Source organism: Geotrypetes seraphini, chromosome 2 (genome assembly GCF_902459505.1).
Source record: "Geotrypetes seraphini chromosome 2, aGeoSer1.1, whole genome shotgun sequence".
Classification (NCBI taxonomy): domain Eukaryota; kingdom Metazoa; phylum Chordata; class Amphibia; order Gymnophiona; family Dermophiidae; genus Geotrypetes; species Geotrypetes seraphini.
This window is the reverse complement of record NC_047085.1, coordinates 503,285,797-503,357,885: the sequence shown is the minus strand read 5'-3', so window position 1 is coordinate 503,357,885 and position 72,089 is coordinate 503,285,797. Positions and strand designations below refer to the sequence as shown.

At 43.5% G+C, this 72,089-nt stretch overlaps 2 protein-coding genes across 2 annotated transcripts; one reads left to right on the top strand and one right to left on the bottom strand.

The window, feature by feature from the left end:
* Positions 1 to 17,503: 17,503 nt before the first annotated feature.
* LOC117354517 (gastrula zinc finger protein XlCGF57.1-like) lies at positions 17,504 to 33,821 on the bottom strand. The gene is made up of 4 exons (XM_033932188.1): positions 33,714 to 33,821; positions 33,004 to 33,124; positions 28,495 to 28,621; positions 17,504 to 20,789 (listed from the first exon to the last, which is right to left on the bottom strand). The coding sequence occupies exons 2-4, from the start codon at positions 33,028 to 33,030 to the stop codon at positions 18,949 to 18,951; spliced, it is 1,995 nt and encodes a 664-aa protein (XP_033788079.1). The 5' UTR covers positions 33,031 to 33,124; positions 33,714 to 33,821; the 3' UTR covers positions 17,504 to 18,948.
* Positions 33,822 to 37,525: 3,704 nt separating this feature from the next.
* Positions 37,526 to 53,312, top strand: LOC117354516 (oocyte zinc finger protein XlCOF6-like). Its single transcript, XM_033932187.1, has 4 exons — positions 37,526 to 37,614; positions 37,774 to 37,900; positions 45,099 to 45,215; positions 51,363 to 53,312. The coding sequence occupies exons 1-4, from the start codon at positions 37,588 to 37,590 to the stop codon at positions 53,150 to 53,152; spliced, it is 2,061 nt and encodes a 686-aa protein (XP_033788078.1). The 5' UTR covers positions 37,526 to 37,587; the 3' UTR covers positions 53,153 to 53,312.
* The last annotated feature ends 18,777 nt before the right edge of the window (positions 53,313 to 72,089 follow it).

Genomic DNA, 72,089 nt, shown 5'->3' with positions numbered 1-72,089 from the left:
GTCTTATGTTCTCGGATTGTCTTAAAATTTCCTTTTAGTATTCTCACTATAAAATCATTGGTGTGGTGGTCGGTTTTTCCAAAGTGTTGTCCGACAAAGGTTGGTATTGCAATTTTTAATATGAAATCTCTGTAAGTTGGTCCTAGAAAGAAAAAAAAAATAGGTTAGGAAAGCTTTCAGACACCTGACAGTAGCGGAAGTGAATAAACCACTGGATGATGTAAAAAAAATATTATTCTATTTTAAGAGGGCATGTTAGAAACATACTTTAGAAACATAGAAGCATGATGGCAGATAAAGGCCAAATGGCCAATCCAGTCTGCTCATCCGCAGCATCCACTATCTCCTCTCCCTATTGGCTAAGGCTCTTTATATTTGCATCTCCTCTTCCTATAGGCTAAGGCTCTTTACGCCTGCATTGTGAGATCATAGAGCTTTATGGTTATAGAAACATGATGGCAGATAAAAGGACAAATGATCCATCCAGTCGGCCCATCTGCAAGATCCACTATCTCCTCCTCTTCCTATTGGATAAGGTTCTTAACATTTGCATCTCCTCTTTCTATAGGCTAAGGCTCTTTACACCTGCATTGTGAGGTCATAGAGCTTTATGGTTATCGAAACATGATGGCAGATAAAGGCCAAATGGACCATCTAGTCTGCCCGTCCGCAGCAACCACTATCTCCTCCTCTCCCTATTGGCTAAGGCTCTTTATATTTGCATCTCCTCTTCCTATAGGCTAAGTCTCTTTACGCCTGCATTGTGAGATCATAGAGCTTTATGGTTATAGAAACATGATGGCAGATAAAAGGACAAATGACTCATCTGGTCGGCCTGTGCAAGATCCACTATCTCCTCTTCCTATTGGCTAAGGTTCTTAACATTTGCATCTCCTCTTCCTATAGGCTAAGGCTCTTTACGCCTGCATTGTGAGGTCATAGAGCTTTATGGTTATAGAAACATGATGGCAGATAAAGGCCAAATGGCACATCCAGTCTGCCCGTCTGCAGCATCCATTCCTCTCCCTAAGAGATCCCACATGCCTTGGTTGGTTTTATTGCTGTTTTAATGTATAGTTTGTTCATTGTTTATACTGTACTTTGATTTGTATTGATTGATTTATAAATAAACAAATTAAATAAAACATTTACTGTATGTTTTCAAAGCTTTGGTTCTAAAGAGAAAACTCAGCATTCACTGGAGAATCCACACAGAAGAGAAACCATTTAGATGTGTCGAGTGTTGTAAATGCTGTAGTCAGAAGCCACACCCCACAAAGCACCAAAGGACCCACACAAGAATTAAATTATGTACTGGTGCAGAGTGTGATAAAACCTATTACAAGTTCTCATAAACACCTTCCTCACATAAACAGTTAAAAATGCATAAATAATAGTGATCAGACCCACAACCTAAGTGCTCTAATAGTACAAGGGACTATCATAGCTTCTTATCAGTCCCTGACTGCTCCTACTGTACTTATAATGGCAGTGGAGTTGAAAACAATTTCACTTAGCTGTATACTGGAGCAGGGTAGGGTCCTTAAGTGTCTGAGCTAGTGCTGCTCAATTCAGGGGAAAAATTTTTTTTGATTCAATTCGGCCTATTGAATTGATTCTTAAATTCAATTTACTATTCCTGCCCAATCGGGTGTTTTTTTCAAATGGCCTGGGTTTATTTTGTAGCATCTTCACCCACACCTCCCCCCTTTGCCCTCTCCAACCCACGCCAGTGCTGTAGTATAAAGAAAACAAAAAACACTTTTCCTCTCTCTGTTAGGTCCTAGCTCACGCTCGCTGTCTAACACCAGCTCTGGCAGGATACACATTTCAAATCTGACATATAGTAATCACAAAATAACAAATAAAATTATTTTTTCTACCTTTTGTTGTCTGGTTATTTTATTGTTCAAATCATGTTGGTCCCAGGCTCTGGTTTTCTGTTAACTCGCTCACCAGGGTCTCCTGCCCATTTGACATTTTCTTCTTTCTCCATTCTCACCATCCATCTTCCATCTCTGTACCATCCCTTCCACTGCCGTATCTAATGTTTCTGTTTCTTTCCCACTGTCTACCATCTCTCTCTCTCCCTGCCTTGTGCCTTGGGTCAAACCTCTCTATTTCCCATGTTACTGGGGGGGGGGAGGATATTAGAGTACAGCCCCCCATGGTAGGTAGTTTTTATTGTAAAATCGCATTGTGCCTTTGAGTTGTTCTGGTTGTATCTGGGTGTTTTTTTTTTAAATATTTACATTAAAAAAAAACATATCACTGATCAGTGTTCTCCATGGACAAGGGAAACTACCGCCTCCTGATTACCAAATAAAGAGCATCAAAATCTTCTAGGAGAAAAGTTTCTCCCTGAGGCATTAAAGGCATGGAGTCTGACCTCCAATCCTCCCAGTTTTCCCATCTGCTCACTCTAGGTCAGGGGTCTCAAAGTCCCTCCTTGAGGGCCGCAATCCAGTCGGGTTTTCAGGATTTCCCCAATGAATATGCATGAGATCTATGTGCATGCACTGCTTTCAATGCATATTCAGTGGGGAAAACCCGACTGGATTGCGGCCCTTAAGGAGGGACTTTGAGATTCCTGCTCTAGGTATATGAAGGGTACCTTAGCAGCGAGGAGGCATCCTGGGGAGGAGAGCCTCCATGGTCCACCACTGCCAGCGCAGAATGTCCCAAGCCCAATAAATAAGCTCTCTAGAGGAGAGTAACAAAATCCAGGGTAAAACCCCCTGAACAAATGGCTCCATAGACCCTGCAGGGACTCAGACTGGGTTTTCTTGGGGTTCTCAGTGTCCACAGACTTGAATTTGGTACTTTGCTCTTTAGGGTTTCTGGAAGGGACTTCTTTCCTGCAAACAGACCACTTGTAGCTCACCAGCCCTAGAGGATTCTGGGAAGTGTAAGCCTAAGGCTCCCGTCCCCCCTCACATGTTCTATGGCACACGAAACAGACACGCCTCGGTCGACCATCCAGCGCAAAACTGGCATGATAGGGGGTTAGAATGGCCTGAGGAGTCCATCCCAGTTGAGTTTGAGCAAAATTGAGGGGTTTTGAGGCAGATAGAAGCTTTTCAAAATTAGATTGATAAAAATCCAAGATGGCTCGTGCCAGCAAAATCACGCCACAAACGGCCCGGGGGAGGGGGAGAGCTGGTGGGAAAGGGGTTTTAGGGAAGGGGGGAACCTAGTTCTGGCCCCAGGAACCTTTAAAAATAAAAATTTCAGAGCCCACGGTTTTGCCCATGGGTTAAACTGTCCAGACTGTAATATTCAACAGTGACGCATACTGTAAGGATTCATTTGGGGGCCTTACAGAGGGCCCGTAAAACAATATTAAGATTCCACATAAGAATGGTTGTCACATAGGAGGATGAGGCTATGCTTCCCTCCCTTCACTATGTGAGGCTGGGAGGCTAAGGACTCTTTCTCCACTCAAGCTCTAAAGCACGAGAGCCTCACCACCTGCACCTTGTGGGAACCAACGGTCAGGTCCTTTTCAAGACCGTCCAGAAGGAACAACTTGATTATAGATATGGGAGCTGTACACCAGTGCTGAAAAGTCTTCCAGTACTTAACATTAACCGTGACAGTCACTGGCTTTTTGGATCATAGAAGGGTAGTTATGGCTACCTCTAAACTAAACTAAACCTTAAGTTTATATACCGCATCATCTCCACGGGAGTGGAGCTCGACACGGTTTACAAAGCTAAAAATATAGGAAGAGAGAGGAGGAAGATTTACAAGGGGGGTATATAAAGAGGGGGTGGAACAGAGGAAGAGATGTTATATGTTAGAGAAAAGCCAGGTTTTCAGTTGTTTTCGGAACAGTTGGAGGGAGCCCAGGTTCCGCAGCGGGATAGTGAGGTCGTTCCAAAGGCCCGTGATTTTGGAGAGGAGGGATCTTCCCAGTTTGCCTGCGTGGAGGATGCCGCGTAGAGAGGGGAAGGATAGTTTATGTCTGTGGGCTGATCTGGTGGTAGCAGGCGTCGGGGCGAGGAAGGATAGGGGGATTAGGGGGCGGAAGGATGCCGTGAATGATCTTGAACGCCAGGCAGGAGCATTTGAAATGAATTCTGGAAAGTACTGGGAGCCAGTGAAGATTGGTAAGTAGTGGGGAGACGTGATCGAATTTGCGTTTAGCAAAAATCAGTTTGGCTGCAGTATTCTGGATAAACTGGAGTCTGCGAAGACTTTTTTTTTGTTAGGCATAAATAAATGGCATTACAGTAATTGAGTTTGGATAGGATAATGGATTGTACAAGGACGGTGAAATGTTTTTGGTGAAAATAGGATCTAACTCTCCTCAGCATGTGGAGGCTGAAAAAGCATGATTTTGCCAGGAAATTCAGGTGATCGCTGAAGGAGAGGGAGGAATCGATAGTGATGCCGAGGACCTTGCTTGAGAAATCAAGGTGCAGAGCAGGGCCTGTGGGTAGTGTGAAGAGGGTGGGCAGGTGAACTAATTTTGGGCCGAGCCAGAGTAATTTTGTTTTTGATTCATTTAATTTCATCTGTACAGAGAGGGACCAGGCGTGAAGTCTCATTATGCATGAAGTGATGTTCTCTTGGAGGTTTGTAAGGTTCTGATCTGTTTCGAGGAGGATAAGGATATCATCTGCATATGTGTATAGTGTTTCAAGGGGGGATAGTTTAAGGAGCTTCAGGGAGGTCATATACATGTTGAAGAGAATAGGGGATAGGGGAGAGCCCTGTGGAACACCACAGGAAGGTGTCCACGAAGCAGATTTGGAGCCGTTTGCGTTGACAGTGTAGGAGCGAGCGCGAAGGAAGTTAGAGAACCACTTTAGGACAAAGGAGTCTATTCCTATCTCAGAAAGTTGGTAGATTAGTATGTCATGGTGCACCACGTCGAAAGCCGCAGAGAGATCGAACTGTAGAAGAACAGCAACCTCAGAATATCTTTTCTGTGCTTAGGCTGCGTAGACAGTTCTTTGGCATTTTCTGGAATAAAGGACGCCCTGCATATGTCTTATGATGCGACCAAATAGATAAGGAAACTTAAAGAAATGTCCAATAAATATAAATCTATTAATAATTATCACAGCTCTTTATATACAAATTAAATTAAATTAGTATTAGTGAAGTGTTCAGACCAATACCCATATATTCTGTGATCTCACTGAACTGGGGTACATTTGGGACCATCATAACACTTCTATTGTCCCTTTGCCAGCCTCCATCATCTATATAACGAGTATAACTCTTTAGATTTCATTATATATATTAGTGAATAGATTTTTTTAAAAATCACACTTATCTTGATGGTTGTTCCAATGAACATTTTGAGGTGGGAACCTAGCAGAAGTAAGCCTTATAGGGACCCCTCCTGACGAAGGACCCGAAACTCGAGTCGGGGGGCCGGGCTTAAGATCAAATTTTAGCAAACACGGAAGTCAATAGTAAACACTATAAGCACAAGCACTTTATGATTTAAGCACTTTACCTCACTGCAGCTGGAAGTTACAGAAGAATAAAGCCAAGCCTATTGGAACAACCATCAAGATAAGTGTGATTTTTAAAAAAATCTATTCACTAATATATATAATGAAATCTAAAGAGTTATACTCGTTATATAGATGATGGAGGCTGGCAAAGGGACAATAGAAGTGTTATGATGGTCCCAAATGTACCCCAGTTCAGTGAGATCACAGAATATATGGGTATTGGTCTGAACACTTCACTAATACTAATTTAATTTAATTTGTATATAAAGAGCTGTGATAATTATTAATAGATAGTCAATAAACATCACAGAATAACATTGTATATCTCCCCATAAGGTGGTATAACAATAAATATAAATACCACATAATGAGGACAAATCTGTATTAAGTTAATTTTCTGCTAAACCTACCCAAGACACTACTTTTTAATTCTGTTCGTGCCCTTACTGGGGTGGTGTTTTCATCATTGGTCTTTGCAACTGATTCGTACATATGAATTCATTTTCAACAGGCTCTGCATAAATTATAAAGTGCATGAAGTGCGGTAAAGTGCTATAGAGTGCTGTAAAGGAAAGGCACTTATCTTTATGCCCGACGGCTCCCCGACCGTTTCACTCCTAGTTTCGACATGTGTCACAGAGTGCAGTGCTAAGAATAATGTGAGGGCTTCTTTAACAAAAAATGTTGGTGTCTGTGTTAAAGGAGGCACAGCCCCTGACGAAACTAGGAGTGAAACGGTTGGGCAGCCGTCGGGCATAAAGATAAGTGCCTTTCCTTTACAGCACTCTTTAGCACTTTACTGCACTTCATGCACTTTATAATTTATGCAGAGCCTGTTGAAAATTAATTCATATGTACGAATTAGTTGCAAAGACCAATGATGAAAACACCACCCCAGTAAGGGCACGAACAGAATTAAAAAGTAGTGGCTTGGGTGTTTGAGGTCTAGCAGAAAATTCACTTAATACAGATTTGTCCTCGTTATTTGGTTATGATGCGACCAGCCACAGAAAAAAACACAGGGCACAGTCGTCGCTGCGTCCCAACGACAGCGGACCTGAGCTGCAAAACCCCCTCCCTTCCCCCAAGCAACAGCCGGTCAGCAGGAGGCAGCGTTCAAAACAGGTTGTTCACAGCCATCCCTGACAGGGCCTTTCCTCTGACCCATCATACGTCAGAGCAGTGGTGTGTTGAGGATGAGAGGCACCCCTTCTTCCCCGGTAACTCTTTATCATTCGTTGCGTGAGCAGCAACTCCAACCTGCTGCTTGTGCCAGCATCGGTTTTTCCTATGACATCACTTCCTAGGCACAGATTCAGGAAGTGATGGCAGAGGAAGAACCAATGCTAGTGCCGTGAACGTTAACGAGGTACGAGGGAAAGGGAATTCATGCGGTAGTGGGGGGGGGGGGAAGCAGTGGGGGACAGAGAGGTGGATGGGTGCTTGCGCCACCAAGATGGTGCCTGGAGCAGATGACCGCCCCCGGGGTAACAGGAAAGGCCCTGCTGGGGATGGCCATGCACAGCCTGTTTTAAATGCTGCTTCCTGCTGACTGGCTGCTGCTGTGGGGAAGGGAGAGAGGGAAGGGGTTTCGTGGTTCAGGACCACTGCCGTGCTAGTGCTTTCCTAGCGAAAGTAACTGAAAAACTGGTTTTCGAACAATTAACTGACTTCATTGAGTCATCAAACGTACTGCACCCTAATCAAACCGGTTTCCGGAAACACCATAACACAGAGTATTCAATGTTAGGCTTGGTATCCAACATTCATTACTACTTAGACCACCACAGATCGGTCGCCCTTTTTTCTTTGGATCTTTCAGCAGCCTTTGACACTATAGATCATGCTTTCCTACTCAATCGTTTGGAATCCTTCGGTATTGGAGGACAAGTACTACAATGGTTTCAATCCTTTCTTTCCAACCGATCCTCAACTGTCATATTCAAAGAAGATCACTCTACCCCTTACACTTCGCCTTTTGGAATACCTCAGGGTTCTATTCTATCTCCTCTTTTATTCAATATCTTTCTTTCACCTTTTCTTACAATTTGTCAATCACTAGGCTTTACAACTTTTTCCTATGCTGACGATATCCAACTTCTCCACCCACTTGATCCCGGAAAATATGATGAAATTATAGCCATCAACTCTAAATTGGATACAATAAAAAATTGGCTATGTAATAATAAACTCTCATTAAATATACAAAAAACACAAACAATGTTATTTACATGGAAAAAAGACATTATACTAATTTCTCCTTTTTTACTTGAAAATAATCCAATTGAATCTGTTTCATCCATAAAAATATTAGGAGTTATAATTGATACGAACTTATCTTTTCATGATCATATAAGTCAAACGGTTAAATCCTGTTTTTATAAATTACGTCTGATAAGATCCATTTCATCATTCTTAGAACCAAAATCTGTTAATATCCTTGTCCACTCCATGATCATTTCCAAATTAGATTATTGTAATTCTTTGCTATACAATATTTCCCAAAAAGAAAAGAAAAGACTACAAATAATCCAAAATACGGCCATAAAACTTATACATAAAGCAAAAAAATATGACCATGTAACACCCCTTCTTATTAAATCACACTGGTTACCTATTAATCATCGCATAACTTTTAAAATAGCATTTTTAGTTTTTAAGGTTCTAATATATAACACCCCTCAATTTATATCTAGAATGATTATCCCTTATCATTCTAATCGAACTCTTCGCTCATCACAACAAGAGTTACTTCTGGTCCCTTCACTCAAAATTGTGGGAACAAGGAGAAATGATATGTTCTCTGTTTTAGCTCCCCAACTCTGGAACACTCTGCCTCTTTTTATTAGAAAGGATAGAGATATTATCTCTTTTAAAAAACTCTTAAAAACTTTTTTATTTAATGATGCTTTTAATGAATAATTTTTCTCTTTTTTTTTTTTTTTTTTCCTCATCCCTATTTTATGTTTTTTTCCTAATATATGTTTTTTTCCTACACCGTTAGAAAATATGTAACTTTTCCCCCCTTTCCTCCCTTTTTCATGTTTGTTTTTAATGTATTATTTAATTATTTAACAAATACGTGTTTTATTGTTTTTTTTTAATGTTTTACTAATATGACTGAATGTTCTCTTATAATCTGTTTTTAAATGTACATCGCTTAGAATGTTTTAATTAGGCGATTCATCAAAAATAAAGTGAACTTGAACTTGAACTTCAGGGCAGGAGGAGGTTTCATGGCTCAGGACCACTGCCACGCTAGTGATTCAGGGTGGGAGGGAGGAGGTTTCACGGCTCAGGACCGCTGATGTGCTGGGGCTTTGGGACAGGAGGGGGGGTTTCATGGCTTAGGACCGCTGCCGCACTGGGGCTTTGGGGCAGGAGGGGGGTTTCGTGGCTCAGGACCGCTGCCGCGCTGGTGATTCAGGGTGGGAGATCTGGGTTAGACACACAGAGCTCAAAAGCAACCAGAAAACCCAGTTATCTGGCATCCACCAATCCCCATGGGTGCCAGATAACTGAGATTCGACTGTATTTTGAATATACATAAACCGGTGCATAGATTGAGATCTGCGAACAAGGGACTGCTTGATAATACCTTCCTTCAGACGAACCAGATTGGATAGGGACAGAGAAAGAACGTTTACGATTGCTGGACCAGTGTTTTGGAATTCCTTACCTTGTAATGTCAGAGAAATAAATCCATTTTCGAGCTTTAGAAAACAGGCCAAAGCCTTTCCGTTTATGCAAGACTATATTTAATTCCGGATGAGTTGAATTTCTTGTCCTTATTTTGATGACGTGTTTTTGATTTGTTTGTTTTAACTACGCATGGGACTTGTAGGCGCCCAGAATTGTAGATGGCGCGGGATAGAAATGTTGAAATAAATACAACAGGTTACTATTGGGTGTAGTCTGCCGTGCATATGTACATTACCTCTTCACCTATCTCCCCTGCCCACGACCGATGGATTACGAAGAAACGTATACAGTACTCCCCCGATATTTGAGGGGGTTCCGTTCCAGGAACCCCCGCACGAATCTTGAAAAACCGCAAATACGGTTTTTCATGGGGGAGACTGAAGAGGACAGCGGGAGAGCAGCCGGAGCACCACGAGTGCAGGAAATCACTCGCGGTATGCTCCAGCCGCCTCTTCTTGCACTAAGTCGGGCCTTATCCAATCAGAAGCGGCGTGTCAAAGCAGTGTCACAGAGTGCAGTGCTAAGAATAGTGCCGTTTTTAGCTCAATGTGAGGGCTTCTTTAACAAAAAATGTTGGTGTCTGTGTTAAAGGAGGCACAGCCCCTGACGAAACTAGGAGTGAAACGGTTGGGCAGCCGTCGGGCATAAAGATAAGTGCCTTTCCTTTACAGCACTTTACTGCACTTCATGCACTTTATAATTTATGCAGAGCCTGTTGAAAATTAATTCATATGTACGAATTAGTTGCAAAGACCAATGATGAAAACACCACCCCAGTAAGGGCACGAACAGAATTAAAAAGTAGTGGCTTGGGTGTTTGAGGTCTAGCAGAAAATTCACTTAATACAGATTTGTCCTCGTTATTTGGTTATGATGCGACCAGCCACAGAAAAAAACACAGAGCACAGTCGTCGCTGCGTCCCAACGACAGCGGACCTGAGCTGCGAAACCCCCTCCCTTCCCCCAAGCAACAGCCGGTCAGCAGGAGGCAGCGTTCAAAACAGGTTGTTCACAGCCATCCCTGACAGGGCCTTCCGCGCGTTAAACCCCCCTATCGCGCCTTGATAAAAGGACCCCATAGTTTTTGGAAATCTATTTGGAGTCAAGTTAATCATTTACTTGAGAATCCGGTAGCGCTTTCATATGATACGATATTATTTGGTACATCACTGAGGAAAAAGAGTCAAATATCCTCTAAAAACAATAAACTTTTACTCATAATGACAGGAGTTGCCATTCAACAAATTACAAGAAACTAGAAAAATTCTGATAGATTAAATTATAATTTCTGGTGGAATTCATTTTTAAAATGGAAAGAATATTAGCTATTCAGCAGGGACGGTATAAAAAATTTAATGATGTTTGGGAGCCATTAACAAATTCTTGTATGGATTGATTATAACTAATAATTTATTTCTTCCCCTTTTATTTATTGAAGTATAGGGTGGGGGAGGGTGGGTTTATTTTAAAACTATCTGAAACTATAATGTTATATTAGAGGGAGGGAGGAATTATATTATGAATCAATATATGTGTGATTAATAAGGGACTTGGGGGTGATGGTCGACTCATCACTCATCACTGAAACCATCGGCGCAATGTGCGACAGCCTCAAAGAAAGCAAACAGAATGCTGGGCATCATCAAAAAGGGTATCACAACCCGGACGAAGGAAGTCATCATGCCACTGTATCGCGCAATGGTGCGCCCGCACCTGGAGTACTGTGTTCAATACTGGTCGCCGTACCTCAAGAAGGAAATGGCGGTACTCGAGGGAGTGCAGAGGAGGGCGACTAAGCTGATAAAGGGTATGGAAAATTTTCCATACGCTGACAGGTTAAAAATGCTGGGGCTGTTCTCCCTGGAGAAGAGGAGACTTAGAGGGGACATGATAGAAACCTTCAAGATCCTTAAGGGCATAGAGAGAGTAAATAAGGATAGATTCTTCAAACTGAGGGGAGCCACAAGCATTAGGGGTCACTCGGAGAAATTGAAAGGGGACAGGTTTAGAACAAATGCTAGAAAATTCTTTTTTACGCAGAGGGTGGTGGACACATGGAACGCGCTTCCGGAGGAAGTGATAGGCCAGAACTCTGTACAGGGGTTCAAGAAGGGTTTGGATAGGTTCCTGGAGGAAAAGGGGATAGAGGGGTACAGATAGAACTTGAGGTAGGTTATAAAAGTGGTCAGAAACCACTTCACAGGTGCAGACCTGACGGGCCGCCGCGGGAGCGGACCGCTGGGCGAGATGGACCTCGGTCTGACCCAGTGGAGGCAACTTCTTATGTTTCTTATATTAAAGTGTATATGATTGTATTCTAAATCACTTGTTGAAAGTTTAAAAATGAATAAAGAAATTTTTTTTTAAAAAAAAAGGTCTCCTCCACATTTTCTTCACTGGGGTGCACCTCAAGATCCTGTCTTTTCCCCACTCTTGTTGAAGATCATCTTGAGTCAGTGACTTTTTTAAAGAAATGTTTGGACAATTTCCTAGAGGAAACCTCCATACAGTGGCATAGTAGCGGGGGGGCAATCCGTCCCGGGTGCCATCTTGGTAAGGATTCTCCTCTCCGCCCTTGGAGAAGAGGGCAGAGGAGAGGTACCTCGCACCTCGCTACGCCACTGCCTCCATACTCTGTTCTTGAGACGGACATGGGGGAAGACATTGCTTACCTTGGATCAGTAGCACGGAATGTTACTACTATTTGGGTTTTTGCCACCATGAAGACGGGCTACTGGACTATATAGACCGGTGTTCTTCAACCACCGGTCCATGGACCAGTGCCGGTCCACAGAAATTTTCTGCCGGTCCACAGGGCCACACGTGCATCAGGCCCAAAACAATGTTCTTCAACCGCCGGTCCACGGTGCGATCGATGCGGCGTTATCTTCGAGCCAGCTCCCTCTTCCTAACTGATTCAGTGCACAAAGCCACGGGCAGTGGCTCCTACGGGCATCCTGCGCCTGAACCGGAAGCCTTCTCTCTGACGTTGCAACGTCAGAGGGAAGGCTTCCAGATGAGGCACAGGACGTGCAAGGTGCAATTAGTACTATTATGGGGGCAGGGGCTGGGGTGGAGATTGGATAAAGAAGGGCGGGGTCTGGCCCACGACTTAGCCCAGTGTTCTTCAACCGGTGGTCCACGGACCGATGCCAGTCCACAAAATAATTCTTTTATTTCTGCCGGTCCATGGGTGTAAAAAGGGGATCTCCACCATGAATATGTATGAGATGGATTTTCATGCACCGCCTCCTTGAGATGCAAATCTATCTCATGCATATTTATTGTGGATATCCTTAAAACCTGACCTGGCTCCGGCTCTCGAGGACCGGAATTGCCTACCCCTGCTTTAGGCTATGGTGGTCTCATCTATTGCCTCACAATTAAATGTAGGTTGACTTTTCCTACTTCCTACATAGCTGCTGCCTACTCTGACCTCTACAGAGTGTAAACAAGGCCATACTAGTAACCTTTGAATTCCCTAGGCCAGGGGTAGGCAATTCCGGTCCTCGAGAGCCGGAGCCAGGTCAGGTTTCCAGGATCTCCACAATGAATATGTACGAGGTGGATTTGCATGCACTGCCTCCTTGAGATGCAAATCTATCTTGTGCGTATTTGTTGTGGAGATCCTGAAAACCTGACCTGGCTCCAGCTCTCGAGGACCGGAATTGCCTACCCCTGCTCTAGGCTATGGTGGTCTCATCTATTGCCTCCCAATTAAATTTAGGTTGACTTTTCCTACTTCCTACTTCCTACTGCTGCCTACTCTGACCTCTACAGAGTGTAAACAAGGCCATACTAGTAACCTTTGAATTCCCTAGGCCAGGGGTAGGCAATTCCGGTCCTCGAGAGCCGGAGCCAGGTCAGGTTTCCAGGATCTCCACAATGAATATGTACGAGGTGGATTTGCATGCACTGCCTCCTTGAGATGCAAATCTATCTTATGCGTATTTGTTGTGGAGATCCTGAAAACCTGACCTGGCTCCAGCTCTCGAGGACCGGAATTGCCTACCCTTGCTCTAGGCATCTATTGCCTCCCAATTAAATCTAGGTTGACTTTTCCTACTTCCTACATAGGGCCAAGGCTGCTGCCTACTCTGACCTCTACAGAGTGTAAACAAGGCCATACTAGTAACCTTTGAATTCCCTAGGCCAGGGGTAGGCAATTCCGGTCCTCGAGAGCCGGAGCCAGGTCAGGTTTCCAGGATCTCCACCATGAATATGTACGAGGTGGATTTGCATGCACTGCCTCCTTGAGATGCAAATCTATCTCGTGCGTATTTGTTGTGGAGATCCTGAAAACCTGACCTGGCTCCAGCTCTCGAGGACCGGAATTGCCTACCCCTGCTCTAGGCTATGGTGGTCTCATCTATTGCCTCCCAATTAAATTTAGGTTGACTTTTCCTACTTCCTACTTCCTACTGCTGCCTACTCTGACCTCTACAGAGTGTAAACAAGGCCATACTAGTAACCTTTGAATTCCCTAGGCCAGGGGTAGGCAATTCCGGTCCTCGAGAGCCGGAGCCAGGTCAGGTTTCCAGGATCTCCACAATGAATATGTACGAGGTGGATTTGCATGCACTGCCTCCTTGAGATGCAAATCTATCTTATGCGTATTTGTTGTGGAGATCCTGAAAACCTGACCTGGCTCCAGCTCTCGAGGACCGGAATTGCCTACCCTTGCTCTAGGCATCTATTGCCTCCCAATTAAATCTAGGTTGACTTTTCCTACTTCCTACTGCTGCCTACTCTGACCTCTACAGAGTGTAAACAAGGCCATACTAGTAACCTTTGAATTCCCTAGGCCAGGGGTAGGCAATTCCGGTCCTCGAGAGCCGGAGCCAGGTCAGGTTTCCAGGATCTCCACCATGAATATGTACGAGGTGGATTTGCATGCACTGCCTCCTTGAGATGCAAATCTATCTCGTGCGTATTTATTGTGGGGATCCTGAAAACCTGACCTGGCTCCGGCTCTCGAGGACCGGAATTGCCTACCCCTGGGCTAAAATGCTAACGCATCTATAGAATATAATGAACAGGTTAGCGTTTAGCGCACGCCAAAACGGCTAGAACGCCTTAGAAAAAGGACCCCAAAGTATTTTGACACCCACCAGACAGGACCCGACTAAGGTGCACTAGCGTTTTTAGCACACGCAGGAAATCACCACACGCTACGCTTCTAGAACGATTGCCAGCTCAACGCTGGCGTTAAGGTCTAGCGCGCGCTTTTCTGCGTGTTAAAGCCCTAACGCGGCTTAGTAAAAGGAGCCCTAAGACTTTGGTTTTCTATCGCATTACAAACCATGAAGTTTTACCGCTTTTCCACCTCTCCGTCTCTCGCCCACCCAGCCCTCTTTCTCTTTCATCTCGCCCACCCCTCCCTCCTCCTGTGAGACTTTAATTGGAATGAGTCTATGCTTCACTTACAAACACTTTTATATCTTGCAGTTCAAACTATATCCTATAATAGAAGGTATTTGTCACACCAATATTAAAAGATGAACCCCTTCAGTCATCTCTTAGGTACCTTCTATTAAATCTTACTCTTCAGGCCCTCAGAAATGCCACCAGATGTTCAACAACCTTTCATAACACCTGGCTTTATGCATTCAATCTTCACCGGGTCACTTATGACTCTTAACAAGTCATTGGGTGGTCGCGTGGCGTGAAAAAGGCTTTAGTTGAGGGATTGTGGCCCTGAGGAAACCCCCTAAGGGTGAAACATGTTGGCGTACTTATCCCTTACCATCACCACCATCACAGACTCCGTAAAAATTCTAAGAGTGACTCTAGACCGCAACCTCACCTTCGAAACACACACCGACCTACTAGTCAGAAAATGCTTCTCCACTCTATGGAAGTTAAGAACCATCAGAAAATACTTTGATGCTCCCTCATTCCGCTTACTGGTCCAATCCTCCATCCTGAGCTTACTCGACTACTGCAACATTATCTACCTGGGTTCCTTCAAAAAAACTACTCAAAAACTACGTATCATTCAAAACTCAGCAATTCGACTGATCTATGGGCTGAAAAAATGGGATCACATTACTCCCTACTGCCTAAAACTACATTGGCTGCCCCTGGAGGCGAGAGTGCTGTTCAAGTTTGCCTGCCTCTGTTTCAAATCCATCCATGGTTTGGCCCCCTTATACATGGTCCCCCACTTTACCATGTATCGTCCATTCAGACCCACTCGCAAAGCTCATCTCTTCAGCCATCCAACTCTAAAAGCCTGCCGTTACAAAAGACACCTGAACAAAACTCTTGCCTTCCAAGCAGGTCATCTAAATCAGTGGTTCCCAACCCTGTCCTGGAGGACCACCAGGCCAATCGGGTTTTCAGGCTAGCCCGAATGATTATGCATGGAGCGGATTTGCAAGCCTGTCACTTCCATTATATGTAAATCTCTCTCATGCATATTCATTAGGGCTAGCTTGAAAACCCGATTGGCCTGGTGGTCCTCCAGGACAGGGTTGGGAACCACTGATCTAAATGACTGGCTGTGTAATATTTTCTCGTGCTCTTCATCCTACCTAAACTGCAGAAAATTATTAAAAACTAATCTATTTAACCAATTTGTAACCCAAGACTCCTACCCTAGACCTCCTTTCTCCTCCCTTCCCGCTCACCTTCTCCTAACCCTTACATTGCTCCAGGGCCCCTTCTTACCTCTATTAATTGTATCTATTCTGCTGATTGTTTCACTTACTGATTGTACTTGCTGATTGTACCTTTTCTCTGATTGTACCCATTCGCTGATTGTCTAGCTCTTCTTCACTGTAAACCGCCTTGAACTTCTATGGCTTTGACAGTATTATAGAAATAAATTATTATTATTATTAATGCAGTGGGTATAAAAGTTAAATCTATTCTATCCAACTTAAGTTAAGAAAATTATTGTCATAAGTGACCCGGTAAAGATTGAATGCATAAAGCCAGGTGTTATGAAAGGTTGTTGAACATCTGGTGGCATTTCTGAGGGCCTGAAGAGTAAGATTTAATAGAAGGTACCTAAGAGATGACTGAAGGGGTTCATCTTTTAATATTGGTGTCACTTACACACACTGGCACTTCTCAGCATTTGCTTATTTCTGATCCGAAGAAGGATTACCTTCGAAAGCTCAGTCAAACAGGGCAATAAAGTTAGTCCAATAAAAAAGGTATCACTTTTATTCCTTTTATTTTATTTCTACATATTACCTTCTGATTTAAGCTTTTACCATATGCAGTACATGGGTTTGTCGTGCCACTGGGGCTTGTTTGCCTCTGTGAAGCAGAAAGCTAAGCCATTGGTAGTTTCACTACCAGCAGGGCCTCCCAAGGCGGACAGGTTTCAGCAGAGATGTCAGACTAATGTGGTACCGGCAGCAGATGGGCAGTGTTAGAAGCAGAGGATCGAATTTGATGTGACAACGGCAATCTACTTCTGTATTCTGCCATGATGATCTCATCAAGTCGCTAGGACTTGAACACGAGTCGATGGCAATAGAGAGCACATGTAAATAGTTTCTACCAATGAATGGATTCTCCAGTGCATTGTGACGATGCTTTTATAAATGAGGCTTGTACTACACTTGGTATGTAAAAATAGTTTTACTTCTGAATGGGTTCTGTTACATACTGAGATGCTTTACACCTGAAGCTTTGACCACAGTGAGCACATGTAAATGGTTTCACTCAGGGCAACGTCTCCAAATGGGCTATATTTAGTGAATTCTATGACAGTAATGAACCTTATTCCAAAGTCAGGGTACGTGGATTATGATTTCCGTCTCCCAAATTCATTGTTGACACTTGCTTTAGTACTTGCATCGTGGCAAAGAGATCTTTCTGGAATCCATAAGATGTCACTTATTCCAAATCTGTTCTTTCTCTCACCATATTAACTTAACTCTTGCTGTTTCCTTCTGAGTGTCCTGTTTCATTTTTTTTCCTGATACTCCTGCTAAGGTCTCCTCTCTCTTTCTTCCAAAAGGCCTAAATTGTGTTAAAATGTTATTACTTATTTGCTTGCTTACTCTTTACAATCAGAGAGCTTAAATTTGCATCAGTCACTTTTTGCAGCTTTTCTAATGGCAATATTCCTCTTCCCTCATTTTGGGGTGAACTTTCTTGGTATACCATCTTTGTCTAAATATAGAATATGTATCAGTGTATCGCAAACTGTGTGCTCTGGCACAATAGTGTGTCTCCTGAGATTTCCGGTGTGCGTGACACACTGGGAAGGAGGAGAGGTGCTGGCACTGGCCATCTGCCTACAGGACGTGCCTCTCACGGTGAGAGGCACATTCTGTAGGCAATCAGCCAGTTGCCAGCGCCTCTCCTTCTCTCCAGCTCTCTTCCCTGCTGGCACCCCCCACTGGCGGCTCAGGGCCTGTCTGGAGGGCCTTCATGAACGTGCGGTCGTCAACTTGATGACATCACACATGCACATGATGTCATCATGGCGACACCCATGCACTTATGGATGCCTCGAGACACAGCCACTACATTTAGTTTGCTGTGGCTCGACAAAGTTTGCAGGACACCGATATGTAGCATAAAGGTGGTGGTACATTTTCTCCTCTATTTGAAGGAGGAGATAATCCACAATAAAACAATTTAAAGCAAAGCTAAAAACATTCTTATTCGAAGATGTTTTTGGATAAAAACTATCTTTTTAAGGACTAAAACAATTACAGCTTCTACCCTCAGCTACTGTTTTACCCCTACGTGTGCTTTTTCTCAAAGATTGTAGTTCTATCCTTCTTTCCTAATTGTGTGCAGTTAGTATATATGTTTTTGTGTGTCTACTAATCTAACCTGGTTCTGTATAGTATTTTAACTCCAAATTGTTTTGTTCCTTTTAAGATATTTTTTTATTACTGTACACCGCCTAGAAATTTGATTAAGCGGTATAAATTTTTTTTTTAATAAACTTGAAACTTAATAATAAACTACTTAATTGTAGTTAATTCTCTTAACTTTCTCATTAGCTGCTGGAACTAGAAGACAAGACATGTTTTCAGTCATTGCCCCTATGTTGTGGAACTCTATGCCCCAGTACATTAGAGACATAAAGGACCTCTTCTCTTTTAAAAGAACTCTAAAAACTTATCTTTTCAAGGATGCTTTTAATATATGACCCCCATAATTAGATTTTTTTTTTTTACATGGGCTTGACATCATACAAATTTTTTTCCTCCCCTTCCTTGAGTTATCTTCCCTTTAATGTATTTCTTTTTCTACAAACTTATTGTAACTCTCCCCCCTAATCCTCACGGTTCATGTATGTTACCCCAGTATGTTTTTATTTAAAGTCAGTGTATTTGTATTTCTATTTTACTTGAATTGTACATTGCTTAGATATTTAATAAGCGATTTATCAAGAACTAATAAAACTTGAAACTTACACAATCTCCTCCTTATCTGTAGGAGTCTAGTTAATTGCAGTTAATCCTTGTGTGGCTTTCCTCTTACTGCAGTAGGACCAAGAACAAGTCTACCATGGACTTATCTAAAGCAGGGATGTTAACTTCATCTGCAGAATCTGTCTATCGCTAACACCATTACTAACCCCATTGCATAAGCTGTGCATGGTCTCCTTTTTACCCATTCTTCCTTTTCTTTCCAACCATAGTCAAATTTGTAGTGTTGCTTTGCTGAGATATGGTACTTACATGTTCACCAAATTCAGATGCTTAGCAAGATTTGAGAAGGGAACTTATTCTCTAATCATCCATAATCCACTAGCTGCTGTTGTTGAATCCTAAACTGCACCCTTTTCACCCTATTTTATTCCTATGTGTATTTTCTGATGTGTGATGAGGTTAACCTTCTGAATGAAGCTTTTACCACATGCCGTACATAAAAATGGTTTCATTCTTGTGTGGATTCTCTGGTGCATGGTGAGGCTTGTCTTCTGAGTGAAGCTTTTGCCACACTCAATACATGCAAATGGTTTCACTCCAGTGTGGATTCGCTGGTGTATGGTGAGGTTTGGCTTCCGAGCAAATCGTTTACCACACTCAGTACATGTAAATGGTTTCACACCAGTATGGATTCTCTGATGTTTGGTGAAGCTTCCTTTTTCTTGGAAACTTTTACCACATTCAGTGCATGTAAATGGTTTTACTCCAGTATGTATTCTCTGATGTATGGCAAATGTTCCCTTATCACGGAAGCTTTTACCACATACAACACATGTATATGGTTTCACTCCTGTGTGTATTCTTTGGTGGATGGTGAGATTTGTCTTCCGTGTAAAGCTTTTACCACATTCAGAACATGTAAATGGTTTTACTCCTGCATGGATTCTTTGATGCCTAGTGAGTATTCCCTTTACCCGGAAGCTTTGACCACACTCAGCACATTTATATGGTTTTACACCTGAGTGTATTCTCTGGTGCATAGTGAGGTATGGTTTCTGAGTAAAGCTTTTATCGCACCCAGCACATTTAAATGGTTTCATTCTAGTGTGGGTTCTCTGGTGTATGGTGAAGCTTCTGTTCTCCCGGAAGCTTTTACCACATTCAGCACACGTAAAGGGTTTTATTCCTAGGTGGATTCTTTGGTGTATAGTGAGAGTTCTCTTTGTACTGAATCTTTTTCCACAGTCTGGACATGTAAAAGTTTTCGCTTCTGTGTGGGTTCTCTCGTGACTTCTGAGGTTTTGCTTCCGACTGAAGCTTTTACCACACCCAGAACATGTAAATGGTTTCACTCCTGTGTGGATTCTCTGGTGTACTGTAAAGTTTTCTTTCCGAGTGAAGCTTTTACTACATTCAGTGCATGTAAATGTTTTGATTTTAGTGCGGATTCTCCAGTGCCTCATTTGTTTTCTCTCCTCACTGAAGCTTTCACTATCATCAGGACATGTAAATGAAATAACTGATTGTAAACCAGTTTGAATTTGTTTATATTCTGTGAATGTTTTCTTGTGACTGAAGTTCTTATGTTCTGTATCTGAAACTGGCCTTTCTCCTGAGTGGAACTGAACGTGTCTTGTGAAGTTTTCTTCCTGGTTGCAGTTTTTGTCATAAGCAGAACATGAAACTATTCTGTCATTGGTGGTGTTTTTCTGGAATTTTGTAATGTTTACATTATTGATACAGCTTTTCCTATATTCTGTTCTTGTACACATTCTTGTGTTTTTATTATTTTTTTGGTGTTGCATTAGCTCTTTCTTCCTACCAAAACCTTTTGCAAACTTAAACTGTGTCTCTTTTATACATGTTTTCGGTTGTGTCTGTTCTCCTTTTTGACTGAAGTTTTTTCCACAGTCTGTGGATAGTCTCTCGTCAAAGTCCAATTTCTGCTTTGGTGTCAGACTTACACAATCACTGAGAAATATCTTGCAAACATCGCATACACATCTTTGATCTCTCATCTGGGTTCTCTGCTCTTCCACTGTATGTATGAGATGGCTGGTACTGTGTTCACACAATGCTGAGTCTCTAGTTGAACTATTTTGCTTATTTTCTGTTTTCCATTGATTTTTCCTGTTTTCATCCCTGTCAGAACAGGAAGAAGTTACTTCTTTGTTTCTTTCAAACAACTTCTCCTCTTCAGTCTCCTCACTCAGCTTCCAGCGATGTATCTCTGTATCATTGTTTCTAGTATCATTATTTTCTAGATTAAAAAAAATAAAAAGAACATTGAAAATTATTGTAGAAGAACAGTTTAGCCAGTTCAGTACTACGATACATCTTTGTATATTTGCCACCTCCTCTCTGCTGGGATTACAGGCAGTCCCCGATTTAAGAATGCCTGACTTACGTCAAACTCATACTTACGAATTAGGGTCTTGCCTCTCCCTTCCTGTGCCAGCATACCCCTTCTTCATCCCTTCCTGTGCAAACGTGACTCTGCTCCTCCCTTCTATGTCCCTCATCATTTTTCCCTCATTCTGTGCCCCAAATTTGTGCCTCCCTCCCTCCCGCTGATCCAGAAACCTTTCCTCTAATGTCAGAGGGAAGGCTTCTGGGTTAGCCGTGAACCATGTGCAGGAGCCACAGCTCATGGCTTTGCAAAGATAAGTGTGACTGGGAGAAGGGAGCCTCAGCCGGCCAGAGGAGGTAGACACCCACGGGAGGGAGGTATGAATTTGGGACGCAGAATGAGGGAAAGACCGTCAAGAGGCACATTGGGACATGGAAGGGAGGAGGAGGGTCGCATATGGACAGGAAGGGAGGAAGAGGGGTCACTTTGGCACAGGAAGGGAGAAGCAGGGTCACATTGGGACACAGAAGGAAGGGAGGGAGCACAAACTTTGGACAAAGGAAGGAAGGAAGAAAGGAAGGAGGGAGCATAAACTTGGGACACAGAATGGAAGGAGGGAGGGAAGCATGAACTTGGGACATAGGATGGAACAATGGAAGGAGTAAGGGAAAGAGATGATGAGGAGGGGAGGGAATAGAAAGGGAGACTTGTTGGGCATGGGGAGGGAGTAAGAAAGATTGGACATCGTGGTGGGAGAGATGTGAAGGTACAGATAGAGAGAGATGAGAGGGAGAAAAGTTGGATGTGGTGGAGGAGAGGGAATAGTGGGACGGATGAAGAACAAAAGTAAGTGTAAACGTCCTCCGAAGTTGGTTTTAAAAGAAAAAGTGTTTTATAAACTACAGTACTTTATTTTGAGGACTGTTTCTTTGATGTTTTTATAGACTGTGTACTGTATAGGATCCGAGTTACATACAAATTCAACTTAAGAATGATTTAAAAAAACAGAACTCGTTCTTAACCCGGGGACTGCCTGTACAGCATTTCCAAGCTGGTCACTTTATGAGATACCGATAGGATACGATCACATTTAAGTCAATATTTAAAAGCACCTTTTGGGGGTTTTCACCCAGGTATAAGAAATGTCATGTTGAACTGTCCCAAACTCCACCAAGTCCAGCATCTTACCTCCAACACTGCCAGTCCAGGCCACAAGTGCCTGGCAGCAAGGCCATAGGCCTCATTATTCAGGATTGTATGTCACCTGCAAGTCAGATGTACAGTATATTGGATCTAATTGCCCCCAAAACATCACCTGAGAACCACTGGGGCAGAGCCAATGGTGGGCTTTTTGAAGGATTTTGGTTCAGAAAGAGAGGAGAGAGGTTGATGGCACATGGATCTCTCTGAGCAGAGGGACTGACTTATCAGTAACTGCTATGAACTGTGCAGGGAAAATTCAATAGCTGATATTTATAGCTTCTAGCGAACGGAGAGAATCTGGCAACCTGTCCATGCAGAAACGTGTCTGATCATTTCCTGCTACATTCCACCTGTTGTTGGGGGGTGGTGGTGGTTGCTGACAGACAGCTAGAGTATGGGAGGAAGGACCCTGTCCATCATGGAGTGACTCTGCTCTGAAGGATGCTGCCAGCCTCTAGGGTGAGAAAAGGGTTCACTTCTATGGTCTGGGGAAAGTTAGTCTTCTGTTCTTAGCTGGCTAAGGGCATGGTCTATGAGCCTAATGGTCTATGAGCTTAATATTTGTGGGCTCCTTTTATCATATCGCAGTCGAGCTTTTTACCATGGGCCAGCAAGTGTGTGGCGCAATGGTTAGAGCCACAGCCTCCGCACCCTGAGGTTGTGGGTTCAAATCCACACTGCTCCTTGTGACTCTGGGCAAAGTCACTTAATCCCCCTATTGCCCCAGGTACATTAGATAGATTGTGAACCCACCAGGACAGACAGGGAAAACGGCTTGAGTACCTGAATAAATTCATGCCAACCGTTCTGAGCTCCCCTGGGAGAATGGTATAGAAAATTGAATAAATAAATAAATACAGTAGTGTGAAAAGTTTCAGCCTCTGATAACACAGGTCAACGCATCATTTTCATCAGAGTTAATGCTGGATGGATTTTGTAGTATTTTTCAGGCTGATTTCAAATCTGTGTTTAGTTTTTCATTAGCACGTCACATTTTTGTGATGAGGTTAATTGGGCGATATATCATGCGTTTATAGGATTTTGGTTTTTTATGCTGCAGACGGGGATTAATATCAGTCTTTATCATGCCAAGGTATTGTACTAATCATCCAGATCGTTTCTGTTACTTCTGTGGTTCATTCAAGATAAAAACATAACATCGCCCAATTACCGTAGATCTGAAGAAGGTCTACAAATTGTACTTTGGCTGTCCACTGGGTGACCAGGATAAGTCTTGGGCTCCACATATCATCTGTACCAGTTATTCCAAAAGACTTCATAACTGGTTCCAAAAGACAGTCGACGAAATGCAGCAATGCCATTTGCAATCCTAGTGATATGGAAGGAACCGCAAGACCATATTAAAGATTGCTACTTTTGCCTTGTGAACACAAGTGGATTCTCAGGTAAAATTAAGCACAACATTATATATCCTACTCTGGATTCTGCTATTAGGCCTGTTCCTCATGATGACTCACTGCCTGTCCCTGTACCTCCACAAGATGGACTTGCTTCTGTGGAACATGATGAGGAATGTGATGATGATGCAGCAGCAGCTGGTCAAAATCCAGAATTATCTGATCCTGATGTGAATGATGAAGATTCAGAACCAGGGACCTTTACACAAGCTGAACACTATGATCTTATTCGTGATCTAAATCTTTCAAAAGAAAAAGCAGAACTTCTTGCTTCAAGGCTTAAGCAAAAGCACTTGCTTGCAAATGATGATAATATAACTCATTACAGAAAAAGGAATCATAACTTAACAACATTCTTCACTGTAAATGGTTCATTGTGCTTTTGCCATGACATCATCGGGCTCTTCAACAGTTTGTCACAAGTGCATTGTCCAGATGAATGGCGTCTTTTCACTGATTCTTCACAGAGAAGCTTGAAGGGAGTGTTACTGCACAACGGAAATTCCAAACCAAGTATACCAATTGCCCATTCTGCTCATCTAAAGGAGTCTTATGAGAATATGAAGACTTTACTAGAAGCAATCAGTTATAAAACACACCAGTGGAACATCTGTGGTGATCTGAAGGTCATTGGCATGCTAATGGGAATGCAAGGAGGATTCACTAAATACTACTGTTTCCTGTGCTTGTGGGATAGCAGATCTACAGCTGAACATTATGTCAAGCGTGTCTGACAGCTGAGAGATACCTATAACCCAAGGACAAGCAGTGTGAAATTTATGCCAATGGTGGATCCTCATAAAATATTTATTCCAGCTCTTCATATCAAGCTGGGGTTGATGAAGAACCTGGTAAAGGCCATGGATAAAGCAATCACCAGGTTTTCAATATCTTGTTAAGAAATTTCCCCAAATCAGCACTGCAAAACTGAAGGAAGGGATATTTATAGACCCACAGATCAAGCCCGTTATGCAGGATGAAGATTTTAAGAAATCACTCTCAGCAGCTGAGCTTGAAGCTTGGGAGGCATTCAAGTGGTTAGTGGAAATCTTTCTGGGCAACCATAAGTCTCCTTCACACAAGGAAGGAGTTCAGAATCGCCTTGACTCATATCAGAAACTTGGCTGTCACATGTCATTAAAAATACACTTTTTGCACTCACAGCTTGACTTTTCTCCGGAAAATCTTGATATGGTGAGTGACGAGCAAGGAGAACGTTTTCTCCAGGACAGTTAGCTAACGGAGCGTCGCTACCAAGGTTTCTGGAATGAGAGTGTGATGGCCGACTACTGCTGGATGTTGTGCCTTGACAATCCAGATGCAACTCACAAAAAGAAATTATACGCTACGCATTTTTGAAGAAATATCGTTTGCTAAGTGACACAGTCCAGTATAATTAATAATCTGTGTGCTTATTTGACTTTGGGCCAAAGATACTGCAACATTTCTTTAAGTTGATGCTGCGATTCTTAAAACCCTCTATGCTAAAACGTTATTAGTCATAACTTTAAAAGTTTACATGACTGAAAAAAAACCCCTAATAACGGATCTGAAATCAGCGTGAAAAACGGATTTAGAAAAATGTGCTTTGTTGCCAGATGACTTCGAAAACATTTTTTGTTGTTGTTGCCTTGTGTTATTTGTGTTCCTCAGTTCCTGGCTTTCAGCTTTGATCCAAGAACTGGAAAAGGATTTGTTTCTGATTTAAAGGGAAGAAAACTGGCAAGGCACAGGATTATCTAAAGGTTCCTCTAGTGGCATAGTAAGGAGGGGTTGGCGGACCCCTCCCCCGGGCGCCATGTTGGTGGGGACCCCAACTCTTCTCTACCCCAACCTCTTCCCACTCCTCCCCTCGAAACGCATTCGCCTGCCCCCACACCTCTGGTCGTTCACCGCCGCGAGCGACAACTTCAACGTGCTTCTTGCGACCTCATCCTCTCTCCCGCCAACGTCACTTCCGGGTGCCGCACATAGGAAATGATGTCAAGAGAGAGCCGACGGGGTCGCAAGGAGCACGTTGAAGTGAACAACTAGAGGGACGGGGGAAGGAATAGGACGGGGGCACGCAGCAGGGAGGAGAGGGGAGCAGAGACGAGGGCGTGGAAGGGGGCGTCACCGCCCCAGGCACCTCTCACCCTTGGTGCACCGCTGGGTTCCTCAGTCCTGGTTCCACCACTGCCCTCCTCAGATAGCAGGGCCGAGACAGGCCGTGATCAGACACTTCTCCCTCCGTATTCGCTGTGATAGGGGATTAGCAGACCCGCGAATACAGAAAAACCGCGAATAGCTTTTTCATATGCTATTCGCTGTTTTCTATTAAAAAAAAAACATCGTGAATCAATTTGGGGACAGATTAATATTGTTCTTGAATCGTCTATTCCTTTGTCTTATGAAACCATTAATTTGTGGTACGTTGTTACAGGTAAAGCCTGTTTTGGATAAATACAAGAGCCGTCTTTTATTGATCATGACAGGAATCGCCATCCAAATGATCCCAAGGAACTGGAAATGTTATGACAGACTTAACTACATGTTCTGGTGGGCAAGTGTGTGTAATACATAGAAATATGAAAGAATGAATGCGGAATACTTGGGTTTTAGCAATATATTTAATAAAGTATGGAGCCCGTTGACTGCATTTGTTAACATACAATAACAGAGATGTATCTTTTATTTCTTAGATTTCCTTACACATCCAGGGTGGGGGGAGGGGAGGGGAAATTATTTGGAAGAGTTAAAAAAAAACATTTAATTATAATATTGTAATAAATAGTATGATTTAATATATTAATAATTGGGAGGAGGGGGAAAATGGATGTTTTCTTTAATAATGTGTGTAATACGGTGTATTTTATGCAATCTGTTAAAGTTATATTAATTGTAATACACTGTCAAAGCTTGAAAATTAATAAAGAATTATAAAAAAACCCCACACATCGTGAATCACTGTCCCGAATGTTCTCAGGCACATGCCTCACTGGGACATATGTTTTGGTCCTGCCCTCACATTCTTCAGTTCTGGCACTGTTTGGGAACCTATATTACCTCTCTCTGGGGTCAGCGGTGGTCCTCGACGCCCAGAGCATTATTTGGTTTCTATGATATTTTCACACCTATACCGAAAGGCCTTTCAGCTTTCGAGGCACGAGCAATGTTGCTTGGCAAAAAAGCAATTTTGACACAGTGGCTGGCCAGTGACGCCCCGACTTACGGTCAATGGAGAACTTTGACGATCATGCATGCCTCTTTGGAACGTAGACATTGTGGGACCGGGATCCTGGCGAGGCCTAGTAACTTCCCAGAATCCCAGTCTTGGCGCGAGCGTAACCGTGGTGGATCACAGCGGCCTGGTGCCTCCCATAAACTGCACACCACACTGGCCTGGGTTTTGTCCAAATATATCACTTTTATTTATCCACCAGAAAAGTTTCCAACAAAAAAGGTCAAAATTTGGCATTCAAAGTAAAAACCCAAAACATTCCAATTTTCCCTTGTTCTGCTTTCTTTCTCTTATGTGCCAGTTCTTATCACTGCACCTTTAGTGCTGGACAATTTAAGTTCACAAATAAAGAACATAAAATACAGTTCCTGTTAGGTATTATTTCCACAAGCAGTGCTAGAACCGTACCTGCCTTGGCAATAGTTAGGCTACCTGGTTCTAGGCACTAATTAGGCTTCTGGTAGATTTGAGTGGCAGTTCCCTTTTCCTAGGAGCAGAGGGACTTGTACTCCCACAGGTGTGGCCACTGGTCCACTTATCTAACCCAACAGTAAATTCAGCAGCTTCCAGCCCAGGTTGAAACCAGGATACACAATCCTTCACAAAACATAAAACTCAAAAAGGAAGAAACAAAAACAAAACCCTTTTACCAAGGAAAAAGGACATTCAGGCTTTCCTAAACCTATTCCCATTCCATAGGGTGTTCTTCCCCAGACGTAGCATTACTCTCTAACCAGTCCATGTCACAAACCTCAGATTGTGTTTCAGGGTTTTGCATTTCCCTATCCTGGTGAGAACTTCTGAAGGCTGGCCAAAAGTTAGCTGCTGTAGCTGGTTTCCTCCTCAGCTTCCCCTGAGCTTCCAGTCCCAGCTGTCCCTCCTCTCTCACTGACGAGGGAGCTTCAGAAAAAGGGAGACTCGGCACATAACCCCGCCCCCTCACAGCAGCTTTAGCTAATTCCTTAAAGAGCCCTGTCCTTCCCGTTCCAGCCTGAGCTCTGTGAGTTTTTAAAGGGACAGGCTCCCTCTTAACCCTGTGCTCAGGATTTTCCCTATACTCAGGATATTTCTTCTCCTTAGTCCCTGGCACATTATTAATGCTTCCCTGCTCTTTTCCCTGGGCTTTTCCCCGGGCTTTATTAGGACTAGCCAGATCCCTGTCACAACATTTTACTGATCTCAACACTGGGCCGGGTCAACGATTTACTTTGATCTGGGAACGCTTTTGGTTAACTCTTACACCTATGGCCCGGAGTAGACTTTTGAACCTGTAATTTGCGTTTTGCTTGGCTCCCTGAACTTGGGGATTATTAAGTTTATGTATCTAGTCGGGGGAATGGGGGGGGGGGAGGAAGAGATTGTATTTGTGCACAAATGTAAGTATTTTGTTCTGCTTTGCTATGGATGTTTCTATGCACGTTGAAAATGAATAAATATATTTAAACATAAAAAACATCGTGAATATGGTGGAAACCGCGAATCACATGGTGGGAGACCTGGCCTGTTCCTGAAGGAAAGGCAAAAACGCGGTGAAGAAAGTGCTGGGAATCGGCGATTTTCTCTGCAAACGCTTGGAATCAGCGATTTCTCTATGCAAGCTGACGTAATTTGGGGAAGGAGCCGGCAAGGAAAAAACCGCGAGTAATCGAAACCCCGCGATTGCTGAAACCGTGAAAACGGAGGAAAAAGTGTACTTTGAAGTTTTTGAACTAGTAAAATGCCTCAAACTCTTTTTATGAAACCAGCTCCCGTTATCTTCTAAAAATGTCCTTACCTAGCGAGATCAGGGTCTCATAATTCTCCTTCATCACCTCCCTGTAAAGCTCCTTCTGACCTTCATTCAGGGACTCCCACTGCTCCCGGGAGAAATGGACAGTGACATCTTCAAATGTCACTGGCTCCTGAAACGACAAACCAGAATCAAACTTGGCGACGTGTGGAGGAGCTCGGAGTTCAGATGACTTTATTCTGCTACCATTATACCATAGGAAAGAGGACTCCAGGACCCCATGTCCCCCCCCCCCCCCACCAAATGGACAGATTTACTTCCCCACGTGTGGTCCTCAACTCAGTTTCCTCTATGTCAGCGATGCCCAAACGTGTTCTGGGGGAACCCCAGCCTGACAGGTTATCAGGATATGCGCAAGGAATGTTCATGAGATCATTTTGCATTCTGCTTTGTTGGTAAGCAATTTATTTTTAGGTATTTATATACTGTTTATCAGGTTATCTAAGCGGTTTATATTCAGGTACTCAAGCACCTTTCCCTGTCTGTCCCGATGGGCTCACACTCTATCTAATGTACCTGGGACAATGGGGGGATTAAGTGACTTGCCCAGGGTCACAAGGAGCAGCGCGGGTTTGAACCCACAAACCTGAGGGTGCTGAGGCTGTAGCTTTAACCACCAGGTCACTCCTTGTGCATATCCTGACTGACAGGGGTTCTCTCAAGACAGGCTTGGGAACCTCTACTCTATGTGCTCCAGTGCACACGCTTATACCAACCAATATTAGGGTTACCAGACTTCCGGGACAATCCGGACATGTCCTCTTAAGAGGACTGTCTGAGGTCCTGGACTGACTTTCCAAAACCCGGCAGTTTTCCCGGGTCTTGGAAAGCCCCGACGAGCTCCAGCTGCGTCTGGAGGGCATCTGAGCAAGGGCGGGAGACGTCGCACACATCCACGCATGCTCCAGGCCCTCCAGATATGGACGTTGTTTTTCGGGGAAGAAGAAAGGAGGTTTGTGGGGACGGGGCTGGAGGCTGAAAGGGGAGTGGCTGGGTCAGAACAGGGCAAAGCCAAAAGCGGAACTGGGCAAGGCCGGAGGCAGAACAGAGTGGGGCCATGTGTCCAGGTTTTTGCGGCTCGAAAAATGATAACCCTAACCAGTATTATAGAAAGGGAAGTAAAACCCGGATGTCTCAATCCATCCTCCTTTTTCTGGAGCCATATGGTAACCCCACCTATGTTCCTTTATAGAACAGGCACCTCCTGAGCACCTCTGTATAAGAATCCCCTCTTAATGTGCTTAGCTGAGGCCCATAAGCATTAGAATCATAGCTAGCCCCTAATACTCTGTATCTTTAAGGGGAGGGTCCCGGAGGTGTCCTCTTTTTAGAGGCCTGTCTGGGTGTCTGGAGGGATTTTCGAAACCCAGCAGTTTGTCTGGAGCACCTTTGCATTACATTACATTAGAGATTTCTAATCCGCCATTACCTTGCGGTTCAAGGCGGATTACAAAAGAGATGAAAAACGTTGGGTTACAATGGAAGAACATTTGTCCTTTCTAGAGAGGTAAAGAGTAGGTTCTCCTAGGACAAGCAGGAAGAGTCAGCTACATATGGGTGTTGTCCCAACAGCTCCCAATTTGCGGATAAGCTCTCCAATAGCTCAGAGAGATTTTTTTTTCTCTCTCTCTCTGAGCACGTGCAGTGCCCGGGCCCCACTGGGCATGCCCGAGCCCTACCCATTTAGTTTCTGTGTGGCGGGAAGAGGGAGGGGGGAAAGACGGTAAGTTTGAAGTTAGGGCTGTTTCAGGAATTTCTTGAAGAGTGTAGATTTTATTTCTTCCCTCTTGTCCTGCCTCCACAGGGGCCAACATCTTTCTTTCTTGCCTCCTGTCCCCCGACCCCCCTATAAAGATTCCTTTGAAGAGTCCATCAGTGCTTTTTTTGAGCAGACCCTTGGTTGGATGTTATAGGCCCATCCCTACTTCTTCTGTCTTGGCCCCCAATCCCCCATCCCAGCATTTCTTTTCCTTCCCCATCCCCCCTCAGGGGCCAGCATTTCTTTTTCATCCCTTCTGTTCCCCCAGACCCAGATCCATTTTTCTTCCTTCCCTCCTTCCTGCTCTCCCCTTTCACCCTGCCCAGCGGCCAGCATCTCTTCCTCTCTGTTCCCTTCCTCCCACCTTCCTGCTGTCCTACCCCAGGGTTCAGCAATTATCCTTTTGTTTCCCTTCTTTCTGTTGTGTGCTCTCTCCTCCCTCCCCCCCCCATGGGTCCAGAATTGTTTCCTATTCCTCCTTTCCTGTAAACCCAGCATTTTTTCTTCTTTTTCCTGCTTCTCTCCCTCCCCCCCAAAATAGAGCAAGCATCCTTCTCTAACCATCCCTCCTGCACTTTCTACTGCTGGTGGGTCCAGCATTGCTAATCCTCCTATCCCTTCCATCCAACCTTTGCCTTCTTTCCATCTAGTATTGCCAGAGAATGTGATAAAATCAGTTAGCTTTGAGGGGTTTAAAAAAGGTTTGGATAATTTCCTAAAAGAGACGTCCATAAGCCATTATTGAGATGGCTTGGGGAATCCACCGCTTATAACTAGGATAAGCAGCATAAAATCTGTTTAATTACTTGGGATCTGGCTAGGTACTTGGGAGCTGGATTGGCCACTGTTGGATACTGGGCTTAACAGACCTTCAGTCTGTCCCAGTATGATAATTGTTATGTTTTTATGTGAGCCAAGTATAGGATAGTCAAGCCATTGTGACATCACTGATGAGGCTGGCTCTTAGACATTGGTGGAATGAAGCTTTATGACATCACAATCTCAGCTCTGGAATGTTGCTACCCTTTGGTTTTCTGACAGGTACTTGAGACCTGGGTTGGCCACTGTTGGAAACAGGGTACTGGGCTTTATGGACCTTCGGTCTGTTCCAGTATGACAATTCTTATGTGAGCTATGTATAAGAGAGTCAAGCCATTGTGACATCACTGATGAGGCTGGCTCTGAGGCATTGGTGGAATGAGGCTTTATGACATCACAATCTCAGCTCTGGAATGCTGCTACTCTTTGGGTTTCTGATGGGTACTTGGGACCTGGGTTGGCCACTGCTGGAAACAGGATACTGGGTTTGATGGACCTCTGGTCAGTCCCAGTATGGCAGCTCTTATGTTCCTCCTTTCCCCTCTTTCTCTCTCCCCTGCCATCTGTCCTCTTTTTGTCCCCCCCTCGCCATTCCATCTAGCATCTCCCTCCTCTTTATGCCCTTCCCCCCTCCCATCACCCCAGCTGCCACTGTGGCTGCTTTACCGGACTAGCAGCAGCTGTGGCAAAACAGCAGACATCATTTGCGGGATGGTTTCTTTTCCCACGGCTGCCGCCTTTTCCCCAGAGCAGGAAGGTGACTTCGGAAGGGGGTGGGACCAGCAGCCATGGGAAGAGAAACGACCCCCACAAGAGATGTCTGCTGTTTTGGTCAGGAAACACAGCAGCGGGAGGGAGGTGGGGGGGGAGGTTCGCTGACTTTGATGCGTGATAGCCAAGACAGCTTAGAGAGAACAGCGGCAGAGCAAATGTGCGTGACAAATGCATTTGGGTGTATGAGCTGGAGAAGGGTAGGGTCACCAGATTTTACGTCAGCAAAATCTGGGCCCCCCCCTAGACCCGCCCCCCCCCCCAGTTCCACCCATCCCGCCCCTTTACGCTCCAGCCCCGCCCTCCGCTGTCTGTTCGTCAGACAGGAACAATTAAGAAAAAGGCTCTATGGCAAGTAATCCACTACTATTCACTGAAAACCTCTTGCCATGTAAAATCAAGATTACAAGTCAGACTCCCCAGTGTTAAAATATTCTTAACTGACTTGTAATCTTGATTTTACATGGCAAGAGGTTTTCAGTGAATAGCGTCAGACAGGAAGGCATCCGCACATGTGCTGGGTTTTGAAAAGGGTATCAAAGTGAAGGAGAGAATCTCAGAATTGCCACTCCAAGGATCACAGTGATATTATTCAATTAGGAATTGTGGCATGGGGTATCTTTCATCGACTCAAAACCTTCATATTTTAAAGTGACTTTATTAGTCATATTTAATATATTATTACTACTCAAAAAAAAAAACCAGAGACGAGCAACGAAGCTAGTGAAAGGTATGGAGAACCTGGGCTACGAGGAACGACTTAGGAGACTGGGGTTGCTCTCCCTTGAGAAGAGGAGACTGCGAGGTGATCTGATCGAGACTTTCAAAATACTTTGAACTAAGTGGGTGGTAAACTGACAATGAATTGGGGGTGGGAAGGAAGAGAAACTGGTTGGACCGGCGGGGCTGCCCCTTGCGTTTCTTCAAGCTCCGCCTACTCCTTGTGTGTAGGCCACTCACCACTCTCCTCATTTAAAGGCAGCCTGGCCAGTTGTGTTCACAGCCCACCAGGCTTTCATTTCCTTTATAGGGGCTTGGTAATTTGTGCTGAGTTGAGCACAAATTACCGTTTTTAAAAGTTGGCTCCTATGCTGTATGTGTATCAGAGGCTGCCTGGCATTGCCCACCTCCTGCCAGTCTCCTACCTGCTCGGCAAAAAGCCCTGCAGCCATCCTCCAGCCCTTCTCCAGAGCACGATTTCCAGTTCTGGCTCTCTCTCTCTCCTCGCTCGGCTTTGCTGGGTCAGTGCAGGGTCCATTTTCTCTCCTAATGGCGTCGGACAGAGAGAGAAATGGGAAGTCTCAGGACAGATCAAAGAAACAAGAAGCAGGAGAGAGGGAGGAGGATGGGAAGTGAAAACTCAAGAGATTACAGGAAGCAGAAATAGAGAGCTTCATAAAGGCAGAGGAGAACCAGGAATAAGAGCAGAAGTGTGTGTGTGTGTGTGTGTGGGGGGGGGGGGGTTCTGGAGCCCCAGGGAGGGATTGAGCAGTGCCAGGCTCCTTTCCTCTTCTGCCTGGTACTGCCTCCCCTGCCTGGTACTGCAGCCATCCTCCTGCCCCAACTCAGTGCAGGCCTCAGCTGCTCTCCTAAAGGCTTCAGGGGGAAGAGAAGAGAAGCGAGAAAGAGGAAGGAACATGGAAATATAATCTAGAGAGATCAGGAAGCAGAAACTGAGCTAATCATGAAGCCAAAGGAGAACGAAGAAGAAGAGCCCGAAGGGCTGCAGGGAAGAAAGAGCAGAAGTGTCTTTTCTGGAGCCCCAGGGAGGGATTGAGCAGTGCCAGGCTCCTTTCCTCTTCTGCTCACCCCATGGCATTGCCTGGCACTGCATCTGCTCCTGCCACTCTCCTACCTGCTGAGCAGAAAACCCTGCAGCCATCCTCCTGCCTTTCTCCAGCCCTGGCTTTGCTGGCTCAGTGCTGGCAGGCTCAGCTTCTCTCCTAATGGCTTCAGGGGGAGGGAAGAGGGAAGAGAAAAGAGAAGCAGGAGAGAGGGAGGTTGAGAGAGAGCTGCTTCTGACTGCTGCCATCTCCTGTACCCGCCTAGAACAGACAGCAGAGGAGCTGATCTTGTACACACTAGTGCTGCCTGATTCAGGGAAAAATGTTTTCAATTCAATTCGATTCGGCCTATTGGATTGATTTTTCGATTCAATTCACTTTTCCCGCCCATTCGGGCATTTTTTTTTTTTCCCCAATGGCCTGGCAGATTTATTTTTGTCGCCTGTTCACTCACCCCAGCCCCCTTTGCCCTCTCCAACCCCACACCGGTGCTGTGGTATAAAACAAAAGACTTTTCTTCTCTCTGTTAGGTCCTAGCTCAAGCTTGCTGTCTAACACCAGCTCTGGCAGGATACATCTTTCAAATCTGACATTGTAATCACAAAACAGAAAATAAAATTATTTTTTCTACCTTTTGTTGTCTGCTCATCTTATTATTCAAATCATATTGGTCCCATGCTCTGGTTTTCTGTTAACTCGCTTGCCAGGGTCTCCTGCCCATTTGATATTTTCTTTGTTCTCTGAGCTCACCATCCATCTTCCATCTCTGCACCTTCCCTTCCACTGCCATATCCAACATTTCTATTTCTTTCACACTGTCTACCATCTCTCTCTGCCTTGTGCCCTGGGTCAGACCTCTCTATTCCTCTCCATGCAGCATCTCTCCCTTCCTGCTGTGGTGGTTGGAGCTATAGCCTCAGCACCTGGGGTTGTGGGTTCAAACCCCGCACTGCTCCTTGTGACCTTGGGCAAGTCATTCAGTCCTCCAAAGCCCCAGGTACATTAGATAGATTGTGTGCCCACTGAGACAGATAAGGAAAATGCTTGAGTATCTGAGTGTAAAAATTGCTTAGATAACCTTGATAGGCAGTATATAAACCCTTAATATACTTGATCATGTGCAACGTTTCTTTCTTTTTTCCCTGTTCTCTACCCTATGTCCAACATTTCTCTCTTTCTTTTCTCCATGCATGTCTCCCTCCCCTCCACCATATGCAGGAGTTCTCCCTCTCACCTCTTTCTACCTCTTTGTTGCATCTCTCCCTTCATCTCCTCTACCCCCATGCCCAACAATTCTTCCTTTCTCCTCTCTCCCCCCCCCCCCCATGTGCAGCAGCTTTCCATCCCCCCCTCCTTCCTGGGGTTAACAGATTTTGCATCTGGAAAAAGAGGATGCATGGGCCCGTCCTGTTCCGGCCCCCAACCCTACGCAAACCTCATCTCTTCAGGCCGAGTCTGGAGTGCATTTGTGCATGCCCAGATGCAAAGTGAAGATGTCGCACGTATGCACACATACATGTGACGTGACTGCGTGGCATCCGCTCATGCACAGATTCGCTCCAGACTCAGCCCCAATCTCATTAGCTTTTAAAACCATTCAGACACCCGGACAGTCCTCTTAAAAGAAGACATGTCCGGATAAAACCAGATGTCTGGTAACCCTAGTTCCCTCCCTCCCTCCCATCTGTTGGTGTAGCAGCTTTCCATTCCCCCCCTCCCTCCCATGCAGCACTTCCCAATCAACCCCCCCCCCCACCCCATGAAACTTCAACTTTTGGGCCTCCTAAAGCAGCAGCAGCGGTGGCGGAGACCGGTGAGCGAGCAGAGACAGGCAGTGAATAGGCTGCTCATGGTCTGCCCACCAGGGCTTCCCTCTGCTGCATTATTGGCAGGAGGGATACCCTACCCCTTTCACCCCATCAACTTGAATAAGAACATAAGAATAGCCTTATTGGGTAAGACCAATGGTCCATCAAGTCCAGTAGCCCGTTCTCACAGTGGCCAATCTAGGTCACTAGGCGTCAGAATGGGGGAGGCCAAAGGGGTCATGACCTCTCTAAAAATTGGCAGTAAGAGTCAGTTATGGCTCTATTCCTCCACCTACCTCCTCCCGGCCATTATAATTTTAAATTTTGGGGCAGCTGCCATGCACTGCATTGCTGCAGAATGCAGACTTCCAGGGCAGGTCAGCTCGTTGACACTGTGCCTGACCTACATTTCAAGCAGGTCAGGATGGGGAGGTTCCAGCAATAGGGGTAAGAGGAGTAATGGGAAGAGAAAGGACTTTCAGGGATACAAAATTGCCAGAGGAAGGGAACTCAAATTGCATTAAAGAGACGAGTCTTCAGTGATTTTCTGAAGTCAGCGTATGATGTGGCCTCGAGTATGGGTTTTGCGAGCCATGTGTTCAGTTTAGCTGCCTGGAATGATAGCATTCTGTCCAGGAACTTCTTGTAGTGACATGATTTCAGAGATGGGTAATTAAAGAGAATTATTCTGCGAGAGTTCTTACTAGGGTAGTTGAGGAAGAATTGGGAGGCGAGGTAAGTTGGTAGCATCCCAAAGACCGCTTTGTAGCTGATGCAGGCGAGCTTGAAGAGTATTCTGGATTCCACCGGCAACCAGTGGAGTATTTGGAAGTATGGGGTGATATGTTCCCATTTTTTTAATCCAAAGATGAGTCGGACTGCAGTGTTTTGGATTAATCGTAGCTTGATCATAGACTCTTTACAGTAGTAGGATAATTTTTACTAATACAGCTGGACAGTTCTAACATAAGAGCACAGACTTCCAGTGACAAGACAATTTTAACAAATACTCATAGCCCAGCGGAGATAGTTCTCGGGTTAGCATATATGAAGATCCTGATCAGTATTGGTTTGGGTAGGGTTACCAGATGTCCAGGAAAACTCGGCCACGTCCTCTTTTTAGAGGACGGTCCAGGTGCCCAGATGGACTTTCCAAAACCTGGCAGCTTGTCCGGGTTTTGGAATGCTCCGGTGAGCTCCAGCTGCTTCTCGAGGCCTTCTGAGCATGTGCAGATGACATCACAGCTGGAGCGCATTGGGGAAGAAGAGAGGAGGTTTGTGGGGACAGGGTCAGGGGCAGAACTTGGTGGGACTGGGGCAGAACCGGAGGCAGAACAGGACGTGGCCATGTGTCCGGGGTTTTGCAGTAGAGAATGACATAATGACTGTTACCCGCGGCTGTGGGTAACCCTTATGAACGGGGGGAAAAATCAACTGGTTGCCGCAGGTATGGGGACAAGGCCAGTACAATACAATGGGAAGTACATATATTGTCATCTGATGAACATACATTACCTTTTTTTTTAAATTAAATTCTTTATTCATTTTAAAACTTTCAATAAGTGCAGTACAAAATGAAATCATTTTACACTTTAACATCACTTAATATTCTATCAAAGCCTAATTCACATCAAATATCCCTCCCACACACCCAACAATTGTCCTTAAGCTTAAGAAAACATAAAGTATCCCCATCCCCCTCCCCCCAACTTGGACGTGTATGTTCAAAGGGAAAAAGTAATAATCATTTTTTTACAATATTTTGTTAATGGCTCCCAAACATCCTTAAATTTCTTAAAATGCCGCTGCTGTATGGCTATTACCCGCTCCATTTTAAAGATACATTACCATTTGTCATCTTTTCAATACAACGGGACGAACAAACTTACATTATTTCTCTTTGCTGACACATATATAAATTATCCTGACTTGTCTCTACACTAGCATCAGGTCCTCTGGCGTCAGTGCTGGGAGGGTCCAGCAGATGGCAGCGGTCAGAAGCATCTCTCCCCTCCCTCCATCTCTGCTGCTTCTTTTCTCTTTACACCCCCCCCCCCCCATTCCCTTCCCTCCCCCTGAAGCCTTTAGGAGAGCAGCTGAGCCCAGCCCTGAGTCAGGGCTGGAGGAGAGCAGGAGGATGGCTGCAGGGCTTTGTGCTCAGCGGGTAGGAGAGTGGCAAGAGGGGAGGCAGTGCCAGGCAATGCCACGCGGCCTCTGATACACCCAAATTGCAAAGAGCAAGGAGAAGAAATGAACCTGACCCTTGCCGACTCCATTCCTTCCCTTTGTCGCTGAGGTTTTTTTTTCCTGGTTTGTGTTTCAGGTGCCAGTGACGTTTGAGGAGATCGCTGTCCACTTCTCCCGGGAGCAGTGGGAGTGTTTGAATGAAGGCCAGAAGGAGCTTTACAGGGAGGTGATGAAGGAGAATTATGAGACTGTGATCTCGCTAGGTAAGGACTGCGTTATTTGCATTTAAAAAAAAAAAAAAAAAAGAAACAGGGACTGATTTAATAAAAGTAAGTTAAGACCCAGCCTGTCTCACCCCTGCTTAGTTCGTGAGCATACATAGCCAGGATTGAGGAACCTTTACACCAGCGATCTCAAACCCGCGGCCCAGGGACCGCATGCTGCCCGCCAGGTACTATTTTGAGGCCCTCGGTATGTTACCATTGTTCTGAAATGTTGCACGCCTCACTGCTGTAGCCTCACGCAAGCGTGTGTACGCGATTGTGAGGTGGAGCGGAGAGGACAATCGCGTACAGACGCAGGAAAGTGCGGGCGTGAGGTTACAGCAGTGAGGCGGGCAACGTTCCAGAACGTAATATAACCGTTGGAGGCAGTGCAGCTGGTGCGCGTGTACGTCATCGCGTGAACTCTCGTGAAATTCGGCACCTCTCCTGGCGGTGACTGCTTGATGTAAGATGGGGGTTGTATCCGGTGCTGGAGGAGGTGGGAGCTGAAGGCAGTCGTGGACGTGGCCATCAGACACTAAGGCACAAGTCGGATATTGATTCTCCCCTTTACAAAAAAGCCTAGAGGACTACACCAAAATTTTGTCTCTTGCAGTTGATACTTTAGAATCTAAATCACAATTTTGCATGAGGTAAAACTCGTTATAGTTTATAAATCTTTCCTTAATTGCTTCTGATCACTTCAGCAGTGCAACATGCGGAAAGTGAAAAACTATCTAAACTTCACTTTCTGTGTTTAGCTGAAATGATCAGAAGCAATTAAGGAAAGATTTATAAACTATAACGAGTTTTACCTGATTGGCAAGGGGGTACTCCAGGCCTGAGTTGAGAAATACTGGTCTAGATGGACTATTGGTCTGACCCAGTATGGCTGTTCTTATAGTCTGTTCCAAGAGGATTCCTCAATAAAGCCCCAGTATATACCGTGTTTCCCTGAAAATAAGACAGTGTCTTATATTCATTTTAGGCCCCAAAAAGGCACTAGGTCTTATTTTCAGGGTATGTACATGATCATTTCTCCCTTCCTCTCCTTCACCCCAATTCTTCCTCTTTCCTTTCTCTCCCCCACATGTGCAGCATCTTTCCTCCCATCCCTCCCATCCCTTGTGCAGCAGGACCCTTGCCCACCTTCTATCCTCAAATAAGCCCTAGTCCCGGGATTTGCCGGCAGTTTCCCTTCCCTTCCCTCCCTCCCATCGCTTGTGCAGCAGAACCTTTGAGCGAGCACTGCCCCCCCCCCCCCCAAGCATCCGCACCCGCCGCGCAGCTGAATCCCCATCCTTCCCTCCCTACCATCAGAACACCGCCGCGAGCCCTACTTACCTCTCTAAGCAGTGTCAGGCCGGCAGAACTCTAAACAGGCTGCTTTGGGCTTGTCCGCTCGTGAATTCAGTCTGCCGCATTACTGATGCTCGGGGGGGGGGGGGGGGAGATGCTCGCTCAAAGGGATGGGAGAGAGGGAAGGGAAACTGCCGGCGAATCCCAGGACCAGGACTAGGGCTTATTTTCGGGGTAGGTCTTATATTAAGACCTACCCTGAAAATCCTGCTAGGGCTTATTTTCAGGGTAGGTCTTATTTACGGGGAAAACACGGTACTTAAATGGGATTATGACTTGGGCAATGTAATATCTGAGAAGGAGTGGTCCTCTGTTCATGCAAATAAACTTGTCTATTTCTGCTAATTTAGTGGATCAAGGTCTAAAAAGTCTTTATAGATGGTATATGTATCCAGGACTCCTCTCTCTTCTCTTCTGGCAAATCTGCTTTCTGTTGGAAGGGTTGTGCAAAAGAGGTCCATAAGTCCACATATGGTGGGACTGACTGTCCAACTATACAATAATTTTGGTTAAAGTATCCCCAAGCACTGACTGCGATGTTGTACGTACAGTATCTCAAGATCCTTGTGTCTTATTATTACAATGGCAACCGCCAGGTCTCCCTAACTCCCATCTTATGTTTATTAAAAACTTGATATCCTGCAAAATGCCGAAGGTCAATGCAGCTTACAAAGAAAACAAATTAGTCCAAGAAAAGAACGCCATAAAATATAGGACAAGACTAAGACAATCATTTCAAAGACCTTTCAAACACAAAAACGGGTAGGGCTTTTCAGCTTGGAAAAGAGATGGCCGAGGGGAGATATATGATTGAAGGCTACAAAATCCTGAGTGGAGTAAAACGGGTACAAGGGGATCGGTTTTTCACTCCGTCAAAAATGACAAAGACTAGGGGGACACTCGATGAAGTTACAAGGAAATACTTTTAAAACCAATGGGAGGAAATATTTTTTCACACAGAGAATAGTTAAGCTCTGGAATGCATTGCCAGAGGTTGTGGTAAAAGAGGATAGCCTAGCTGGTTTTTAAGAAAGGTTTGGACAGTTTCCTGGAGGAAAAGTCCATATTGAGAAAGATGTGGGGGCAGCCACTGCTTGCCCTGGATCGGTAGCATGGAATGTTGCTACTCCTTGGGTTTTGGCCAAGTACTAGGACCTGGATTGGCCACTGTGAGAACGGGCTACTAGACTTCCTAGACCCATTGGTCTGACCCAGTAAGGCTATTCTTATGTTCTATTCTGCCAATAAAAAGATATTAAAAAAAATATCATGGTCAGAACAGTAAAGGCAAAATACAATGTACATAGGAACAATTGTGACAGTGATAAGTTAATTGTACTGCCTTTCTGTGGCACCTTGTTTGTTCCTAATGGAACATAAGAATTGCCGCTGCTGGGTCAGACCATCGTGACCAGCAGTCCACTCATGCGGCAGCCCTTAGGTCAAAGACCAGTGCTCTAAATGAGTCCAACCTCACCTGTACGTTCCAGTTTAGCAGGAGCTTGTCCAACTTTGTCTTGAAACCCTGGAGGGTGTTTTCCCCTATAACAGCCTCCGGAAGAGCGTTCCAGTTTTCTACCACTCTCTGGGTGAAGAAGAACGTCCTTACGTTTTTAAGGAATCTAGGCCCTTTCAACTTTAGAGAGTGCCCTCTCCTTCTCCCTACTTTGGAGAGGGTGAACAATCTGTCATTATCTGCTAAGTCTATTTCCTTCAGTATTTTGAATGTTTCGATCATGTCCCCTCTCAGTCTCCTCTTTTCAAGGGAGAAGAGGCCCAGTTTCTCTAATCTCTCACTGTAGGGCAACTCCTCCAGCCCCTTAACCATTTTAGTCACTCTTTTCAAGTAGTACCGTGTACTTCTTCATGTACGGTGACCAGTGCTGGATGCAGTACTCCAGGTGAGGGTGCACCATGGCCAGGGTTGAAAAACACTGCTCTAGAGTACACCTATTCAGGGCTTCCAGTCTCTCCTCATACATCTTCTGGCACAAACCTCCTACCATTTTCGTTGCCTTCCTCTGGACCGCTTCAAGTCTTCTTATGTCCTTTGCCAGATACGGTCTCCAAAATTGAACACAATACTCCAAGTGGGGCCTTGACATTGACCTGTACAGGGGCATCAACACTAGAGAATGACACGGTGACAAAATCCATCACCGTTTCCGTCCCCGCGGATAACTGCGGGAAATAATCCCATGTCATTTTCTAGTGTCTATTTCAACCTCAGTCCTTCTACACCAGCATGCGTCAAAGCAAAGCTTGCGGGTCAGTGGTTGTGCCCAATTATACTCTGATTCTTCCCTCTCTCCTTAAAGAATGACATGAAGATGGTTTCCCGCAGGGACGTGAATTTTGTCACCGTGTCATTCTCTAACACCTTCTTTCTTCTACTGGTCACGCCTCTCTCTATACAACCTAGCATCCTTCTCACAACCTCTGGGCACAGAGGCAGCGGCTCTCCCAGTGAGCCACACCGTCTAGAGAGAAAGTGCAATACAGAAAAAGGCAGAAAATTGTGTTGGCTCAGGGTGAGAACAATGAACAGATGGGATAGACGGACGAAGCTGAGCAGCCGAATGGAAAGGGTATTGCAGTCGAAGCAGTGAATGTGGGAAAGGAGATAGACTAATGTGTTCTGTGTAGACTAATATTTTTAGCAAGGAAGAGGAGAGACCACCATTGCAGTAATCCAGACAAGATGTGATATACAAGAATGATGCATGCTTGGTTACTTGGAATTAGACGAACTGGGATCGCCTTAACTTTACTTTTTGGTAGGCAAATTTATGTTTTAAGTTATAGATTTGAAAAGATGAATGCGGATATACTGGGGCATACTAAGAGATTCAAGTTAATTTGGGGCCCTTTGACGTCTTTTATGGATTCATTATAGTTGTCTTTTCCTTTATTTCTGTTGGTATAATGCAAACACACCCAGGGGGATGGAGGGCGGGAGGGGGGTATTTCTTTTCAATGGTTCTATTCCCTTATGAAATGTTGGTTGGGTGGGTTTTTTTTAATGTTGTATGGATTTTGATTGTTTATAAATGCATTTTTGATTAATATGATTTTTATAGATACTGTATTGCATTTTTGTTAGCTTTAGAAACTCAATAAAGTTAAAAAAAAAAAAAAAGAATGATGCATGCTGATAGCTGTGAATGGGTCGGATGTGACGGAGAAATAAAAGCAGAATTTAACCGACGACATTCCTGTCTCTATCCCGTCTGGAGAAGAGTGCTTAATGGAATTAGATGCCCTTACTCTTTGATAGCTAATGGATTGCTAAAGAAATATTTTCTTTTCGTTTCTCGCTCTTAAAATCACATGTTGGATTCAATTGAGGGCTTGAGAAGATCTGTATTGCTTATTTTGGTTTTGATGAAGATAATGTTCTTTTTCTTCGCATGAATCTTCTTTCTGTACAAGTTTAATCGTGAATGTATAATTGAAAACTTATAAATAAAATTTTTAAAAAAGAATTTAACTACAGAGGCAATTTGGCCATTGAAGCTCAGCTGATAACCCCTAAGTACCTAAAGGAATCAGCCAGGGTTAATGAGGGCCTCAGAAACAGAAACATGAGGGCAGATAAAGGCCAAATGGCCTATCCAGTCTTCTCATCTGCAGCATCATCCACTATCTCCTCCTCTCCCTAAGACAGTGGTTCTTAACCTTGTTGGAGGTACTGAACCCCACCAGTTTCATATGCGTGTTCACCGAACCCTTCTTTATTGGAAAAATAAAATATGATTTTTACAAATTCAAAACAGGTATACAGTGAGGGAAAAAATAATATCAATTTTGAAAACAAAAAAGTTCTCCTATATTTCGAATAATAATAACATAATAATGAAATTTACTGCAAATCAGTGTGACTTCTGCTGTTGCCTCTCAGAGACCAGTTCAGAAATGCACGGCTTTACCTTGGCAAGTGCCAATTTCATGTCATTTTCGCAACAAAGTCTGTTCCTTTTCTTCATCTTTATGTCCAGCATCCTCGAAAAGGATTGCTCGCAAAGATATGTTGTAACAAACGGTATGAAAATTTCCAGAGCTTTTTTAGCAATAACAGGGTACGTTACCAATTGTTGACACCAAAACGTTGAGAGCGTTGTTGTTCTGAAGAGTTGCTGTTGAACCTGGCTCTGCTGAATTTCAATGATTTCATCGAGGTATTCATCATTGACATCTGTTGTCTCAACACTAAACGTGAACGGCTGTCTCGCCCATGCTGGATATGACTCTCTTGTAGGGAAGTATCCGTCGAGAGACTTTGCAAGCTCATCTAAGTGCGTGGCAATAGTTTGCTTCAGTTCCGCGGGTACAGAAATGTCTCCGATTCCAGATACATCTTCGATCTTACTTACACAGTTGTCTAGCAGGGGAAAGTTTGCGAAGTTATCGTTTTCTGTTCGTCGTTTCCATAATGGTAGCGCTATATGAGTCGGAGGTGTGTTCTGACCTCCGCCGAACCCACGAGACTGACTCACTGAACCCCTGGGGTTCGGTCGAACCCAGGTTAAGAACCACTGCCCTAAGAGATCCCAGGCTTTCTTGAATTCAGACACAGTCTCTGTCTCTGGGAGACTGTTCCACCCATCCACAACCCTTTCTGTAAAAAGGTATTTCCTTAGGTTACTGCTGATCCTATGCCCTCTCATTCCAGAGCTTCCTTTCGAATGAGACTCGATTCATGTGATTTTACGTCACATCCCTTCTCCCGCTTTTCCTCCAAAGTATGCAGATTGAGATCTTTTTAAGTCTGTCTCCACACACCTTATGACGAAGACCCACGCACCATTTTAGTAGCCTTTCTCTGGACCAACTCTAAGGTGCAGTTTCCAGAATTGTACACAATATTTGGCCACCTTAAGATCATCACATACAATCACACCCAAATCCCGCTCCTTTTTTGTGCACAAAAGTTCTTTACCCCCTAAACCAGGGATTTCAAATGTCGGTTCTCGAGGGCCGCAATCCAGCTGGATTTTAAGGACTTCACCAATGAATATGCATGAGATCTATTTGCATGCACTGCTTTCATTGTAAGCAAATAGATCTCATGCATATTCTTTGGGGAAATCCTGAAAACTCCACTGGATTGCGGCCTTCGAGGACCGACATTTGACACCCTTGCCCTAAACTGTACCATTGTCTCAGGTTTTTGCAACCCAAATGCATGACCTTGCATTTCATCTTAGCTGCCAAATTCCAGACCATTCCTCAAACTTCGCTAGATCCTTCCTCATGTTATTCACACCATCAGGTGTGTCAATTACAGATTTTGGTATCATCCGCAAAGAGGCAAATCTTACCTGACAGCCCTTCAGCAATATCGCTTACAAAAATGCTAAAAAGTACAGGCCCAAGAACAGAACCTTGAGGCACACCACTGGTTACATCTCTTTCCTTCGAGTGGTCTCCATTAACCACTACCCTCTGTCGTCTTTCATTCAACCAGTTCTTGACCCAGCCTGTCACTTTGGGGCCCATCCCGAGGACACTTCAGTTACTTCAGTTTATTTATTAGATCCCTGTGTGGAACACTGTCAAAGGCTTTGCTAGAATCTAAATGCACCACATCTCAAGCACTCCCTCTATCCAAATCTCTGGACAGGGCTACCAAGAAAAAAAAGTTTTGATTCTTCAGTAATTGCTAGACCTGAAGCTTTTTTTTTTTTTCCTCTCCCCACTGATGGCGTTTTTCCTCCCTAATTTTGTAAACCGCACTGATGTTAAAGCGAAGAGCGGTCTATAAATACTGAGAGCTACTGCTGTGTATTTTTCTGTAAATAGAAGGGAAATAAACCTCAACTTTCTTTGCAATTCCTAGGCATAGACCATGAAAGCATCAATCCTGAAGTATTATCAAGGATTAAACAAGAGGAAGAGCCATGTGTCTGGGATCCAAAGGAGTCGGGAGAGAGAGAAGTTACTCACTTATATACTGGTGAGTGCTAATAGCAAATGCTATGCTAAATAATAGGAGATATCACATGGTATAAATCATTTATTGAATGTTAAGGTTTCATATACAGTGCTCCCCCGCAAATTCGCGGTCTGCGATTCACGGTCCCGGTCATTCGCGGTATTTTCCAACTGCAAATGACCGGGCAGGAGAGGGCAGCCGGAGCCCCGGTGAGTGAAGGAAATCACTCGTGGTATGCTCCGACCGCCTCTTCCTGTACTAACTTCCTGTACTTCCTGACACGCAGCTCCTGATTGGTGAGGCCCGACTTTAGAACAGGAAGAGGCGGTCGGAGCATACCGCGAGTGATTTCCTTCACTCGCCGGCGCTCCGGCTGCCCTCTCCTGTCTCCCCCGCTAAAAACCGTATTCGCGGTTTTTCAACATTCGCGGGGGGTTCCTGGAACGGAACCCCCGCGAATATCGGGGGAGTACTGTACCACCTTATACACAAAGCATGTCAAAGCAGTTTGCAATATATAAATTAAGTAATAGAGGGGTCCTTTTACTAAGGCGCGCTAACCTATTTAGGCTAGTAAAAGGACCCCAAAATCAGTGTGTGGCACAGTGGTTAGAGCTACAGCCTCAGCACCCTGAGGTTGTGGGTTCAAATCTCACACTGCTCCTTGTGACCCTGGACAAGTCACTTAATCCCCCATTGCCCCAGGTAGATTAGATAGAGTGTGAGCCCTTCGGGACAGATAAGGAAAAATGTTTGAGTACCTGAATGTAAACCACTTAGGCCATAAGTGGTATATAAATATTAAAAAAATAACTGGAAGGGGAAAAGGCCATTGCAGTGGTCCTGGTCATACTTTGTGACTGTGCATCCAATATTTCTTCCCTTCTTCCAGCCTCTTGTATGCTTCCTCTCCTCCAGAGCTCATTCCCTCCCCCAACTTTTTCTTCCTCTCTCCCTGCTCCCTCCCCTTTCTTTCTTTCTCCCTGCCCCCCTTCTTTTTTCTGTCTATCTTTCTGTCTCCCTGACTGCCCCCTTTCTTTCTATCTGTCTGTCTGTCCCCCCTTTCTTTCTGTTTCCCTGCCTGCCCCCTTTCTTTCTTTCTCCCTGCCTGCCCCCTTTCTTTCTTTCTCCCTGCCCTCTCCCAAGCCACTGCCGCTGCCATCGGGGAACAGGCCTCCAAACCACCGCCGCCCCAAGCTCTCCCTGCTTCCCGACGCAGAACCAGCCTTCACCCCCGACGTCAATTCTGACGTTGGAGAGGAAGTTCCGGGTCAGCCAGGGTGGGGAATACTGGTCGGCTCGGCGCTACTGTGTCGGGAAGCAGGTAGAACACGAAGGCAACGTGATCGTCTCGTGTTGCCTTCGCGATCTACTGGTCGATCGTGATCGACCTTTTGGGCACCCCTGATCTAGGGGTTCCAACAGTACAGTGTAAAGCAGTGGTCTCCAACTCAAACCCTATGCAGGGCCATATTTTGGATTTTGGAGGGCCTCAGAAAAAAAGTTAATGTCTTATTAAAGAAATTACACAAAATAGAGATCAGCTGTTGTGAATCAAATATTTGTTCTATCCTAAGTCTTGCATCCAAACTTTTATGTAATCCTTTCTCTTGTCTATAGTCACAAGTTCAATATAATCAATAGTTCATTTGTATGGACCTTCTGGCTGTAACTAGGCACCACACTGCCGGTTACCATATTCTGCATCAGTCCAATCTTTATTAAATACCATTTATATACCTTCTAAATTATTCATTATTTAATTTATTTATTGCTATCTTTATTTTTTGTTTTTATAAAAACGACATATCTGTAAACTTATGAATGTCTCCTGATGTCTAATGATTATCATACCACTATTGGTATTATATCAATGAAGAAACTGTCACTTAGCTTAACAGTGATCAGTTCCCCTTGCACCTCTCCCATGCATGTTTCAACGAGAAACTTTTCTTCAGGGTCGAGGTAAAACGTTGTGGGAGCTAATTTCAGTCTGTCAACAATTTTGCATGAGGTAAAACTTTTTATACTTTATAAATCTTTCCTTTTGGCTAAGTCTTGAGAATAATATTGGCATTTATAGCTAAAGAGACATATGATCAAGAAACTGGTTTATTTTACTTCTGTGATTATGATGAACATACCGAGGGCCTCAAAATAGTACCTGGCGGGCCGCGAGTTTGAGACCACTGGTGTAAAGCATTACAAATGATCCAAAATGTGGCTGCAAGGCTAATTGGTGGGGTTAAGAAATTCGACCACATAACACCGTGGTTGAAGAAACTCCATTATTTTCCAAATTTTAACGTTGGTGTTCAAGGTCATTTACCATGGGATTCCTTGCTATCCGTCACAAAGCGTGGCAATCTATCGACCGCTCGGAACCTTTGCGTTCTGAGGGTGCAGTACATTTTGTCATTGACGGACTTCTCAAAAATGCATTACGAAAGCACAAGGACTTCTGCTATTTCCATCATGGGAGTAACACTGTGGAACAGATTAACTGGACCACTGAGGGCTCTATCTGATATTCAGATGTTTAAAAAAAATACTTAAATTTACAAGTTCAATTATGGGGTGGGAGGGAGGGTATTTTTATTGTTACATGTTGTATAAGTATTGATTATATGATAGATAAGGGTGGGGAGGGGGGAGATAAGAGAATATCATATGTATCATTGTTGATTATTAAGTGATATATTTATGGTTATTTATATGGATTTGTTATCACACTTATAAGTTTAAAAATGAATAAAGATTTAAAAAAAAAAAAATACTTAAAACTACTCTATTTTTAGAAGCTTTTCAATAAATGATACGTTGTTTAATGCTGGTTTTAAGAGGAATGTTTCTGTGAGGATTTATGAAATCTTGGTTTTAAGATGTAACTATTCACTTGTATTTTAAGATATGTGTATAAATCGTGTTTGTTTGATTTCATGTATGTTACTTCTGTAATGCCGCTTAACCCTTTCAGGACCAAGGGACATATTTGTCCCATAACTTAAAAATCCTATCAATTTTGATTGGGATAGTCTACAGTTCTAAATTTGATATGTACGGATTCCATATGATACTGCCTTTATGTAAACAAACTGGTTCCGACATTCATTCATTAGCGTCGTTGCCAAATTGACCAGAAGATTCACTTGCCACACTGTCCATAAGCCAGAAGTGTGATTTTTTAAAATAAAAATAATGATATTTCACAAAAAAAATCAATTTTTTGGCATCTGCAAGTCCTTTTTACCATAAAAATGTCGTCAAAACCACAAAAATTGGCCTACGATCCTTATGGTCCTGAAAGGGTTAAGAATAGGCGGTTGATAAATCTTTTAAATAAATAAATATAAGTTGCTTGAACATTTGTAACATTTAAATGATTTAAGCAATATTTTACTGGTAGCTGGGTAAGTCGTAAGAACTGGGCCACCAGTGGTGTTTTTATTTTTTTTTTTGGAGTTTTGTTTTTTTGTCTGAATCAGCTCCTGAATCCAGGGATTGTTTTTGGTACCGGTTCTTTCTTTGGTTCGGGGATTATAGGAATTGCGGTTGTTACATTTGGATTGTTTGGGGGGGGGGGGGGTTGCAATGTTGTATAAGGTGGACGGGCTTGAACATAACATGTAGCGTTGTTGCTTGTATTGACTTGGATCTCTTGCTATGCATTTGTTAGGTATGTTTTTGTCTTTCACTTTGAGCCTGTCGAGCTTGGAGCGCGATTTTTTTGTCAGTTTGAGCGCGTCGGTTTCACGCAGAGACTATTGCTTTAATCCACAAGTTCATTTTTAGGACCCCTGAAGAAGACAATTACGTCGAAACACGGACCGTGTTGGGTCCAGATGTTTCGAGAGGTTCTGGCCCTAGATGTATTTATGTGCCTTACAGAATCCATTTCAAATGCTCCTGCCTGGCTTTTAAGATCATTCACGGCATCCTTCCTCCCTTAATCCCACTATCTTATAACTCCTCGAGTCCTGACTCTACCAGACCCGCCCAAAGGTATAAACTATCCTTCCGCTCTCTACACGGTATTCGCTATGCAGGCAAACTGGGAAAATCCCTTCTCTTCAGAATCACAGGTCTTTGGAACGACCTTACTACCCCGCTGCGGAACCTGGGCTCCCTCCAATTATTCCGCAAGCAACCGAAAACCTGGCTCTTCACTAAAATGTAATTCTATCCCCCCCTTTACTCTTCTCTTCTATATATAAGTTCATGTAAACCTTTTTTTTCCTTCTCTTCCTATATTTTAAGTTCTTGTAAACCGTGCCGAGCTCCACATCCGTGGCGATGATGCGGTATATAAACTTAAGGTTTAGTTTAGTTTAGTTTGATAAAGCTATCAACTTGGACATCAATTCTCCACAAGTTTTTTTGTTTATCAATAAAATCAGATTTGACAGCAAGCACTCCCCCCTCCGTATTCGCGGTGGTTAGGGGCAGAGCTGGCATGCGAATATTGAAAATTCGAAAATAACTTTTGGGCCAGCTCTGACCGACCCCCGCCAGCCTTACCTGGTGATCTAGCGGTGACGCGGGGTGGGAGCGATCTTCATACACTCCTGCCCCGTGCAGAGCCATCTTCGAAAATGGCTGCCGTGAGTTTCCGTTGTAGTCTCGTGAGACCACGGGAACTCATGGCAGCCACGGGAACTCAAGGCAGCCATTTTCGATAACGGCTCTGCACGGGGCAGGAGTGTAGGAAGATCACTCTCGCCCCACGTCATGGCTAGACCACCAGGTAAAGGTTGATTTACTAGGGGGGGGGGGGGTCCCGGCTCCAAAAACCACAAATAGGTGAAACCGCTAGTCCTGAAACCACGAATAAGGAGGGAGGAGTGTAATACTTCACTGGTTAGGCACATCGTAATTTTGGAAGGTTTTTTAAAAAAATTTTGATGAGGTAAATGACTCGCATTGGCTTCCAATAGAAGCGAGAGTGAACTTCAAATTCTACTGCTTACTTTACAAGGCTATCGACGGAGAAAGCCCAACTTACTGGAATAACAGACTAAATCAATCCTCCTCAATCAGACACAGAAGAACCCATTCACTATTCTATTACCCACCATCCAAAAATGTCAAACGAAAAAAACTTTATGACAACCTAATAGCCTCCAAAGCAGCTAAGTTGGACAAACAACTCACCACTCTGTTATCTTCATCCACAGATTACAAAACCTTCAAGAAAGAAATTAAAACCATACTCTTCAAAAAAACACATTAAACCTATCCAGCACAACCAATCCCAACCCAACATCCAACACTCTATAAACCCTTAGTACTCTCTAATTTTTCTAGTTACCAAACATTATCTAAAACCCATAATTCTCCCTTAAAATTTTATCTCATCGTTTATTCTGTTACTTCAAAGTTGAAATGTAATTTCTTGTTTTAGTTTGGATGTAATCCGCCTTGAACCGCAAGGTAATGGCGGAATAGAAATCACTAATGTAATGTAATGTAAATGTCCACTGAATCTGAGTTGACAACAATGCTCAACCCGGTGCGGCTCTGAGGCCTTTTCCTTCCTATATTAACCAGGTTTAGTTACCATAGAGATGAGTTTGAAATCTTATTGTGAATGCTTTTTTAAAGAGTTTGTTGTGTTGTGATATATATATATATATATATATATATTTTTTTTTTATTCATTCAAATTTCTATACTGTTCTCCAAGGGGAGCTCAGAATGGTTTACATGAATTTATTCAGGTACTCCAGCATTTTTCCCTGTCTGTCTCAGTCGGCCCACAATCTATCTAATTTTCTCTTTATTACTCTGTTGATGCTTTTTTGATACTTTAGAGCCTTTGGAAATGAGCCATGAGAAATAGATCTACAGTTTGGGTTCTGCTTGGTGCTCGCTACCAGGACTGTCCACTTCTGAAGACAGGGTATTGGCCTCAATGGAGTCTGGAGTAGCTCAGCATGGCTTTTCTTCTGCCTATGTAGAAAAACCAAAGAGGCATTTTTAAAAATTGACTTGAATGTGTTGATATATTTTATCTGCATTTCTTGCAGTTCTCAGCTTGGAAATGACGTACAGTATTTCCAGAATAGTGCGAGTGGCAGATTTACAAAGGGTCATTGTATTACTAAACTGGCTAAACTTTTTTTTCTCTCCTACAATAATGCCTAATTTTCACTTTTTTTTTAAATCTAGAAAAAGATGATCCCAGAACCAGTAATACAGAGACACATCACTTACAGCTCAGTGAGAAGCTTGAAGGGGAAAAGATATCAGAAAGAAACAAAGAGGAAACATTTTCCTGTTCTGACTGGCGAATAAAAGGAAAAAGTCCATGGATATTAGAAAATATACACAAACCTTTAATAGGAGATTCAGCTCTCCGTAAGCACATTACCAGAACTATCACCCATATGGGGGCAGAGCCGAGAAACCAGAAGAGAGAGCAAAGATGTTTATGTGATATTTGTGAGATATCTCTCGGTGACTGGGCAACTCTGAAACCACATCAGCGACCTGATCTTCAAGAGAGACCATGTGCACGTACTGACTGTGTGAAAGCCATAAGTCAAAAGGGAGAATTAGGGGGTCAACAGAAAACATGCAGACAAGAGACACGTTTTATATGTTCTGAGTGTGGAAAAGATTTCAGTAGGAAGAATGAGCTAATGCAACATGAGAAAAATAATAAAGAACCCAGTGTGTGTTCAATTACAGAATATGGAGAAAACTTTAGAATATCTTCATGTCCTGATTGTGCCAAAATCTTCAAGCAGGAAGAAAACTTGATAAGAAATGCAAAGTTCCTCAGAGAGAGGCCAGGTTCAGGTGCAAAATGTAAGAAAAGCTTTAGTCACCAGAAAGCATGTAGAGAATATAAAAAAGCTCATACTGGTGTGGAGCCAGTCATATCTACTAAATGTAAAAATACAGTCTGTAGGAAGGTAAACAACTCAGACTATCAGAAAATTCAGAAGAATGACAAACTATATACTTCAGACTGTTGTAAAAATGTCAACTGGAATGGAATCCATTCAGGGGTGAAATCATGTACATCTAATGAGTCTGTTGAAAGCATCACTGAAAAAGACAGAATCATACTACATCAGAGCAGCAACACTGGAGGGAAACGGTTTACATGTCCTGAGTGTGGTAAAAGCTTCAATGAGAAGGGGAATTTCAATATGCACCAAATAATCCACACGGGGGTGAAACCGTTTTCATGTACTGAGTGTGGTAAAAGCTTCAATCTGAAGTCTAACCTCACAAAACACTATAGAATCCATTCAGGTGTTAAACTATTTGCATGTACTGAGTGTGGAAAAGGTTTTAATCAGAATGCACATCTCAAAGTACACCAGCGAATTCACACAGGAGTGAAACCATATATGTGTAAAGACTGTGGGAAAAGATTCAATGAGAAAGGGAATCTCACCATGCATCAAAGAATCCACACAGGAGTTAAATTATTTACCTGTAGTGAGTGTGGCAAAAGTTTCAAGCAGAAGGCACACCTCAAAATGCACCAGAGAATCCACACTGGTATGAAACCATTAATGTGTAGTGAATGTGGTAAAAGCTTCAGTAAAAAGACAACCCTTATAAATCACTGGAGAATCCATTCAGGAGTAAAACCATATACATGTACTGAGTGTGGTAAAAGCTTCAGTCAGATAGCAAACCTCACAAGGCACCAGAAAATACACCTAGGAGTGAAATCATTTCCATGTACTGAGTGTGGTAAAAGCTTCTGTCAGAAGGCAGACTTCATAAGGCACCACAGAATCCACACTGGAATGAAACCATTTACATGTGTTGAGTGTGGTAAAAATTTCAGACAGAAAACAAATCTCAGCATGCACCAGACAATCCACACAGGAGAGAAACCATTTCTATGTACAGTGTGTGGTAAAAGCTTCCGTCACAAGGCATACTTAATAAGGCATCAAAGAATCCACACTGGAATTCCAATAATCAACATTTGACAGAATCACTATTAAACAGGATAAAAAGCTATTTAAAGAAATAGATCATAGACAATACGATGAAATCTTCCGCCCAATGTGTGGCGGCGGCCAAAAAAGCAAATAGGATGCTAGGAATTATTAAAAAAAGGGATGGTTAACAAGACTAAGAATGTTATAATGCCCCTATTTTGCTCCGAGGTGTGACCTCATCTGGAGTATTGCGTTCAATTCTGGTCTCCTTAGCTCAAGAAAGATATAGTGGTGCTAGAAAAGGTTCAAAGAAGAGAGACCAAGATGGTAAAGGGGATGGAACTCCTCTCGTATGAGGAAAGACTAAAACAGTTAGGGCTCTTCAGCTTGGAAAAGAGATGGCTGAGGGGAAATAGGATTGAAGTCTACAAAATCCTGAGTGAAGTGGATCGATTTTTCACTCCGTCAAAAATTACAAAGACTAGGGGACACTCAATGAAGTTACAGGGAAATTTAGCTCCCCCTCCGTATTCACAGGTGTTAGAGGCAGAGCCGGCCCGTGAATATTAAAAAACTGCGAATAATATTCGGGCCAGTTCTGCCCCTAACCCCCCGCTTCCCTCGGCTATTTTAAGCCCTGAAAGCCCCCCTTAAGCCTTACCTGGTGGTCTAGCGAGTTTTCAGGCAAGAGCAATCTTCCCACACTCCTGCCCTGTGCAGATCACTCACAGGAAATGGCTGCCTTGAGCTCCCGTAGTCTCTCGAGTTATTTCCTGTGAGTGATCTACACGGGGTAGGAGCGTGGGAAGATCACTCCTGCCCCGAAAACCCGCTAGATCACCAGGTGAGGCTTAAGGGGGGGGGGGCTTACAGGGCTTAAAATAGCCTGAAAAATGAAAATGCATTTTTTGTTTTAAAACCGCGAATAAACGAATCCGTAGATACGGAATTCGCGAATACAGAGGGGGAAGTGTACTTTTAAAACCAATAGAAGGAATTTTTTTTCACTCAGAGGATATTTAAGCTCTGGAACGCATTGCCAGAGGTAAGAGTGGATAGCGTAGCTGGTTTTAAGAAAGGTTTGGACAATTTCTTGGAGAAAAAATCCATAGTCTGTTATTGAGAAAGACATGGGGGAAGCCATTGCTTGCCGTGGATTGGTAGCATGGAATATTGCTACTCCTTGGGTTTTGGCCAGGTACTAGTGACCTGGATTGGTCACCATGAGAACGGGCTACTGGACTTGATGGACAATTGGTCTGACCCAGTAAGGCTATTCTTATGTTCTTAAGGATCATTCTCCAGAAGGAAGCTGTCTTTGACGCAATGCAAGTTCTATAGCAAGTCTTTGCAGTAAATTTGGGAGACCGAGGCCATACTCCAAATGCTCTGGCTGACGAGTAAGGTTTATTACTTTCATGGTATGTGCAAAACTAAAATAAATTCCCAAATTAGTTTGCAACTATCGGGAACAGTTGCCAGTTATATCAAACAGAAAATACCTTTATACTGAGCCAAAAGTACAAGGAACCTCAACGCGCCACAGGACACATAATTAAACATCTTTCATGCCTCGAAACAGGGACGCTCCATTCTTATCATTGATTCCGGTCACTCAGCAGAAGGAAAACTAACCCATTTGGAAAAATTGCACCTGAGTGAAATCATTTTTACAGTATGTGCAGAGTACTTGCACTGTGAAGTAAAATAAAGCCTTTCAAAATCACTCGGCATCAATAAAGCGATTGTAGAGGTCACACAAGATCCTTCCTAGAAAAAAAAGCAGCAAACGCTGAAAACATTGTAGCAATCAGAAGATCAGTATATCTACTGGAAAACTCAACAAACTAGATCAGTTCAGATCAGTCTAATCTAATCTAGTCTTTGGTTTATATACCGGGTCATCTCCCAGCGGAGCTCGACTCGGTTTACAAGTAATTAAAGACCAGCAAAAAAAGCAAACAAGAGCATAAGAGAAAATAAGTGTTGTAGAGCACTCAATTCATTGGATCTTTAGGTAAACTGTTCAAGTATTGGGTAAATAATAAGGTTTTTAGGACTTTACGCAATTGTTGGAACTGACCTATCAATTTGACAGAGTCAGGAAGCCCATTCCACACTTCTACCAGTTTATAAGCGAAAGATTGACTGCGTTTCCCGGCCGATTTAATTCCTCTGAAGGAAGGGAACAGTAGTTAATATCTTTGTGTATTCTTCGAATGGCAAGATCCAAGGGTATTCCAGTCTAAAGGGACCAAAGGGCCAAATATTCCATAGGGAAGCTTAAAAACGATGCAGGCGCATTTAAATTGGATCCTAAAATGGATTGGGAGCCCATGAAGCTTTCTTAACAGAGGGGAGACATGATCGTACTGTCTCTTCCCAAAGAGGAGTTTAGCTGCCATATTCTGTATTAACTGAAGTCTTTAACTACCCTGTTTGGTACCTAGATATACAGAATTACAATAATCCAACTGGGCAAGTACAATAGACTGTATCAGCACTGAAAAATGATCTTGATGAAATAACGATCTAACTTTCCTTAACATATGTAAACTAAAAAAAAACACCCTTTTTTTACCAAAGAGTTTATCTGTTCATGAAATGTGAGTGATGAGTCTAAGACGACACCCAACACTCTGGAAGAAAAATCTACCTGTAACGAAATACCTATTTTTAGTGTGACAGAGACAGGGAGATTTTCCAAGTTTGGCCCCGCCCAAAGTTCCTCAGTTGATACTAACAGAATACCTGGTGGTTTTCAAACGGGATCACAGTATCGAATAAGTAACCACAAACTAAAAATAGAAAAATGTAGACAAAATTGAACTGCATACAATATAAAGCCAAAGAAATAAATACACTCTCCCACCCTCTTTTACAAAACAGTAGCGGAGTATTTAGTGGCGGCAGTAACAGCTCCGACATAAGAACATAAGAATTGCCGCTGCTGGGTCAGACCAGTGGTCCATCGTGGCCAGTAGTCCGCTCCCGAGGCGGCCCTTAGATCAAAGACTGTGTCTAGCCTAACTGAGTCTAGCCTTATCTGTGGTACGTTCTGGTTCAGCAGGAACTTGTCTAACTTTGTCTTGAATCCCTGGAGGGTGTTTTCCCCTATAACAGCCTCCGGAAGAGCGTCAGAGCTGTTACCGCTGTGTCTGGCACGAAAAAAAAGTGCTACTGTTTTGTAAAGGGGGGAGGAGGGATAGTGACAAGTCCCTTTGAATTGAGCAAAATATAAAGAAAGCTTATGTAAATGTCGAAAATTGACATATTCTGTTTGTTACATTACAAGTTAAGGGCCCTTTCTATAAAGTCGCAGTAGCAATTCTCCTGCAGCAAATACACTGAAGCACATAAAAATTTGAATAGGCTTCGATGTATTTGCTGCGGGGGAATCGGTAAAAGGAGCCCTAAACAACCAAAAATAGAAAATAAGGTGATGCCTTCTTATTGGACTAAATTATTACATTTTCTGACTAGTTTTTGGAGGCCCAAAAGTCCTCCTATAAGTCAGGACAATATTACAGCAGGCCTGACTTGGAGAAACAGAGTTTGGTGTCCGAAAGCTAGCCAAAATATATATGTAATCCAATATAAAGATGCCACCTTTTTTTTTTTTTGGGGGGGGGGTCTTTTATTTCTATTTATTAACTTTTAAAGTGGACTTACACAACTATTGCATTACCTCATCCTAAATTAAAATAAAATTCTTGTTTCTACCTTTGCTGACTGGCCATTTAATTTTGTTAATTGTGTTGGTCCCAGTCTCTGGTTACTGCTTTGCTGTCTTCTTTTAACTTTCTTTCCAAGAGTCTCCTGTCAGTGTGTCATTTTTTCCTCTTCTTCCACTACTCCCAGCTCCAACACTAATCTGTTCCTTTTGACTTCCTTCTTTTTTTTCTACCTATCAATTTATATTTCACTTATATTATCCAGTCTTCAATCTTGCTTTTTTTTTTCCATCACTCTGACCATCATTTTCTTTTCTCTTATTTCTTAGTTTTTCACTAACTCTTTCCTTCACCTCCCTCTCAGCATCTTCTCGGTCTATCCCTGTCATCCTCATCTCTTCCCTTTCTCATTTTAAGATGTGTCATCCAGCATCTTCTCTGTCTCTCCCTCTACCACATCACCTCTCATCTGTCATCCAGGAACTCCTCTTGCCTCACTCTCTCCCCTGCCAGCTAGCATCCTCTCTCTCTTTTATCTCCTCCTCCCCCCATCATCGAGTGTCTTCTCTCTGTATCCTTCCCTTTTCCCACCATCCAGCATTACTCCTGTTTCCCCATCCAGCATTGTCCCTCTCTATCTCTCTCTCTCACTCCCCTTCTATGCAGTATTTCTCCTCTCGGCTTAATCTCATTATCTCCAGCCCATAGTCTCTTGTTTCTTTCCCCCTTTATCCAGATTGCCCCATCTCTCTCTGTCATTCTGTTTTCCTCCCCTCCTATCCAGTCATACATCCTTTCCCCCTACTCACCCATCTGATCTGCCCAATTTCTTTCTCTGTCTTTCTCCTCCCATCCATCCCCGCCCTGCAGTACAGTTTTGCTCCCTCCTTGCCTCTTCACCTCCCCTGGGCAGCGCTATTAAGTGACAATCAGAGATTGCAGGACCCAGCCCTCTGCAGTGCCACTAGTTATCCAGAAGTTTACATCAGAGGAGGTGGAACCGGCAGAGGAAGTAGAGTCGGTTTGTGTGGTCTTCTAGCGTTGTTTATTAGTGTGAGATGCAACAGGAGTGAGGGAGCAAAACTAGTTCAGGGCAGAGGTGGATGTTTGAGGAAAGGGTATCAGGTCAAAAGCGCGCCGGGACAAAGGCGCGCGCAGACAATTGAGCGCAGCGCGGAGGTGCGTGCCACAGAAAATTACAGTTTTTAGGGGCTCCGACAGGGGGTCTTGTTGGGGAGCCCCCCCAGTTTACTTAATAGAGATCGCGCCGCGTTGTGGGGGGTTGTAACCCCCCACATTTTACTGAAAACTTCACTTTTTCCCTGTTTTTAGGGAAAAAGTTAAGTTTACAGTAAAATGTGGAGGGTTACAACCCCCCAAACCCCCCACAACGCCGGCGCGATCTCTATTAAGTAAACTGGGGGGGCTCCCCAACAAAACCCCCCGTCGGAGCCCCTAAAAACTGTAATTTTCTTTGGCGCGCGCCTCCGTCTTGCGCTCAGTTGTCGGCGCGCGCCTTTGTCTTTCGCCGAGTTGTCTATGAACCGAGGAAAGGGACCAGGTCTAGCAGGCGGAAAGGTTACGGTTCAAACTTGGGGATGCCTAGCCTCCCCCAACCTCTTATACAGTAGTATTTCTCAAACTGAGAGATTCCAGAATTTTATTTTATTTTTAAAAGTTCCCTTCATAAGTATACACTAGAATAGACGACACGTACATTGCACACGCAAGAGTCTGTCAATGTTATGAGTGTCTGTGTGTGTAAGGATACAACCGCCCAGACAAGCGTCATTCTTTGACGTGATTTGTCCTTGAAAACTAACGGCAAGTAATTTTTTTTTATTTTTTATGCAGTAGTTATCCTAACTTGAGCAACAAAACAGTCGAGGCTTTGGTACCGTTTGGATCTTCTTATCTTTGCAAACTTGGATTTTCATCTCTGATAGAAATTAAATCGAGAAAAGAGAATGGCTGTAGATGGTGGATGGTGAAATGTGTGTTTGCTTGTCAACTATTGACCCGCGTTTTCGGTTAATATGCACTCAAAAACAAGTCTATCCTTCGCTTTGATTAGCAATTCTATTCTATCTGCTTTAGTTTCACCATTGCTGCAATTACCCATACATACCTTAAAGAACTTTAAATAAATGACTCTCGGATTTAATTTTGTGTTGATTTTGCACTTTTATCATTTCAATTATAATGTGCCGTGAAAAACATTTAGTGTGCCGGAGCTAAAAAAGTTTGAGAGACACTGATCTACAGTATAACAAATTTCAACAAGGCGTTCCATAGATGAAGTATGGTAACAAGGTTAATAAAAATAATCCCTATTGGGCACACATCACTGAAGACAGAAAGGAACACACCCGTATTGGTACTGGTGGTGGATACAAGAGTGCAGCAGAAGATAAACCACAGAAACCAAAAAAGGTTAAGAGGAGTCAGAATTTTTCAGTGGATTCCCGAAGACGATGTACTGCTACAAATCATGCATTTGACTGGAGAGCTCATCAGAAGATGGTAGAACACGGAAAGAAAGCTGTAAAAGGCAACCAAGGTAAATAGAAGATCCTTGAATGGAAACATTTTAAGAAAGAGATCTGAGATCGGAGAATTATAATGTCAAAGGAAATTTCTTCTGAACAATTGGTAATAGACTTTATGGTGTCCCAAATGCACGTCCAAAAGGAACGAACTTGAGCACAGTGGAAAAGCATGTGATCAAGAGTCCCAGCTTCTTTCATACAATTCCAACATATAGAGTCTTGTTTTAGGTTAGCTTTCCACATCCGAATTTCCTTTGACATTATAATTCTCCGATCTCAACACCCTTGTTTTACACAGTCGAACTGTCCTCCTAAACTCATTGATGCAATGTTTGTGACTGCCCTTATGCACATCTTGAAAAATTGGAAGTCCTCTTCATTACTAAACTATACCTTTTGGTGGAATTCTTTGAGCATGTATCATAAATTTGAATCATATGCTTATGAAAAGAAAAATATAATTCGACTTTCCAAAAGTTTGATACAATGTAAATCACCCTGGAAATTCCTGGACTCATATGTTCAATCTATTTCATAGACACTCCTGTCTTCTTCTTCCTCTTCCTCTTCTTTTTCTTTACCTTCATCTTTTTCCTCATTTTATTCTTTTTCTTTCTTCCTTCAATTTCTCTTTCCTCTTATCTTTTCTTTTATTATTTTTTCATGAACAGTCCTAGTACTTTAGATCTTTTAAAACGATTCAATTTTACATTGCACACTGTAACTGAATATTTGTTATACTAAATGTTTTGTTTTATTTTTTGATATCTTGTACTTGAACTGTTTCTTATATTTTTTCAAAAAACTCAATAAAAAATATTGAACTAAAAAAAAAAAAAAGAGATCTGGGTAAGGATGTCTTAAAACAGCTGAGAAAGAGATGGAGGATATATGTTCTCTTAGGCTTCCGCAGCTGGCGTCATGCTTGTAGCGGGTTTCCGGGTCTCGCCGCATCTGTGTAGAAAGAATCAACGTTTCAGCCATCATAAGATCCAACGTTTCAGCCATCATAAGAACCGACGTTTTAGCCATCATAAGATCTGACGTTTCAGCCATCATGCTGTGGCTTTCTTCACGGTACCTGATGATGGCTGAAATGTCGGTTCTTGCTACACAGACGCAGCGAGACCTGGAAACCTGCCACAATCAGATGGAGAAGGAGCTGGATAGGAGTACTGTAGGAGGTATGCCGCCACCACCACCGGATGTGGCAACAGGAGAGGTATCTGTGAAGTGAGGAGATCTGGAAATGCAAGTGAGTAAGATAAAAGAAGGACAGTTTGTTTATCTCCCGCCTTTATCCAGGGCGAGTTACACACTTACATACAAAATATAAAATGACATATAATTTGTAATTTTTGTTACAAGGTTTATATGGTGCAGCCCCTACTTATCTGCCTAATAGTTTTTCCATAGCTACGCACAAATGTAGTAGAAAAACTCATGCTCTGTTCAATTTCCCTTCTGTAAAAGGTTGTAAAAGCAGGAAATTCCTAAATCACTCTTTAGCATCTCAGGCGGCTTCTCATGAAAAAGAATTTTGATCATTGTTGCTCACAGCTGTTTCTTACAGACATTTTAGAAAACAGCTAAAAACCTATCTTTTCTCCAAGTACCTGACTAGTTGACTCATTCAAATAGACGATTATGTTTAATGTTTATAATCTTTTGTAAACTACGTAGAACTTTTTGGTAACACGGTCTATAAGTATAATGTTATGTTATACAGGTCGCCTCAACGACAGACATCACTATAACCATAAAACAGTCCAGACCATAGAATATATCGGTGACCAGCACCCTGCACTCAACAGTTTCCACTCCTCCTCAATTAACCAATCTCAGACCCTGTATTTTATCTGACAGAACAGGCGTCTTTTGAGTCATTTCTTAAAATTCTCACGTCTGGCTTGAATCCATTTAGATACATCAGGAAATATACAAATTTTTAATCCATGAAATTCCACCTTGTCAGTCCTATAGAATAGGCGAAGAATTGCTTCTTTATCAATCAGCCCAGCAGGCCATTAGTTAAATAATTCCAACTGCACTCTGTTATTTGTATTAATTTAGTTTATTTCTTGGAACCAACTACCCTTGGAAGTGATTGATTCCTTCTCCTCCTAGATTGTGGACTTTACTCATAGTTACTATGTGATATTATTTTTTAATTAACATTTGTTTTTCCTATTGGATTATTATATTTCCTTCAAGCATTGATTGAATGTTAACTTGTAAAAGTATAAATAAAAAATTATTAAAAAAAATTAAAAAATTCTCTATATTCTACTCAGGAAGGTTGTTCCATTCTCTGGGACCAATACAATGACAAACAGTATCCCTGGATGACGATAGCCTCAGATCCTTTGCAGATGGAATCGGCTGATCAAGATACTCTGGATCAGGTGTTTGGGAGCCAACTTCTGTAGGCACATGAAAACATTTACCAGTAGCTTATAACATATCCTATCCTTTACCTTCAGCCAGTACAAACTTATATAGTACTCTCTCCCATGCTCACATCTTCCCAATCTAAACAGAGATCTCACTACCGAATTCTAGCCAACCTGTAGTGCATACAAAGCTGTCCCTGGCATTCCCAAGAACACCAGACTACAATAATTAAAAATAGACAACACCATCGTCTGTAACACAGTCCTAAACTGAGGAGCTGCCAGACAGTCCAAGAATTTGTGCTGCTGGCCTATTTGGAAACGGACGACCAGGCTGGGTTACCAAGTTGAATATAACACCCAGAGTAAAGAGTATGATAAAAGGGGAGATATGATAGAGACATTTAAATACCTACATGGCATAAATGCGCATGAGTCGAGTCATTTGAAAGGAAGCTCTGGAATGAGAGGGCATAGGATGAAGTTAAGAGGTGATAGGCTCAGGAGTAATCTGAGGAAATACTTTTTTTTTTTTTTTTGCAAAAAATTTTTATTGAGAAAAACAAAAGCTAGTACAGAAAGCCAAAAATTTACAGCAATCATAACAACAAAACCCCTTTCCCCCCTTTTTTTTTACAGAAAGGGTGGTAGATGCGTGGTACAGTCTCCCGGAAGAGGCGGTGGAGACAGAGACCGTGTGTGAATTCAATAGGGCCTAGGATTGGCACGTGGGATCTCTCAGAGATAGAAAGAGATAATGGTTGCTGCAGATGGGCAGACTGGATGGGCCATGTGGCCTTTATTTGTCATCATGTTTCTATGCTAAGATGAATACGGTAATAACTTGTATAAGGGACAATCTGTAGATAGCAGATAAATTAACTGAATGCAACATTGCGCAACCAAAATTATTATTAATAATAATAATAATAATAATAATAACAGCTTATATACCGCAATACCGTGAAGTTCTATGCGGTTTACAAAAGATTAAGCAAAGGTACAAATTGACTGACTTCAAGAGGGGAAGAAGAAAGAGAAGTAATTAGACAGGAAATTCATTGTTGAGGAGAAAAGTGATCAAAAGGACAGTAGGTCGCTATTGAGAGGAAAGAGATAAGTGGATCTGTTGTCAAGATGTTTTAGGAACAGGTCATAGACTTGGCTTTAAACTGAGGAGAAGGGGAAAGCAGATAGTCGACCTGACCTCGACACATCGGACATCAGTACCTGACAAGGATACTGAACTGGGACATTGTAAAGGAGGACTCGGGACTGAATGTATATGTTTTGAAAAGGGACCTAAAGACGCTTTGCAGGGATCGGGGGCACAAATGGACCTGGTAAGAGGCACCAATACAGAACTACAGGAGCCAGAGGGACAAAGACATTGCGAAAAAGAGCCCAGGACTGAGTGGGAATTAGGAAAGCAGGAGGAGCAGGGGAAGCAGGCAGAGGACGTCACACACACACAGCAGGAGGAGGACAAAGCTCAGGGGCTGGTAAACCATGAAGAAAACTGCAAGAGTACCAAAGCACGAGGGAAGCAAAATGAGAAGACAAAAAACTGGGTCTTAAACTGCCTATACACAAATGCTAGGAGCCTGAGGACCAAAATGGGAGAACTGGAAATCACTGCCAGCAATAAGGACCTAGACATAATTGGAGTCACAGAAACGTGGTGGACAGAGGAAAATCAATGGGATGTGGCCATACCAGGGTACAAACTGTACAGGAGAGACAGGACACATAAAAAGGGTGGAGGAATAGCGCTGTACATAAAAGACTCCATACCATCAGCCAGGATGGAAACAACAGTACGGGTGGATGGCTTGGAATCACTATGGGTTAAACTACAGGGAGGAGCAGGGGCAGACATTAAATTGGGTCTGTACTACCGCCCACCTGGACAACCGGAAGAAATCGACCAGGAGCTGGAAGCTGAACTGAGGCAGGTATGCAGAAGCGGAAATGTGGTGGTGATGGGGGACTTCAACTATCCTGGGATAGACTGGAGTATTGGACACTCAAACTGCGCAAGAGAGACCAAATTCATAGAGGTCACGAGGGACTGTTTCATGGAGCAACTAGTCATGGAACCAACACGGGGCGATGCCACTCTTGACCTAATCTTCAACGGACTAGGAGGGCCAGCAAAGGAGGTGGCGGTATTACCCCCGCTAGGTAACAGCGATCACAACACGATCCAGTGCAGGCTTGAAATTGGATCATCAAAGGGGAAAAGAACCACAACGACGGCACTCAACTTCAAAAAAGGAAATTATGATGCCATGAGGAAATTAGTGGGAAAGAAACTCAAAGGCAACATAGGGAAGACGGAATCCGTAGAAAAAGCCTGGACCTTACTCAAGAAGACTGTGCATGAAGCGCAAAACCTATGCATCCCCAAGTTCAGAAAAGGGTGCAAAAAAAATAGAACAAAAAATCCAGTGTGGATAACAAATGCAGTGAAGAAGGCAATAAGCGACAAGAAGGCATCGTTCAGAAAATGGAAAAAAGACCAAACAGAGGAGAACCAAAAAGTGCACAAAGAACACCAGAAGGAGTGTCACCGAATGGTTAGAAAAGCAAAAAGAGAATACGAAGAGAGACTGGCAGAGGAAGCAACAAACTTCAAGTCGTTCTTCAGATACGTCAAGGGGAAGCAACCGACGAGAGAAGAAGTGGGACCATTGGACGATGGTGACAGAAAGGGAGTAGTAAAAGGAGAGAAAGAGATAGCTGACAGGTTAAATGAGTTCTTCACATCAGTCTTCACGATGGAAAATATAACCAACATTCCGGAACCCGAGGAGATCGTTATAGGAAACCAAGACGATAAGCTGGTCGATTTAGAAGTAAGCCAAGAGGATGTACTCAAGCAGATTGACAGACTAAAGAGCGACAAATCGCCAGGTCCGGACGGCATTCATCCAAGGGTACTCAAGGAGCTAAAAAACGAAATAGCGGAGCCATTTAGACAAATATGCAACCTATCCTTAAAAACCGGAGAGATCCCGGAGGATTGGAAAATAGCAAATGTCACGCCCATCTTCAAGAAGGGCGCAAGAGGAGACCCGGGAAACTACAGGCCGGTGAGCCTGACCTCAGTCCCGGGAAAGATGATGGAGGCACTGATTAAAGACAGCATCTGTGAGCACATCGAAAAAAATGGGCAGCTAAAACCGAGTCAACACGGCTTCTGCAAGGGCAGGTCATGCCTCACTAACTTATTGTACTTCTTTGAGGGGGTGAGCAGCCAGATGGATAAAGGGGAATCTATAGACATCATTTACCTTGACTTCCAGAAAGCCTTCGACAAGGTGCCACACGAGAGACTGCTTAAAAAGATATGGAACCACGGGGTACAAGGGGAGGTCCACCGATGGATCAAAATCTGGTTGGCAAACAGGAAACAGAGGGTTGGCGTAAAAGGCCACTACTCAGACTGGAAAGGGGTCACGAGCGGAGTTCCGCAGGGGTCAGTGCTGGGACCGCTCCTGTTCAATATCTACATAAACGACCTAGAGGCGGGAACCAAGTGTGAGGTCATTAAATTTGCAGATGACACCAAACTATACAGCAGGGCTCAAACCAGGGAAGACTGCGAAGATCTTCAAAAGGATCTAACACAGCTGGAAAAGTGGGCCGAAAAATGGCAGATGAGCTTCAACGTGGGGAAATGCAAGGTCATGCACGTGGGGAAAAAGAACCCGATGTTCACGTACAAAATGGGGGGAACACCACTAGGGGTCAGTAACCTGGAGAGAGACCTGGGAGTGATGGTAGATGCAACACTGAAGGCATCGGCCCAATGCGCCACGGCCTCAAGGAAAGCAAACAGAATGTTGGGTATCATTAAGAAGGGTATTACAACCAGGACGAAAGAAGTCATCATGCCGCTGTATCGTGCAATGGTGCGGCCGCATCTGGAGTACTGCGTCCAGTACTGGTCACCGTACCTCAAGAAAGACATGGCGGTACTTGAGGGAGTACAAAGAAGAGCAACTAGACTGATAAAAGGAATGGAAAATCTCCCATATACTGAAAGATTGAAGCAGTTGGGACTTTTCTCCCTGGAGAAGCGAAGACTTAGAGGAGACATGATAGAAACCTTCAAGATCCTGAAGGGCATAGAAAAAGTAGACAGGGGCAGATTTTTCAAATTAAGGGGCGCCACAAGTACAAGGGGGCACTCGGAGAAATTGAAAGGGGACAGGTTTAGAACAAACGCTAGGAAGTTCTTTTTCACTCAGAGGGTGGTGGATACATGGAACGCGCTTCCAGAGGCTGTTGTAGACAAGAAAATATTAAATGGTTTCAAAGAAGGTTTGGATAGATTCCTGGAAGAAAAAGGGATTGAGGGGTATAGATAGGTATAGACCATTGCTCAGGCAATGGGCATGGTGGGCCGCCGCGGGAGCAGACCGCTGAGCAGGATGGACCTAGGGTCTGCCTCAGCGGAGGCAACTTCTTATGTTCTTATGTTCTTAGGTGTGTTTTTAGATGTTTCCTAAATTCTTCATAAGTAAAGGGCGAAAGTAATTGTTCTAGGTCTTTACCCCATGATGCTGCTTGGTGTGAGAGAATTATTATTACTCAAAACATTTTACCAATGAGGACATAGGGGCATAGGAAAAGACAAAAGATAACACCACCTTGAAAAAAAACCGACCCACATTGAAGGAAAATAAAATCATTGCAAGGAGAGTTAGGGCCTCTTTTAGAAAGCCATGGTAGCGATGCTGCTGAGGTCACCCCCTTCGCCTGGTTCCTTTGATCTTCCTAAATATGATGTCCTTCTCCAAAGATCTGTCTCTTCTGATGGTGTGACCAAAATAAGATAGTCGTAACTTCATCATTTGGGCTTCGAGTGACATAGCCGGTTTGATCTCTTCCAGAATTGATTTGTTAGCTCTTTTGGTGGTCCTCGGCATACCTAAAATTCTTCTCTAGCACCAAAGCTCAAATGAATCAATATTCTTTCTGTCTTGTTTCCATGGAGGAGCATAATCAAAATAAATGTCTGATTCGGACATATGGCACTGGACCCCCCAAAGTTGGCAGTGGTAAAATGTGCATTCTCAAAAAATATGTCTAGAAATTATTTTTTTTTTCTTCCAACAATCGTCTATCTGGACGTTCAGGGCCATTGATCGCCCAGACCGCCAGTACGTCTATCGTTATACCACATTTTCAACCAAATATTCGTCTAAATCCCAAATGCCCAGAACAAGACCATTTGGACGTGGGAGGGGCCAGTATTGTGATGGACTGGCCACCCAGACATGGCAACAGAGCAGTGGGGAACCTTACAGAACGCTGCTGTGAACTTCACAAAAAGGGTGCCATATAAACATCTCACCAGAACTTCCTTATAGCATATGGTGAGCCCCCAAAACCCACCTGTCTACAACCCCAATAGCCCTTATGTGCTGCAGAAGCCATTTATATGGCAGTACAGTAGGGTTTTGGTGGGCTCACATTTTCCACCATGAATGTAGTGGTTAGAGTGGCTTATGGGCCTCTCTATGATTCATTAGCCCACCCCCCCAGGCTAGTTAAGAGACCTGTGTGCAGCTCTGATGTCCTAGAGACGGGTATGTATGTTTTTATTCCGATCTTTGCGGGGGTGTGGAGTGAACACTGGAGGAGTGGATGGAGTGTCTTTTCTTTGTCTCTGCAGTGCTTCTCTGGCCACTTTGGATACCTTTTGGGCACTTATACCTGTTTTTTACATCGTCTAATTCACAGCATTTAAGTTTCATCCAGGATGTCTAGTAAAACATTTGATTATCCCTGCAGGACGACTAAGTCTAGGTCGGCCCCCATCCCACCCACCTACAGCCCTAACCAGTCCTCCAGATACGCTTCTTTTAGCTCTGGGGGCACAGCAGCATTCAGAGGCCTAGAAAGTCCTTGGATACGTCCCAAAAAATAGGTTTGATTATTGGCTCTTGGCCGACCTGCCTTTTAGGTCATCCAAGTGCCGACTTTTTAAATGTGTTTAAGTTTCGATTATGAGCCCCATAAAGTCCAGCTTTCACATCTATAATTGACCACTGAGAAAATGAGTGCATGGACGAGTCTGATCTTCGTTTAGAGCAGGGGTAGGGAACTCCGGTCCTCGAGAAGCCGTATTCCAGTCGGGTTTTCAGGATTTCCCCAATGAATATGCACAAGATCTATTTGCATGCACTGCTTTCAATGCATATTCATTGGGGAAATCTTGAAAACCCGACTGGAATACGGCTCTCGAGGACCGGAGTTCTCTACCCCTGGTTTAAAGTGTTATTTCCTTGCCTTTGAATACTTTATCGAGAGCCTTCATTCACCAAGTGCTATTCTGCGGAGTATTTCTTCCATGTTGTTGCTTCTTTGTTTATGAAAGAGCCAAGAAGACTGAAATCCTTTACAACTTCTCTTCTATCGCCTTCAAGCTCAAAAATCTTCATCATTTTCTGTGTTTATGATCTTTGTCTTATTTAAGAACATAAAAACATAAGAATAGCCTCACTGAGTCAGACCAATAGTCTATCAAGCCCAGCAGCCCATTCCCACGGTGGCCAATCCAGGTCACCAGTACCTGGCCAAAACCCAAGGTGCAGCAATATTCCATACTACTGATTCAGGGCAAGCATTGGCTTTCCCTGTGTCTTTCTCAATAACAGACTATGGACTTTTCCTCCAGGAACCTTTCCTAAAATCAGCTCCGCTATCCGCTCTTTCCACATCCTCTGGCAACACGTTCCAGAGCTTAACTATTCTCTGAGTGAAAAAAAATTTCCTCCAATTAGTTTTAAAAGTATTTCCCTGTAACTTCGAGTGTCCCCTAGTCTGTAATTTTTGATGTAGTAAAAAATCGATCTACTTGTACCCATTTTACACCACTCAGGATTTTGTAGACTTTAATCCTATATCCCCTCAGCCGTCTCTTTTCCAAGCTGAAGAGCCCTAACCATTTTAGTCTTTCCTCAAACGAGAGGAGTTCCATCCCTTTTACCATCTTGGTCGCTCTTCTTTGAACCTTTTCTAGCGCCACTATATCTTTCTTGAGATAAGGAGACCAGAATTGAACGCAATACTCCAGATGAGGTCGCACCATGGAGCAATACAGGGGCATTCTAACATTCTTAGTCTTGTTAACCATCCCTTTTTTAATAATTCCTAGCATCCTCTCTTAGGAATCTGAGCTCCCTCTAACTCTTCCGTAAACATCTGAAAACCTGGTTATTCTCAAAAATGTAACTCCTCCTCCCTCTCTGGTTATTCTAGTCCTCTAAATTTTCTCTTCATTTTGCCTCTTCCCTCCACTGGAGTTCCTTTCTACCCTAACTCTTGTTAACCGTGTCGAGCTTTACGAATGTAGAGATGATGCGGTATACAAACCTAAGGTTTAGATTAGATTAGATTAGAACCTATTTGCTTTTTTGGCCGCCACTGCACATTGGGCGGAAGATTTCATCGTATTGTCTACGATGACACCCAGAATCTTTTCTCGGGCGCTAACCCCCAAGGTGGACTCTAGCATTCGGTAACTGTGATTCAGGTTATTCTTCTCAATGTGCATCACTTTGCTTTTATGTTCAGTTTTAATCCCATGTTATGATTTTCCTCTTTGACTTTTCTCAGTAGATACAGCATGTCTTCTTTGCTGCTGGTAAAGAGCGTTGTCTCATCTACATAGCACAGGTTGTTTATATTTTGGCCATCAACTTTGAAACCAATGCTCTCTTCTTCCAAATTTGCTTTTCTGAAGATGGCTTCACCGTACAGGTTGAACAGGTAAGGTGACACAATGCATCCTTATCTGAAGCCACATTTTATTGGAAACCAGTGTTGCTATATTCAGTTCTCACAATAGATTCTTGATTTTCGTAGAGGCTCTTTATCAGCTGAGTTATGTATTTGGGTATTCCCATTTGTGCTAGAGTTCTCCATAGTTTATCGTGATCCACACAGTCAAAAGCTTTGTTGTAGTTCTAACATTGGCAATAATGTCTCTTGTTCCTCAACCTTTTCTGAAACCAGTCTGAACCCGGGTAGTTCTTTGCTCAACGAATGATTGTAGCCTTTGTTGTGCTATATTCAGCAATATTTTGCTGGCGTGTGGAATCGATGCAATCGTTCTGTAGTTGTTACAGTCTTTGGCATCACCTTTCTTCAGTATAGGTATGAACAGTGATCTCCGATCGATTGGCCATCTCTGAGTTCCTTGAGTACCCTGGGATGTATTCTATCAGGTCCTATCTCATTGTGTTTTTTTTTTTTTTTTTAACTTTAGATAGCTCCTTGCTGTCTTCTGAGAATCTCTCCTGGTCTATCACACATCCATAGCAAAAAAACAACAACAAAGGTGACCAATGGTGTTCAGTCTCTTTTTATTGTGATCGACTTGACACGATCGTGTTTCGGCCCACAAGGGGTCTGCCTCAGGAGTCTTGTAGTTAATTTGTGATAGACAGAATCACAATGCTCTTTTACTCATCATGAAGGTTTTATACGGAGTAGTACTTTCCAAGATGAGTAAAAGAGCATTGTGATTCTGTCTATCACAATTTAACTACAAGACTCCTGAGGCAGACCCCTTGTGGGCCGAAACACGATTGTGTCGAGTCGATCACAATAAAAAGAGACTGAACACCATTGGTCACCTTTGTTGTCATTTTTTTGCTATTCACGATTGTGAAGGCAGATTCTCCTGTTCATATTCCTACCACACATCCATTCCATTTTGCATTCGTTTTCTGTGAACACAGAGCATAAGAACATAAGAACATAAGCAGTGCCTCCGCCGGGTCAGACCATAGGTCCATCCCACCCAGCAGTCCGCTCCCGCGGCGGCCCGAACAGGTCACGGCCTGTCTGAGTCACCAGAAGGGGCCCCCTTGCCACCTTGGTTTCCCATTGAGTCCTATCTTCCCATCGAAGTCCTAACCCTCCGGTCTTGCACATCCACGACCTGGTTGGATTTCTATACTTATTACCTGGTTAGCTTTCTATACCTGTGTTACATCCCAGAACCTCTCTCAGTATCCCACGATCCCCCTATCCCTCAGGAATCCGTCCAATCCCTGTTTGAATCCTTGTACCGTACTCTGCCTGATCACTTCCTCCGGTAGCGCATTCCAAGTGTCCACGACCCTTTGGGTGAAAAAAAACTTCCTTGCATTTGTTCTGAACCTATCTCCCTTCAGTTTCTCCGAATGCCCCCTCGTGCCTGTTGATCCCTTCAGCCTGAAGAATCTGTCCCTATCCACCTTCTCTATGCCCCTCATGATCTTGAAGGTCTCTATCATATCTCCCCTGAGCCTCCTTTTTTCCAGAGAGAAGAGCCCCAGCCTATCCAACCTCTCGGCGTATGGGCAGTGTTCCAGCCCTCTTACCAGTTTCGTTGCTCTCCTTTGGACTCTCTCAAGTACCGCCATGTCCTTCTTGAGGTACGGCGACCAATATTGAACGCAGTATTCCAAATGTGGACGCACCATCGCTCGATACAATGGCATGATGACTTCCCGCGTCCTGGTTGTTATGCCCCTCTTTATGATGCCCAGCATCCTGTTGGTTTTTTTCGAGGCTGCTGCGCACTGTGAAGATGGCTTCAGTGATGCATCCACCAGCACACCCAAGTCTCTCTCAAGACTGCTGTCTCCCAACAATGCCCCCCCCAATTTGTAGTTGAACAACGGGTTCTTTTTCCCTATATGCATGACCTTGCATTTTTCCACGTTAAAGCGCATTTGCCATTTGTTTGCCCAGTCTTCCAGCTTGTCCAGGTCCCTTTGCAGGTCCTCACACTCCTCCCTGGACCTAACTCTGCCGCACAGTTTGGTATCGTCTGCAAATTTTATAACCTCGCACTTTGCCTCCTTTTCCAGGTCATTGATAAATATGTTGAAGAGTAACGGCCCCAGCACCGATCCCTGTGGCACACCGCTCGTGACTCCCCGCCAGTCAGAGTATTATCCCTTTACTCCGAAATACTTGTTAAGCCATTCAGCCTTATCAGTTTTGCATATTTGTCCCCTTCACCCTTGAGTCTCACAATGCCATTTTGACATTTTCTTATCACTTACATATCTAAAAAAGTGTTTTGTCACCCAATTTTACTGGATTTGCATCTTTGCTTTTCTGACAGCTTTTCCTTCTTCTTGTAGCGTTTCTACATATTTGTGCCTGTCTTCCTCGTTCTGCGACATCATGTCATTTATGAAGGTTTAACCTTTTATCTCTTTCTCTTATCTTTTCAGCTGCTACATTTGAGAATCAAAGCAGTTTTCTTTTCCTTTTACCTTTATGTGCTTTTCTAACATCAAGGTTTATCACCCTTAAAATAGCTCCTTTCAGTTTTGCCCACTGCTGTTCTGCT

Coding starts and splice junctions, on each gene's coding strand:
- LOC117354517 (XM_033932188.1), bottom strand. CDS start 33,030: ATGGCTGCAGGGCTTTTTGCCGAGCAG. Junction 28,622..33,003: donor CAGGGCTTTTTGCCGAGCAG/GTAGGAGACTGG, acceptor TTGTCGTTTCAG/GAGCCAGTGACATTTGAAGA. Junction 20,790..28,494: donor TGAGACCCTGATCTCGCTAG/GTAAGGACATTT, acceptor TTTTTAATCTAG/AAAATAATGATACTAGAAAC.
- LOC117354516 (XM_033932187.1), top strand. CDS start 37,588: ATGGCTGCAGGGCTTTGTGCTCAGCGG. Junction 37,615..37,773: donor CAGGGCTTTGTGCTCAGCGG/GTAGGAGAGTGG, acceptor TTTGTGTTTCAG/GTGCCAGTGACGTTTGAGGA. Junction 37,901..45,098: donor TGAGACTGTGATCTCGCTAG/GTAAGGACTGCG, acceptor TGCAATTCCTAG/GCATAGACCATGAAAGCATC.